This window comes from Panthera pardus, unplaced genomic scaffold (assembly GCF_024362965.1).
Source record: "Panthera pardus isolate Hobbes unplaced genomic scaffold, ASM2436296v1 HiC_scaffold_8, whole genome shotgun sequence".
Classification (NCBI taxonomy): domain Eukaryota; kingdom Metazoa; phylum Chordata; class Mammalia; order Carnivora; family Felidae; genus Panthera; species Panthera pardus.
Window position 1 is genome coordinate 150,639,116 of NW_026527013.1, and position 72,089 is coordinate 150,711,204.

Below are 72,089 nucleotides of genomic sequence, written 5' to 3' on the forward strand. Positions count from 1 at the left end.
ATCGTTCTGAGAAGTACTCTAAGGAAGTGCTCGCGGTCAAGGAAGTTTGGCAAATGAGAACCACCGGGATATGCAGTGACTTAAGGAGCATACGAAAGATGGGCGTGATTTCCCATGACCCGGTTTTCCTTCGCACCTGGTCAGATCCTGGTGCTCTAGAGGATACTGGCTGTACCTTGCTTTTAGAAAGCCGGGAGGATTACCGAACATTTGTAAGTGAGACGGTCTGTATCAGGAGACAGAAAAACAAAACTTCCACATGAGTAGTAACTCTACTTCAATTAAATCTTTCCTATGTCTTAGTTTCTTTCCACTTAGTTTTTTTCTAGAGGTGGGAGGCAGGGGGAAATTGAGATGACTCAAGAGTCAGAGTCAGTCACAGGACCTGTACAGTGGTACAGGAGCCTGGCAAAGAAAGGCCCTGGTAACTGGGGCGGGGGGGGGGGGGGGGGGGGGGGGTGGTAAAAATGCTGCTGATGCATTCCTTGTAGCACAATTCAAGTTTATTCCATTTGTTCTTGCAACACAAAACTTAAACACAGTATTATTTAGCATTCGGATGTACATGGACTAGGATAATATGAGAAACCCAACTGTGTCAAAAGTATTACATTGTGGGGAAAAAACGAACTCAAATATATCAAAATGCACAAAGCACTAGTCTTCCTCCATTACTGCTTAGAAAGATATGATTGTTTCTCCATTTACAAAATAGAATCAGGACGATTTAAATTCTTAAAATTTTGCATGCAAAACACTGCAATTGCTTACGTAGGAGGGCACTCTCCCCAGCTTCTTCTATACACAATCGAGTACACAATATTGCATGAAGTAAAGAGCAGCTCAGTTGAAGTTTTAGGAAAAAAAAAAAAGTCAGTACATAGAGATTTGAGGATCCATTATTGAGGGGAAAGAAATCAACGAGGAAAGGGCCTTACTTGCCTGCAGCTCGCACCCACTGTACCCAACTACCTCTCCTCTGTGCCCCACTGGCTGTGGAAGGTGAGCGACGCATAGAAGAGCTACTTGGGGATTCTCGGGTGCTGTGCACCAACTCTGGGTCTGCGGATGCAGGTTCGAAGCTGCGAGGGCGAATTTGTTAGTACACTACCGTGAACAGGCACACCACCTGTTTTTACTTGATCTAGTGCATACAAAATGACTCCATACAAAACTACAGAACATGCAAGATTTTTCTTGAGATGTTAAATATTCAGTGGAGAACAAAACTTACTTAACCTTCTACTAATGCATGTAGTACCAAAAAGCAGACATGATTTTAGCTTCCTTTACTCAAAAAATGAACATTAAGTGTTGTGAATTTCTCTGCCAAGTGGTTCAGAAATACATTATAAATAAACTAGTTAAAAAAAATGGTCAACCATCTTGGCCAGTCTATTCTATGTTTATGTTATTTCTCAAGCAATTGCTCCAAAACCATGGGGCTTCTGAAATGGCTGAGAAAGAAGAGGGAAGGCGGGGTAGCCTCTACTGCACTACAAGAAACGCAGGCTCAACTGTACAAAGAAGCACATGGTCTCCACACCTGATGACGGGAGAGAGCAGGCCAGGTTTAGGAATGATAGGACAGTGCACTCTCTGCAACAGCCAACTACCACAGGTTTGAAAGGAAAGGTGAAAATTCTAGAGGGTAAAATCCAAGCCTTTCCATAGCATTCTGCCAAGAGGTGAAAACAAAGATACCAAAACACCTTGTTGCTACCAACTGATAAAGTGCCCTCCATCTTCAATGAGGATAGGTCTGTTTCTGCTCAGTGATGTTATAAAGTACTGTTGACTGACTTTGACTCCAACGCGAATAGGCTGCGTTAAGACTGGAGAATTAGCCAAATTATCAAAGTATTTAAACCACCATTTTATTTGTGATTGTTTTCTCGGATGCAGGAGAATTACAGGGTTAGGTTAGTTGTAAGCGTAAAAGCCACAGGATTAAAAAAAAAAAGTCCACGGGGGAAAAATACACACGCACGCATGCACGAGAGCGCACGCACACACACCCACCCCCCCCCCACACACACCCATAAATCCACACCCTAACAAACCAATCAGCAATCGATCAGTAAGATTTGTTATTAGCTGGCTATTCTTGATAGTAGTTTAACCCTGTTTTAGAATGCTACATTACCTTAAAAAATCATCATGAATTCTTTGTTATCCACAATCTGAATAGAAGTCCCTAACCCAACCCCCCCTTTAAAAATTTGAGGTACATTCAATTATTGCATGATTTGGCTAAGGAAAAAACCCTAACATTTTTAGCAAGCTTTTATGGATGGCAAGTCAAAGGAATCAATACTTTAAATGCAGGATAGCAAATTTAAGGGTATATGTTTTAATTACTTGCACTGCTCATGGAATAAACTTTGGAACATGTGTCTGAATACTTCCTGCAGGTCTTAACACCCATTTTAGGGCACTGCATTTTAAGAACATGGAATACATTTTGCAGATGTCACACTTAATGTGATGAATGGTTTAGAAAACAAAAATAGATCATGTAGGTGGGTTGGCAGATGTTCAGCAGAAGCCTATCGACAACTTGGGGAAACCTGGTAACAAGCGTATTTTTGAAGGGACGGGGCTCAACTTGTCCAGATTGTAAATCTCACCCCAGTGACAGCTTTGGTGCAGTGAGCAATCAGCATCCAAGGTGGGTCTGACAGAGGATTTCCAAAGAATGTTCCTTGATTCTCCAAACATAATCGAGGCCAATCCATTCAAAGAGCAAATGAAGAAAATCCGTAGGTACTAAGACAACTGTTCTCTGTATGACACTCACAGGCTATGGCTATGACTCTATGTTTAAATCCCCTTTTACTACCAGCAGGAGTTTGAAAGTGTTTGAATGCTCTAAAAACGTCTGAATCTAGAGGAGAAAAAAAAAATATGCACACTGGAATGATTTCTCCTTTAGGCTTCCAAAATTTAAGATTTTATAAATAAAACTAGTCAGTTTTATCTAAAGACACATGACACCCATGTGAAAGGGGAGAGGAAATCCAAAGTTGAGTCATCCAGCAATTTAGGAGTGTGCCCCCTCACCTTAACTGAGCTCCCACGTAAAGCTGCAAGTCGCCGAGGGAAGATTTGGTCGCCGACCACGGGCAGCGCTCTGAACTCCGCCAGGAGGCCCCCAGGACAGTGCGTCTTAAGGCAGAAGGCTAGAGCCGATTGCTGATCTCAGCACCCAGAGTTACGTCACAGCAGCCGCCGCTGCTCGCACAGTTAGGGCTGCACACACGGAGAGCTGGCCTTGGGATAGTCAGACCCTCGACACAACCTAATGAATAAACTAGCTAGGGAGCTGAAAAGGTCAAATGTTACTGGCGTATTTTGTCTTGGTTCTCCCTTGGGAATGAGCGGTATATTTTGTTGGAAATGGAAAAGAGACGGACTTGATCAGGAATCCGAGTAAAAGCCTGATCACGGTTTTCTCCTCTCTTCCAAAACATGTTTTTTTCTGGTAGTCTGATTTGTTATGAATTTCTCTCTCCCCTCACCCCTCGTAAAGTATTTAGCTGAAGAAGCTGGCAGATAGAGAGTGACAGACAGACAGGCAGCAGTGTGAGGCCACAGGAGAGCCCTTCTTCCAGAGCTGTCAGCCCATCCGTCCATCACTGAAGAAGAGCTTTGATTGCCTGGTTGTCAGTGGCTTCAAAGGCAGTTAGTCCATCTGGACCTTTCACAGACTTATCAGCACCCTGAAAAGAGAGGGAAGAGCGTTAATACTAAATGAGTCCACCGTGACAGAAGAGAACTCCATTATCTGCCCAGGCTAATGTTTATGTCCAGAATTAATAATCCCCAAACTAATGGAGTGCCTTCTACTGAAGAACCCCCCCCCCCTCCCCGAAGTACTTGGCTAGGTTGTAAGATTAAGTGGTAAAAATACCAAATTATTTTTTGGGCACTACGAACTGTAAGTTACAAACACAACTTGCCAAGAACAGGCAATGACTGCCTTTCATTTTAGACTACCATGCACCCGTTAAGCTTTAAAAGATCATCTCTGTCTATAATATACAACAGTGGGGAGGGGAGCTGGGTGGCCCAGTCGGTGAAGCAGCTGACTTCGGCTTAAGTCATGATCTCATGGTTTCTGAGTTCGAGCCCCAAGTTGGGCTCTCTGAAGGCAGTGCAGACCTTGCTTTGGATCCTCTGCCCTGCCCCCTCCCCGTCCCCCCTTGCTTATTCTCTCTCTCTAACAAAAACAAAAATGGGGGAATCACTTTCGCTAAAGAAGAAAGTATTACTGTGACAAAATTGTTTTTCTTTTTTAACACTTTGTGGAGAGTGCATGAATATGGCACATTTCTAAAATTCAGAGCTTACAAACCATTTATTTTAGACACAATCCTAAAGAACACTGTGTAATATTGGTCATTATGTTTACAAAAACTGAGCAGTAAATGACTGCTATGTGGGCTATGGAAGGAGGTCCCTTCTGTACCCTAGGGAAATCCTCTCCAGCCTGCTCCAAAGCTTTACCTGGAGAGTGTGGCTCTGGAATATTTCACTTGCAACACGGCATTTCAGTTTTGAGACTGCATACACACACACACACACACACACACACACACACCTTTGTGTCTGTTGTTTTAGCTGCTTTACTAGAATGAAGCTCCGTGGGAGGGTGAATCCATCTGTATTAATTACCGCTGGGTTCCCAATACCTACAAAAGTGCCAATCACCTGGGGGGTGAATTTGTTCCCAAGCCAGGTCAGAACTTGTTAAACTCCCAGAGACCCCAATATTCCACCATCCAGGGGTTCTCCTCGCTAGTTACAGCCCCAACCAGTGTTTAGTCATCAACCAGCCTCTAGCGTCTCACCTTTCTCCTCCTGCCAAATCTCCACTGTTCCTCTGTAAGACCTACAGAATTCTCTAAACTTGGTAGAAATGGTCACTTAGAGACCAACTCGAGTCAAGCCCAGGGGTCTCTTCTCCCATTTATGTCTCACTGCTCTACTCGTAGGGCCCCCTCATCATGTCGTTATACATCTTGGGTTCTATACAAGATGCCTTCCCCCTTTGCTCGGACAGCCACTCATTCAACAAATATTTAGGGAATGTGTAGACACTTTGTAAGGAGCAGGAGAATCAAAGAAAACCAAGATAGTCTGGCAGTCTGACTAGTGGGAGACAGACACATGAACCACTGTGACAGAGGGGACAAGAATAAGAGTGATCTGTTAACCACAGTGGGATGTGCTAGGAGGATGTAAGGGAAAAAGGTTTCCTGGAGGAGGTAATGCTTGAGCTGAGTCTCGATGAATAAGCACAAGTTGATTAGGTAAGCCAAGAAGGAGATGGCATTCTAGGAGGTGTTAGTTAAATTGTTGTAAAGTCCTCCCCAATACGATTGTAACAGTTTCCGTTTCCTCATTTTGTAACTGAACTTAACTGCTTGGTGGAACGCAGCCGAACTCCTAGTCAACTGGGAGAGAAATGTGTGAGTGAGAACTTCGATGGGGTAAGTCCTCCACAGGTTGTGCGGCAGTAATTGGGACCGCTCTGTTCAAACCGTCTCCTTTCCCAGCTGCTTTCACGATTAGCATGATAAACTATAATCGGGCACTGACAAAAAGTTAAATATTATAGCGAACATCTGTTGCGTTTTAGCGGCCAGAGTTCATTTCCCTTCTTCTGAAAACAGCATCCGGATTTCATTTTGGGGAATCCTTTGTCCCCACTGTGTAGAGTCCTGGGACTATGTAACTCAAGGTGCCATGGACTTTCCTCACCGTGGAGTGTCAAAGGTTTACCTGACGCATGCAGGACTCTCACTTCTGAATTCTGAATCTCGACTGGAGATCAAAAGAGAGAATAAGAAGAGCTCACTTCTCGGGTGGCATAACCCGAAAGAGACCACTGAGGACTTCCTGCCATCTGGAGTCCTGCAGCTGCCATCTTCCCGCCCCGGTGAGCCTGGTCCTCCAGCTTCCTGTTGGTTCTGGACTAGTCTTAAAAAATGCCTGATATCTATCTGTTAATTTCTGCCATTTGCAACAACAAAACAAATCTAGCTGATTCACCGAAGTCACTTTCCCCCCTAATTTTAATAGACTCATCACAGAACTCAGAATATACAAAAACCCAAAAAACTCGTAAGTCTGTAAGACACTTTTTTGTTAACATTTTACTGTTTGTCTACACTTTTGTTCTAAAAATAAGCATATGCTGAAAACGTATGTCTTTTAAACATAAATGAGGAACCCTAGAAGAACTAGAGTGACTACATGTCAGACAACAGAAACTTTAAAATTAACCAGTATTATTACAAAGATGGGCATTTCATAAGATAAAAGGTTGACTATTCAAATTTCAAAAATGAAATTGAGAAAACAGTTCCATTTACAATAGCATCAAAAAGAAAAAAAAATACTTAGGAATAAATTTAACGAAGTCAAACCAGTTCTGAAAAAGATGAACCAGTTTTGTCAATGTGGATACGAAAATTAAAACATTTTTTTAGTACTTAATGCAGTTACTAAAAAACTTACATAAATTGGTGTATTTGATTTGAAGAAACTTTTTAATCATTTGGTTTTAATTCTAGTGATGATTTTCGTAGCTCTCAATAATATACTCAGGGTACTATTTGCATTATTAACTTTAGATACTACCTTCTTACTTCCTGCTACATGGGTGAGGCTTTAGCTCACCACCACCTTCTTCTCCAGACCCTCCCAATTTCCTGTATTTAAAACATCAATTTCTCTTTCTTCATAAATTTAAATGACATTTTTAACTTTTTATAACTCTTATTTTTTGAGAGTGTGCACATGTGTGTGCGTGGGGGTTGGGGGAGGAGGGGCAGAGGGAGAGACTTTCAAGCAGGCTCCACGCTCAGCATGGAGCCCCACATGGGGCTTGATCTCAAAACTATGAGATCATGACCTGAGCCAAAGTCAAGAGTCTGACTAACTAGTTGAGTCACCCAGGTGTGACCAATGACACTTATTTAAGCCTTTATTTCTTGTTCCATCAGTTCTGACAGTATCTCATCCCTCTGTAAGATTATCTGCCTTCCCATCACTCCTTCTATCTCTTAACTTGCCAGCTTTTTTATTTTGTCAAGACGAGCTTTTATATTCTGTTCTGTAAAGTTTCTTTTTTATCCTTTATAGTCACCGTGATGTGTATTACATCCCCAGGACTTCTTTATCTTTCAACCGTTAAGTTTGTATCTTATGACAACCTTCACCCATTTCAGCCACTGCCCCAAACCTCCCACTTCTGGCAACCACCGGTCTGTTCAATGCACCTATGAGCACAGTATTTTGTTTCTTTAAAGATTCCACATACACGTGACATTATATAGTATTGGTTCTCTCTCTATACTATGGTCTGACTTATTTCACTTAGCATAATGCCCTGAAGGTCCATTTATGTTGCTGCAAGTGGCAGAATTTCCTTTAATGGCTGAATAATAATATTCCTGTGTGCGTGCATGACAGATCACATTTTCTTTATCCATTTATTTCTCGATGGACACTCAGGTTGTTTCCATGTCTTGGCTACTGTCAACAATGCTGCACTGAACACAGGGGTTGTGGGTATCTTTTCAAGATGGTGATTTCACTGCCTTCAGATACATACCCAGCAGCAGAATTGCTGGATCATGTGGTAGTTCTATTTTTAATTTTTTTGAGGAACTCCCATACTCTTTTCCATAGTGGTGACACCGATTTACATTCTTACAACAGTATGCAAGGGCTCCCTTTTCTTCATATCCTTGCTAACGCTTGCTGTCTTATCTTTTCGATGACAGCCATTCTAACAGGTGAGAGGTGGTAGCTCATTGCGGCTTTGATTTGCATTTCCCTGATGACTAGTGAAGCAACTTTACATGTACCTGCTGGCATGTGTGGCATCTTTGGAAAAATGTTCAGGTCCTCTATCTGTATTTTATTCAGATTTTTTTTCTTCCATTGAGTTATGGCAATTCTGTATAATGTTTTGGATATTAACCCCTTATATATATGATCAGCAAATATTTTCTCTCTTTCCATAGGCTGCCTTTTCATTTTCTTAATTTCCTTCGCTGTATGGATGCCTTTTTGTTTGCTGCAGTCCCATGCATTTATTTTTGCTTTGTCGTCCCTGCTTTTGGTGTCAAATCCAAAAAAATCACTGCCAAAGCAAATGTCAAGGAGATTATTAACCCCTGTGTTCTCTTCCAGATGTTTTATGATTTCAGGTCTCAATCCATTTTTAGTTGGTTTTTGTGCAAGGTGTAAGATGGTTGTCCAGTTTCATTCTTCTTCATGTGGCTGTTTGGTTTTCCCAGCACCATTTATTGAAGAGACTGCCATTTCCACACTGTATATTCTTGGCTCCTGTGTTGTAAATTATTGACCATATAGGTATGGGTTTAATTCTGGGCGCTCTATTCTGTTGCACTGATCTGTGAATCTATTTTTATGCTAACACATTACTGTTTTAAATTCTATAAGCTTTATAATGTTTTGATCACGAAGTGTGAGGCCTCCAGCTTTATTCTTCTTTCTCAAGAGTGCTTTGGCTATTGGGAGTCTTTTGTCGTTCCACATATAAAGTCTGGGATTGTTTGTTCTGTATCTGTGAAAGTACCACTGGATTTTGGGGTTGCGCTGAGTAGATCACTTTGGGTATTACGTCAGTTTTAACAATGTAATTTTATTCTCTCAGACAGTCTAGTGCTAAGAGTATCAAAGTTGGTAGGATCATTCTATCCTGTAAGATCATTTAAGGATGTAGGTCCCTTTTCCCATGTTAGTGTCCTCATCATCTGGTTGAAGCTCACCTCTACATTTGTCTCCACCATAATTAATCTTTTCCTACAGACTTGTCCCTTTTTCAGTATTTTTTATGATGATAAAGACCAGCATCATCTTCTGGAAAATGTGCGGACTCCATGTAGTTCTTGCTACTTCGCATGTCATCAATCACCAAGTCTTTTTTTTTTTTTTCTTCAATATATGAAATTTATCGTCAAATTGGTTTCCATACAACACCCAGTGCTCATCCCAAAAGGTGCCCTCCTCAATACCCATCACCCACCCTCCCCTCCCTCCCACCCTCCATCAGCCCTCAGTTTGTTCTCAGTTAAAAAATTTTTTTTTTTTAACGTTTATTTATTTTTGAGACAGAGAGAGACAGAGCATGAACGGGGGAGGGTCAGAGAGAGGGAGACACAGAATCTGAAACAGGCTCCAGGCTCTGAGCTGTCAGCAGAGACCCCTACGCAGGGCTCGAACTCACGGACCACGAGATCATGACCTGAGCCGAAGTCGGCCGCCCAACCGACCGAACCACCCAGGGGCCCCTGTTCTCAGTTTTTAACAGTCTTTATGCTTTGGCTCTCTCCCACTCTAACCTCTTTTTTTTTTTTTTTTCCTTCCCCTCCCCCATGGGTTTCTGTTAAGTTTCTCAGGATCCACATAAGAGTGAAAACATATGGTATCCGTCTTTCTCTGTATGGCTTATTTCACTTAGCATCACACTCTCCAGTTCCATCCACGTTGCTACAAAGGGCCATATTTCATTCTTTCTCATTGCCACGTAGTACTCCATTGTGTATATAAACCACAATTTCTTTATCCATTCATCAGTTGATGGACATTTAGGCTCTTTCCATAAATTGACCAAGTCTTTAGAGGAGACTATTCTTAACATTTCTCATATGTCCTTGCAGCCACGACATTCAATAATTTCCTATCTTTTTTTCACTTCTTACACCATTTTAATTCAGACTCCATACATCTGTTTGGGTGATGTTCGTTAAAATCCAAGTCTGATCACACGACTACTCACCTACCAAAAAAGTCTTAATGGCATCCTCAAAGAAGAGAATGAAAATAAATAGTATGACACAAGGCATAATCTGCTCACTACTGACCTCTCTAGTCCTATTTCTTGTTAAATCCTTTATAGTGAATGCTGTAGCTGTGAGCTTGCTTTTATTTTATTTTTTATTTTTTTTAAACCTTACCCTAACGTCGCAGGGTCTCTCTGTGTCCCTGTGACTTTTCTCACATTGTTGCTTCTCTTTAGAATGGTACCCCACTTCTCTATTAGATTCCCGGACAAAAGTGTCTAAGATTCAGCTCAAGTGTCAAATGCTTTTTATAAATTACATGACAGGTGCTTTATGAATCATGGTGCCTGAAGTTGTAATGGCATTCTTACTCAAAACACACTATCCCCTTGACCCCTAGGACCACACTTGACCTCTTCTGCCTTCAGATCCCTACTATGTCACATATAAATTCCTGCCACAGCAATCACAACCCTTTAATGCGCTTGTTTTAGGTCTTTCTCTCCCCCTACTAGACTAAATACGTTGAAGCAGGAACCAAGCTGGTAAGTCTTAGGATTCCCAAGGCCTTACAGAGGATCAGTAACAGGCGGTCAATAAACGTTTATTAAATTAATTGATAAAGATAGGGAATATACATACACACTAAGGGACTGGAAGAAACAAAATTATTCGTTACAAATTACTATAAGCAGATCAACAAAGTACTGCCACTGTGAACAGGTTGCTCATTAGGCATAATATATAAAATGTTTAATTATCTTCAGGTAATTTCAACACTGGAGGCCCTTCAGTTCTGACATCTGATTAGAGAATCAGGACTAGGCTCATCTGCCTATATTTAGAGCAGGATTCAGGTGACTAATGTTTCCTGAAGAAGGAAATGGTCATTATGGCCAAGTGGCCCAAATACACAGGCAGGCCGTTTACCATTCTAGGGAGTAAAAGCTTTAAGACATTACAAGTAACTTCTTGATCTTGAAAAGTCACAGGCTTAGATAATCAAGTATTACTTGACAGTAAATTGTAGAATACAGGGATTGTAAAAAAAAAAAAAAAAAAGTTAAGTCCTGCTATCTCTGTCCTTGAATAGAATAGTCTACAAGGTAGCTAGCTAAAAACATAAAAATTCAGCAACCGTGGTTGGACAGTCAACTCACTTCTGGACAGAAAGTTCATTAGAATCAAACACAAAATGAATGCCTGAATGAATATGGCATGTTTCCTTTTATCTGATATTACAGATCTCATAAGGACTCTCAAAATTCAAAAAGGAACAAAAAAGTGCTTTGTCCTCCCCCTTTCACCACCCGAGTTGAACTTACTCAACTGGTCCATTCTCTGTGAAGACCCGAATTTCCCAGGCAGTTGGCTCTCCCTTCCCCTGTATATCTCTGGCACTTGCTGATTCTACTTCAAAGTAGATACTGGGGCTGGGCTCAGCGGGTGTCCAGTGCACCCCCTTCTTCCTGGCTTTCCTCTGCTACAGAGGTGGAAGAGAAACTGAATCCCCAACTCCCTCAGAGCTACACAGGGCCATCTGACACCAATTCGGTCTCCCCTATGGAGGGCTTTCCTGAAAAGCAAAGAGTCCTTAGCTCTCTTCTCCTGCTCCCATCCAAAACACAGACGCAATGCCTACAGGTTCAGCAGTCCTCTTGTGACCCTAAGACAGGGAAGATGGAGGAGAAGGGAGTGTGGGACGTTGATGCCCAGCCTCGGACTGCATCCCTTCAGACATCTTGTTATGAGTCATTTTCCTGTTGAAATCACCGTGGTAGTTTTGGTTATAGCTGGACTCCATTTCTTTTAAGGCTCTTACCACAGTCTGTTAATTAGGTTAACAGACCTGTCCCCCCCAAATTAGGTGGGGCTCCATGAGGGCAGGGGTCTTGTCATATTCATCTCTGTACCCTCACCACGTAGGACGACGCCTGGGATACAGCAGATGCTCAACAAAAATTTACATGTGGGTCACAGTGCAAACGAGTATCAGTAACATCAATCGCCCTCAGCGATCACATATATTCACCACATTAAAAGGAAAAACTACCTTTTCTACCATCTTGTGTATATATGCACCAAAGCTAGTCACTGTGTTAGAATACTGTGAATTCCTTATTTCGAATCAGTCAATTCATACACATTTTAGAACTGTCTCGAGATACTGCTTCTCAAGAATTATCTCATGATTTGGGGCACCTGTTCATAGTTACACTGTAGTAGGAGAAGATGCTCAGAACCTGGGAACTTTCAACTGTTTGAAAACACATTTAAACATTACCATTACTGTAGAACTTACACAATTCAATTCTGGAATCTACTAAAACAGTAACATTTAAAAAATTATTCAAATACCTACATTTACACATGTCGTATAATGTTATTTACTGGTACGGGATTTAACCGTGCATTTAATTTACATATTGATACAGGTATCACAGTAAAGAATATTGCTGGGCACCCCAAAAACCTAATACAATACTCAACACAGTGAATGTTAGGTTTCTTAAATTTTGTAGCAGTTTTGAGTTTTTAACCTAATACTACATATATATCATCTCATTTTATCCTCACAGCAGCCCTGTAAAGTAGGCACTGTTATCTTTTTAATAGAGATTTAATTTAAGCTCAGAGAGGTTAAGAAACTTGCCCAAAGTCAGTCAGCAAGTAATGGTAACTAGAGCTTTCTGACTCCACATCTCGTGTTCCGTGTCAGCTTTAGTTAAAAATGACCGAGGGCTGGGGTGCCTGCGTGGCTCACCTGGTTGAGTGTTTGGCTCTTGATTTGGGCTCAGGTCATGATCTCACGGTTTGTGGGTTTGAGCCCTGTTTGGGACTCTCTCTCCCTCTCTGCCATTCCCTCACTCTCTCTCTCTCTCTCTCAAAATAAATAAACTAAAAAAAAAAAAAAAAAAAAAAAAAAAATGACCTATGGCTTTTCTCCTAAAAAGGTTAGGATGAGACCCAGATTCTACAATTTATTAACTTTAGGTATTCTCAACATTTCTGTGGCTCCTGCTACAGGGAAATGAAGAACCCTGTACAACTATAGATACAGTGTGTCATCTGTTGAACCCTTTCCAGCTAAAGAACATTTGCAGAGATGACCAATTCCTAAGTCTATTCAACAAACATTTATAAAGTTTCTGTGAATTACCGGACATCGTTTTGATACAGTTTTACTAGAACACAGTCATGCTTATTATTATTATTTTTAACATGTTGCTTATGGCTGCTTTTGTGCTACAACCGCAGAGCTGGGTAGCTGTAACAGACACCTTATGGTCTGCAAAGCCTCAAGTATTTATTTTTGGTCCTTTGCAGAGACTGTTTGTCAACTCCTATCCTGGGGCGTTAAAGAGAACAAGAGGCTGGTTCTCTGCATCTGTTCATAATCTGGAGAGGACAAAGGAAAGGATCGCGTATGCAAACATAAGTCAGCATGGTAAATACAGGCACACCTCGATTTAATGTGTTCTGCTTCAGTGTGCTTTGCCGATACAGTGTTCTTGTTTTTTAACAAAGTAAAGGCTTGTGGGAACCGTGGGTCAAGCAAGTCTATGAGTGCCACTCTTCTAACAGCCGTGGGTCAAGCAAGTCTATGAGTGCCACTCTTCTAACAGCGTTTGCTCATTTCCTGTCTCTGTGTCACATTTTGGTAATTCTTACAGTATGTGAAACTTTTTCATTTCTTCTGTTTTGGGGATCTGGCATCAGTGATCTTCGTTCCCACTGTAACTGTTTTGGCACACCATGCACTGTGACCCTGTGAGATGGCAAACTTATCGACAGATGACCTTACGTGTATTGACTGTTCACCGACTGGCTGTTACCCTCTCTCCCGATCCTCCGGCCTCCCTGCCCCCTGAAACACAACAGTATTGAAGTGGGCCAATCAGTCAGCCTATACTGGCCTCTAAGTGTTCAAGGGAAAGGAAGAGGTGCAGGTGGTCCCTTTAAGTGTGGTGACGGGAGATGATCAGATGCCTCGGGAGATGTAATGAACGGGGTGAACGACGCAGGCACGGTCGCACGGCGTTCGGCTACGAACGACCTTCTGAGGACAGTCAGAAGGAGGATCACCTGAATCCGGACTGTGGCTGGACGCGGGTGACTAAAACCATGAAAAGCAAAACTCTGGATGAGGCGGGCGGGGGACTACTCTACTGGCTCTGTGCTGCAGAAGAGCAAGCTTAGGATTACATGTGAAGGAACTTGCTCAAAACCACAAAGTGATTATGAGGCAGAACTGAGAACTCAACTTGGGGGTGGTGTGTGTGGCACCACCGCACCCGGTAAGTAGGTCACTGACCAGAAGTACTTCATAAGGACGCCAGGCTGAAAGATCTAAATGGTTTAAAACAACAAGCTAACAATGGGTACATTTGTGTAGGAGATTTGGGCAACAGTGTAACAACTGGTCTCTCCGTTATTTAAGTGGTGAAATTCAGAGCTGGATCAATTCTGACAATGCAGTTTCTTTTTAAAGTAATTCAGAAAGGCATCGCTGAGTTCAGTGAGGGTCACCGGTCCTGAAATGCTTTTAAAACCAAACCTGCCTAAGTTAGATGGAACAGAACTTGGGGGTTCCGAGCAATCATAAAATCCGCGCTTGAGCACATGTAAAGCTGTCTAGGTTTTTCTGGGGATGCGGCAGTGAGTAATCAGAGGGAAAAAGGGTTCTAACTGCAAGTACATATTTGTTTATGCTGAGAAGGGTGACTTCCCAATCTCTGTATCTTACACATTTAATTCTCAGCTCAAGCGGCAAAAATCGGTACCACAGACAGACCCTTGGAGGATTTGACGATGCTGGCATTTGAGGGGGGTATTCAGTTTTTATCATTAACTGGCTGCTTGATATTTAAATAGAACACAAATATGTTCAGTAAAAACATCAATGTTCTAAATTTTCGTAGACTGAGTTTTAGTATTTTTTACTCTAAGACATACTTTATGTAAAACATTAGTAGTTTGACTTCCTTTTAATAAAAGGAAAGATAGCTGAGCAAACCTTTGTGTCTGTACCTCACTCATTTATCCTACTCAAACAGAAGCAAGTAACTTCGAGAGTGGTCTTTACACAGCTATGAGTCACTAAAATTGGTGTCGCACAATTAGCGGTTACCTATTTTGTCGTATGGTTACAGTAGACTTGCTAAGGAGGTAACTTCTTTGACACAATGTGAAGCAGAGAAATAATGGAAAACAAAGCCAAATTTTCTTTGGATTTCCTCCTCTCAGTTATAGCGTAATGTGCTAAATATCACTAATAACAAATGACAGTTTATAATAATAATTTAAGTATGCTGTAGGTTTGTAATCTAGGAATAAAACAGTAATTAGTGTTTTAAAACTTTCGCTAGGGGCGCCTGGGTGGCTCAGTCGGTTAAGCGTCCGACTTCGGCTCAGGTCACGATCTCGTGGTCCGTGAGTCCGAACCCCGTGTCGGGCTCTGTGCTGCCAGCTCAGAACCTGGAGCCTGTTTCAGATTCTGTGTCTCCTTCTCTCTGACCCTCCCCCGTTCATGCTCTGTCTCTCTCCGTCTCAAAAATAAATAAACCTTAAAAAAATTTTTTTAAAAATAAATAAAACTTTCGCTAAATTTTCAATTCACAAGATTTTCATTCTCACATGCTAGGGTACAACTTTTTCTCTTTAAAAGAATTCTTGTTCTCACAGGAAGTTGGTCATTTTTAGTAATAGCATATACTTATATTTTTAATAGCAGCATATACTTACATGAAGACAATATGAACACACCAGAGTAAATGACATAGCTTATCTGTCTACATTCTACATTGTAGCAAACTTAACATGTTTTTCTTTCTTGAATGTTTATTTTTGAGAGAGGGAGAAAGAGAGCGAGAGCAAGAGCAGAGAGAGAGAGAGACACACACACACACACACACAGAATCCGAAGCAGGCTCCAGGCTCTGAACTGTCTGCACAGAGCCTGATGCGGGGCTTGAACTCATGAACCGTGAGATCATGACCCCAGCCAAAGTTGGATGCTTAACCAACTGAGCCATCCCGGCGCCCCAAACTTAATACCTTTAACTGAGGTATAGAAGCAAACATTTAAATATTTCCCTTTCCCCCACATTGATTTATTTCGAAATGGTTTTCCTTAGGATTAGGAAACAAGGATACTTCTTAAAATCCAATTATGAACATATAAATTATAAGGCATTACATAAATTATAAGGAATTTTAGTAAGTATTAATGTAGAAATGTTGATAGATGTCAGATACTATATACCATAACAATATTATAGGAAATGTCTAACGGAGAGTTTGCTAGAGGCAAACATTTCTCTCAGAAAATTGTATCTTTAACCAAACTAGAAGATACCAATTTTATGTCTATCAAAATAAATACAGCTGTGAAAAAGAAATTAATTTTGGACTTATGAAAGTCTACTGGCTAATATTTTAATTCACGAGTATCATTTCATGCTTAACCTTTTAACTAATGTGTTCATGAAAAGATGCTATTTCTCAGGCATATGAGATTTTAATCAGGAATAAACAGTGAAAATTCCAGATCATCGTCCTGTAAGCTCTTGTTTGGCTACACTAGTTGATGATAAAACTTTTCAACAAATGAGCACTAGCAGAGTCGGAAAAAAGCATCCAGGATGACAGCTACATTCTTAACTTGCATCACTTAGGAAGGGTCATGTTCCTACTGAGGGCTAGAACCTTAACATGACGTGCACTATAAATTCCAAACTATTCATGAGCTAGAACAGCGGTCAGCAAACTGTGACCCAGATGCTGGTTTTTGTAAGTAAAGTTTTACTGGAATGCAGCCATGCTTGCTCATTTCTGTACTGTGTAGGACAGCTTTTTAGAATTACAGTCGACATACAATGTTATATTAGTTTCACGTATACAACAGGGATTGGACAACTCTATACATTATGGAATCTCAGCACAAGTGCAGCTACCATCTGTCACCATAAAACCCTAAGACGACGCTACTGACCATATTCTTGTGCGGCACCTTTCATCCCTGTGACTTACACAGTCCATAATTGGAAGCCTGTACCTCCCACTCCCTTTTGCCCACCTTGCCCATCCTCCTCTTTCCCTCCTCTCTGTAAACAGATTATGACTCTGTTTCTGCTTTTTTGTTTTGCTTTTTAGCAAAAAAGTTCACTTATAAGTGAAATCGTATGGTATTTGTCTTTCTCTGACTGACTTCACTTAGCATAATACCTTCTAGAGCCATCCATGCTGTAACAAATGGCAAGACTGCATACTTTTTCATGGCTGAGTAATATTCCACTGTGTGTGTGTGTGTGTGTGTGTGTGTGTGTGTGTGTGTATCTCTTCTATCCATTAATCTATGGACTCTAGATTGCTGCAATAAACACAGGAGTGCATAAACCTTTTTGTATTAGTATTTTGGTTTTCTTTGGATAAATACCCAGTAGTGGAATTACTGTATTGTATGGTAGTTCTACTTAAAAAATTTTAAAGAAACTTCTACACTGTTTTCTACAATGGCTATACCAATCTACATTCCCACCAACAATGCACAATGGCTACCTTTTCCCCCCATCCTTGACCTTTGTTATTCCTTGTCTTTTCGACACTAACCATTCTGGCTGGTGTTAAGGTACTATTTCACTGTGGGTTTGATTTATATTTCTCTAATGATTCATGATGTTGAGCATCTTTTCATGTGTCTATTGGCCATTTACATGTGCTCTTTGGAAAAGTGTCTATTTGTGTAGTGTTTTTTGTTTTTTTTTTTTTTTGGTGTTGAGCTGTAGGTTTATATATTTGGGATATTAACCCCTTATTGAATGTATCAGTTGTAAATCTCTCATTTAGTAGGCTGCCTTTTCATTTTGTTAATAGTGTCTTTCACTGTGCAAAGGCTTCTTATTTTGGTATAGTCCCAGTAGTCTATTTTTCTTTTCTTTTCCTTGCCTTAGAAAATGTTGCTAAGGCCAATGTCAAAGGTTAACCATATTAAGCATGGGTTTGTTTCTGGGCTCTATTCTAGTCCACTGGACAGAATGTGTGTATTTTTGTGCCAACACCATACTGTTTTATTAAAGCTTTGTAGCAGGTATCTTGAAATTAGAGACTGTGATGCCTCCAGCTTTGGCTATTCAGGGTCTCCTGTGATTCCACACAAATTTCAGTATTTGTTCTAGTTTGTCTATGGCAGTTTTAGAGTGGCAGAGTTATGCCAGAAAACACATGGTCTTCAAAGTCATACATGACTTTTTATCACTTTTTAAGATTTTAAAGGCAAAACCCAAAAACCTTTATTCAACTGAGATCATTACAATTCAAAATGATATATACTTAAACAGTCTGTTTTGCTTTGATAAAAACAGGTAGAAGTCTTATCAGGTCTGGCCTTTTCACTGCTGTTGTGCTCGTTGGTTGCCACTTCTCTATCCTGGATGTGTGTTTCACACTCTTGCTTGGGCTTCTTCCTCCTCTGCTACTGCTACTCAGGAGGCTTCTTGAGCCTGCATTTTGACCTGTTCTGTCTCTTTTCCCTTGTCTCTTCTCACCAGTTTTGCATAGTATTTTTCATGTGCTCTGGATGTTGTGGAAGTACCAGGAACTTTGATCACCATCTTACCATTCAGCAATTATGTAGTTTTAGCTTTTTAAAAAAATTTTTAGAAATATTTATTTATTTTTGAGGGAGAGAGAGAAAGAGAGTAGGGGGAGGGCAAAGAGAGATGGAGACACAGAATCCAAAGCAGGCTCCAGGCTGAGCTGTCAGCACAGAGGCCGACATGGAGCTCAAACCTATGAACCATGAGATCATGACCTGAGCCGAAGTGGGACGCTTGACTGACTGAGCCACCCAGGCGCCCCTACCTCATTTTGTTTTCCTAGCTTATTTTTTTTAACTTTAGTGTTTGTTTTTTATTTTAATATTCACTTAGATTTTTTCATATACTAATTTCTTACGATCCTTCTTGCCTCTCGGTTTTTCTCTTTGGGTTTATGGTGTATCCAGTCTTCACTTGTTTCTTGCTCAGGGTACTAACCACTTCAAGGCTTGGAGCCACCCTGGATCAGTTCCTACCTTTTGCAATGACACTCTCTTGCTCGTGTCGGGGCATGTTATTTTCCTCAGTGCCATCCCCTCTGCTTCCTGTGTCTGAAGGATTCATTACAATGTCTTCTCTAATGAACCTCATACCATGGCATGTGCTCAGGCCTCCATCTCGAAGTGGAAGTCCCACATGTATTGATCTTCTTCTTTTTTTTAAAATTTCTAGCTCAAAAATCAGGCCAAATAACTTTTACGTACAGAAATATACGTGTTACATTTCTCATAACTATCCCTGTAAAAGTTTTTTCTTTTACTATATGGACAATCAAGGATTAAATGTTTTAAATTCCCACTTGTGTCATAGACTTCATCTTCCACTGCACTAAAGGAGAACCAAACACGAAAACTTGTCCCAACTATGTGATATACTATCACTTACTGATTTGATATCATTCTAGTAACCCTCCTTTCTTTTGTTTTAGTGGTTTTCTCTTTCTTCCCTATTAGTTGTGATCACACTGAGTTTTTAACTTTGTTTTTTTTTTCTATACTAATGATATACCAGCTGGATAATAAATTAAAAACGCCAATTTGGTAAACTTCTCAAACTAAGTACTTTTAACACAAATTCGTAATAATCCATAAGGATTCTAACTTTTGATAAAAGGCAGAACCAGATTTCATAATACAAGCATTGATCGTAACAACAACAAAAAAATGCACTGGAATAGCCTTATTTTAGCAACTAAGGATTTCTGAAAGCACAATCAATTTCCAAAAAAAATCGGGCTAACAAAACTATAGGGTATCCATTAAAGAAGGTTATGCAATAAAAAAAGTAATTTTGAAAAAGCAGAACTAAATTTTCCTATGCTGCTTTCATAAAGGTAAAAAAAACTCTTTCATCTAAAATAATAGCTCTGCATGGGTACAATTGATCTGCCATCAACAGAGCCACCTCTGAATGTCACTTAGCTCCAAAAATCAAGACTCATACACAAATAAAATAACAGTATTACAGTTACAAGTAAAAATAAATAAGCTAGTTAAAAGTCAAACAACTCAACTTACAACCAATAATTTAGCAGAAGAGTACATAATTACAGAGACCCTTCTAAGAAACCATGTTAGGGCCTAATGTATATACACATCAAGCCAGAAGATTCTTTAACAATGGAATCTTACAGTCATGTCTCAGGGACCTGGAGCACCATGCTTTGGGAATAAGGAATACAGAGCAAGGGTTTCAGGACTTCTCTGGCATGACCATAACTGGGTTTTTTTGTTTGTCCTGTGAGGAAAGAGAAACTTACCAGAAAGAAATACAGAATTTGAGATACGGCTAAGAAGAAAGAGCATGCTTATTAGGAGCCTCTCATTTAATAACCATTAGATACAGCCTAAGCTAAAAAGGATCCCATGGAGGTTTTTATTTTCAGAGAACAAAACCTTAGCTGGGTAGAAAAATATCAGGGAGAGTGAAAGGGGGAGGAAGAAAGTGTGTTTTATCTTTTACTGTGACTTACGAATTAAGTTTTTGGGCATAAGTGACATATGTATCCCTTAAACTAATACAAATGTTATAACAATGATTTGATACATGCATAGATTACAAACTGATTATCACAATAAGTTTCGTTAATATCTATCATACCTCACGAGTTAGTCTTTTTCTTGTGATGAGAACTTGTAAGATTTACTCTTAACAATTTTCAAATACACAAGATAGTAATATTACAGTTTCTTTTACTATACGCTTAGCAGATATATCGAGGCCGAGGGCATTAAATTAAGTCTATGCTGAGGAACAGCTGAGAGGCAAAGAGAAATCAGATCCTGGTAACGTGGCTCAAGCCCAGGGCGAGGCTACGTGCCTCAACGGTAGAGTTATGTGAGTCAACACGATCTCTTTACTGTTTCAGCCTATCTGAGCTGGGTTTAGTTACTTGCAGTATAAAGAGTTCTAACTAATAAAATATTGGAATTACACAAATCTTTAACAAACTGTGAATCAATAGTTGCAGCCCGTGACAACCAGTTTTGAATACGGTAAGCAAAAATATTCTCCGAGGGATGAAATTATCCAGTAGTTTTCAAAGGTACTTAAAAAAATCTCGTCATGGGTGTGGGGGAGGGATGGACAGTGAGGAGACACAGTGACTGGAAATTTTGGGGAGCACATCCTACGACAGATTCTAGATCCTCTACAGTAACCAAGAATATTTCCATTTGTTTTGGCTTTGGGAGAACCACATTATTCCTATCGATAGAATGTGTAGTATCTAAAAATTACTATTAATATATATCTCTTCTCCCAAAATAAAAACCCAACACCAAACCAGTAACAACCACACACCTAAAGAAATTTAGTAATTGTGTTTAACATGCAGCTATGGGTAAATTAAAAAAAGTATCAATAAAGTGTTAAGAGACAAACATGCTAACCTTCTTTCCCAATTTTTTCTAAATCTTACTGAAGCTATCTCTATGAAGCTAAAAATCCTCCTCAGTCTTAGTTAAAATAAAAGCTACTATTTATTGAACACTTATGTGTTAGGCACTGTGGCAAAATGCTTTATATACATTTACTCATTTTTCTATCTTTCTTCCTTCAACAGGACTTATTTTAAAATCCCAAGTGAAATGCTATAAAGAGCATTTTCCAGTCTATGCCAATGAAATGACAAGCTTAGGATTAATCCTGGTGCCTTATTTTACAAAGATTTCTTGTCTTCCAACACCTGCAGGTTCCATGTAACATGGCTAGAAATGCTGCAACTGACTGGTTTGTTGAAGCTGGATTTTGAACGCCCTCTAAGAGTCAACACCAGAAAATTCCAAATTTACCAGGACCTCAAGCACATCAAGACACCAGACGACTTGGAGGGCTCCTATTTACAGCAAACTGCCTCTAATAACAATCTCACTCAGTATGTACGACAGAAAATGGAGCTTACAAATTTCATACAAGGGCTAAAGTGTGGTCTCTAAACCTGGTACCAGTCTGCAAATGGTTAGGAGTCCAGAATATTTTCTACATCACTGAGTACAATGCTTAGTTCAGCTAACTTGTTTTTTCATCGCAAGATACTCTTGATGAAGGAGGCTGGATTGATTTATTCTAGCCCAACCTTCTTATCCATCATGAACTGGTAACAGTTCGTGAGCCACAAAAGACCCCGAATAGCCAAAGCACCCTTGAAAAAGAAAAACAAAGCTGCAGGCATCACAATTCTGGGTTTCAAATTATAGTACAAAGCTGTAGTAACTAAAATAGTATGGTACTGGCACAAAAACAGACACACAGATCAATGGAATAGAACAGAAAACCCAAAAATGAACCTACAACTATATGGTCAATTAAGCTTTGACAAAGCTGGAAAGAATATCCAACGGGAAAAAGACTATGTCTTCAACAAATGATGGTGGGAAAACTGGACAGCAAAGTGCAAAAGCATGGAACTGACCACTTTCTTATACCATAACACAAAAATAAATTCAACATGGATGAAAGACCTAAATTTGAGACCTGAAACTATAAAAATCCTAAGAGAGAACATGGTAAGTAATTTCTTTGATATCGGCTATAGCATCTTCTTTCCCCAGGTGTCTCCTTAGGCAAAAGTAAAAATAAACTACTGGGACTTCGTCAAAATAAAAACCTTCTTCACAGTGAAGGAAACCATCAACAAAACTAAAAAGCAACCTACAGAATGGGAGAAGATATCTGCAAATGACTTATCTGATAAAGGGTTAGTATCCAAAATATATAAAGAACTTCCAAAGCTTAAAAACCAAAAGACGATGATTAAAAATGGGCAGAAGACAAGAACATTCTTCCAAAGATGATATCCAGATGGCCAACATCACTGATCATCAGGGAAATGCAAATCAAAACTACAATGATATATCACCTCACACCTGTCAGAATGGCTAAAATCAACAACACAAGAAACAAACAGGTGTTGGTGAAGATGTGGAGAAAGGGGAGCCCTTTTGCACCGTTGGTGGGAATGCAAACCGGGGCAGCCACTCTGGAAAACAGTATGGAAGTTCCTCAAAAAGTTAAAAATGAAACTACCCTATGATCCAGCAACTGCACTACTAGGTTTTTACCCAAAGAATACAAATACGCTAATTCAAAGGGATACATGCACCCCGATGTTTACAGTAGCATTATCTACAACAGCCAAATTATGGAAACAGCTTAAGTGGCTACTGATTGATAAAGACGGGGTGCATACAATGGAATATTACTCAGCGATAAAAAAGAATGAAATCTTGCCATTTGCAACAACATGGATGGAGTTAGAGTATTATGCTGAGCAAAATGAGTCAGAGAAAGACAAATACCATATGATTTCACTCATATGTAGAATTTAAAGAAGAAATGACCAAGAGAGAAAAGAAAAATACAAACTAAGAAACAGACTCTTAACTGTAGAGAATAAACTGATGGTTACCAGAAGGGAGGTGGGAAGGGTGAAGTAAGTGATGGGGATTAAGGAGTGAGCTTGTTGTGATGAGCACTAGGTGATATATGAAGTAGTGTTGAAACTGATGTTCACTGGATGTTCACTGGAATTTTAAATAAAAACTTTAAGACAATTAGCAATTGATCTCACCTTTGACAGAAGCAATTTCACACAGGAAACATGACCTTCATAGACAGCAGACAGAAGAGGGGTAATATGATGTTTATCCGGAGCCTATGAAATAAGAGATTAAAAAACGACTTTAGTTTTCATTTCTTCCTTCCTTCTAGATTTGATCAGAGAACTATCAACGTTTACCCCTTTGCCTTGTTACACAAAATCCCTTCAAGGCTACAAGTTTTCAGCCTCTTAGAGAGCTGCCGGGGCCCAAGCCCATAAGCAGCGTCTCCTTGAGTATCAGCCTAGTGAAGTAGAGGGCACAGGGCTTTGACTTCAGCTCAAACCTTGGCTCTGCCACTTACACTGTGGCAATTGTCTGGCCTCTCTGAGCCCCAAGTCCTCACGATGTTGTAGGAATGCGAATGAGGCCCAGGAAGGGAAGAGAGGGGGTAGAAAATAGCCAATGAGAGGGACAAGGCTGCCACAATGGGGCCGGGTGACATAGTGTCCCCTGAAATGTGTAAAGTTCATCTCACTTGCTGTCATGGCTAAACATTTTTCCAAAACCCTGAAAAGCTGTAAAAGGCAAGAGCCAGGAGGTGACCGCTCCTGTCTGACCATTTGCCTACTGACCTTTGTCCAAAACTCCAGTCTGGATTTATTCTAGGACTACATAGTCCTATCCTCCATTGCATGACAGCCATTTGCCACCTATAGACAGTGACAGTGTTAACTCTCAAGTTGCTGTAGAACTTAAAAATGAAGCATCCTAACTCACGGTTTTATCCATTTAAGAAAGTCTGTTTGTTCTGCTTATTTAAAAAAAAATGCCAACTATATATTTCTAGGTTATAGGAAATTTGGTATAATCTCAGACTATATTTCTATTTTATAAGACTAGAAAACAATTACCCAAGGCATACAACAGGATTTTTTTTTCTAGAATGACCACGTTCTTTACATACATTAATATCTGCTCCTTTCAGCAGCAGAAATTCCAGGATTTCAAGCTGCCCACAATCTGCTGCATAATGAAGAGGCTTCCTTCCACCTTCTAGTGTCCGGTTGACATCTTCTCCCTTATAAGAGAAGCCAAATGAAAATGGTATTTAGATGGATGGTAGATGGAAGATGGGACATGAGATACCCAGTATTTTCACTTTCTTAAAAGCCTAAGAGTTCCACGAAACAGTCACATTTCCTGCAAAGTGAAATAAGTAACCAAGAAGTTGAAATTAAATTCTGTGCAACAGCACATATGCAGTACGGCAGTAATTCAATCGTGATCAGTCAAACTGGAAACAGACAATGATGCTAAATGTAATGAAATATGTTACGGCGCTCTATTTCCAAGGGGTTCAGTCAGCATAATGTTAAGATGTGGCCAGAAAAGACTGGTAAGTTCAAATACTGAGATTTTACCCAGATCACAGGACCTGTCTTTTACTTTAAGGAAAGCATCACTCCTTTGATGGAAGCAGACAACATCATCACAACGTAGTCAGTACTGCTACTAAGAATCATTTCCTTCATTTAACATTGACTAAAGGCCTGCTATACGGCAAGCACTGTGCACAGAAGACAAAGGTGAACAAGATCAGAGCTTCTGATTGCACAGAGCTCACTATCTAGTGTGGCGAGGCAGACATTAACTGGCTCATCACAGGACTAAACAGAATGTCAAAACAGAATTGCTATAAAGGAAAGGAACTCAGTGTTATACAAACACTTATCAGAAGAACAGGACTGAATCTTGGTGATGGATGGGGAGTGGCTTGTGTCAGAAAATGAACTTACTAAGGCCTCAAAAAAACAAAAGTTTTCATTCACTGAGAATTAACAGATTCTAACAATAACAAAGGCAACCAGGCTCTTTACTGATCAGCTGATACAGGTTTGGCACTGTGCTATACACATAATCTCCAATCTTTATCCTAAAAGGAGAAAATCTCCACTTGATAAATGAAAAGTCTGAAGCGAAAAGAGGTTAACTAACTTTTTAATGGGGCTTAGTAACAAGTGAGATCTAAACTCATTCTCTTTCTATACCACCATGTTGCCCCCAATGCAGCATTTTCCCCTTCTTTCCTTTTTAAAAAAATTTTTACATTCATTTATTTTTGAGAGAGTGAGACAAAGTGAGAGTGGGGGAGGGGCAGAGAGGGAGACACAGGATCCGAAGCAGGCTCCAGGCTCCGAGCTGTCAGCACAGAGCCCGACGTGGGGCTTGAATCCACAAACCGTGAGATCATGACCTGAGCCCAAGTTGGACGCTTAACCGACTGAGCCACCCAGGCGCCCCATATTTTCCCCTTCTTTCTTAAGGAAAGTTCAGATTTTAGAGTAGCAAAATGCCTGAAGGAATTTATATCCTCAACTGCTATATTATTCACTTACCTTGGTTTGGTTAACTCATCAAGTCATATTCCGACTCAAGCAGTTCAGAACCCTATCATTTCATGGCCACTACCAGCTGCCTTTTCAAACACCGATATAGGAGACAGGTGTACAACTTGCCTAATGCCAGTAGAGGCTGGGCTGCAGCTCCGACTCTACTACTTAGCTGTGGGACTTAGACGGGTTACTTTCCAAATCTGTTTCCTTATCTGTAAAATGGGAATAAAAATGCTTAGACCTCATAAGGTTTTACACGTATGTCATTAAGACAACCCACGCAAAATATTTAACGTAGGTCCTGACACATGGCAAAATGTCTAATGAGGGTTAACTATTATTTCTGTGGATCCCTGATGTTGGTTTATACTGGCCCTAAAAGACTATTCCAAAATTGAGTTAAGGCAGGTTTCTGCAGGACAGCTGAAATTTAAAGGTATGATTGAATGTAATATACTTTTTCTCCAGAAACAAATTTAAATAGTCTGGGCAATCTGGCGTACCACCTTAGCCTTTATTCACAACTGCACAAATGGGAGCCTTGGAGGCAAAAAGAGACACTGCTTAAACAATTCTCGATGAAACTAGTTCCCCTTACGTTGGTAATAGGTCCCCTCCATTATTAACTACAGAGCATTAACGGGATAGGTCTTTTCAGTGAGAAAAGCAAAGTATTACTTGTAGTAAGCCATCGATAAGAGGGCTTTGTCAAAGATATCTTCCCAAATCCAAATAAGTGACCTCTTCCTTCCCCACTTGGTATGAGCCTGGAAAATGCATATGAAATGGACTTGTGAGCTTAAACTTTCTTCTTTATCGCTGCAGACACTGCCTTTACAGTTCTTATTTTGGCAGACAAAAAATGACGACACCAGAAAGGCTCTGCATGACTGACAGCAAAGAAAGGGTCCGCTTCTGTGGGGCCTTAGCAAAAGCTGTACTTATAGAGGAATTTATGGTACTGGAAGACCTGTATTGGAAAAGGAGAAAGGCCTCAAAATAATGAGTTTTGGACTTTCACTTTAAGAATCTAGAGAGTATTATGCTAAGTGAAATAAGTCAGAGAAAGACAAATACCAGAGGATTTCACTCATATGTGGAACTTCAAAAACAAAACAAATGAACATAGGTAGAGAGAGAGAGAGAGAGAGAGAGAGAGAGAGAGAGAGAGAGAGGGGCAAACCAAGAAACAGACCCTTTACTTAATAACCACAGAGAACAAGCTGATGGTTACCAGAGAGGATGGGGTGGGGGATGGGGAAACAGCTGGCGGGGATTAAGGAGGGGGCACTGGGATGAGCACCAGGTGTCGTATGGAAGCGATGAATCACTAAATTCTACACCTGAAACTAATTACACTGATGTTAACTGGAATTTAAATAAAAACTTGAAAAATGAAAAAAAAAAAAAACCTAAGGTGAAAACAAAAGGTATATGGAAATCTCTGTACCTTTTACTCAATTTTGCTGTGAACCTAAAAATGCTCCAAAAAGTAAAGTTTATTTTTAGAAAAGCAGATTAAATTCAAAGTAAGCCAGAGGGAAGAAAAAAGAGCAGGAACCAATGAGATGGAAAACAGAAAAAGAATAAAAATCAGAAGCTAATTCTCTGAGATCAGTACAATTGATAAATCTCTAGCCAGAGTGATCGGAAAAATAAACAGTGAAGACACAAAGTGCTACTATCAGACTTTACTGATTATCTTCCCACAAAGAAACTCCCAGGCCCTAGAGGGCTACACTGGTAAATTCTACCAAACATTTAAGAAAAGAGAGTAATATCAATTCTTCCAAAAAATGAGAAGCATCCGTTTTAGGAAAAAGAAGTAAAACTATCTTTATTTGCAGGTGACACAATCATCTATGTAGAAAATTCTATGGAATCTACCAAAAGGCTACTAAATAAGTAACTTTAGGAATGCTGCAGGACAGAACAACCAACATACAAAATCAACTGCATTTTTATATACTATTGATGAATAATTGCAAATCAAAACTAAAATCAATATTATTTACAATAACATCCAAAGATGAAACACTTAGTGATAAATTAACACAAATGTGGAACACTTATACACGGAAAACTACCAAATTTGTTGAAATTAGAGAGGACCTAAAGAAATGGAGAGAGATACCACGTCTGTGGGTTAGAAGACCTAATACTGTAAAGATGTTGATTCTCCCCAAATTGATGTGTAGATTCAATGCAATACCAGTCAAAACCGTAGCAGGCTTTTTAAAGAAACTGCCAAAATGACCCTAAATTTCCTCTGGAAATGCAAAGAATCTAGACTAGCCAAAATCACTTTGAAAAAGAACAAGTTGGAGGGCTAGTAGTATTGCCTGATTCCAAGGATTATTAAAAACTAATCAAGAAAATACAGTATTGGCATAAAATTACAAAACATGCAAACTTTTATCACTAATGTATAGTGAAAGAAAGTGAATCAGTGGTTGCCTGGGGGAAGGGGAGGGAAGGACAACAGGGGGGAGGGAAGGACAACAGGAGGGAGGGACTACGAAGGGGCAGGCAGTAAGAGTGATGGATGTGTTCATTATCTTGATTGAGGTGATGATTTCAGAGAAATATACACAGGTCAAAACTGATCAAATTGTACACTTTAACATCTGTCTGTTGTTTAATTATACCTCAATAACAGATTTTCCTGAAATCAAATTTCTGTGGCTCATTGTTACAAAATGGGATGCTAACAAAGCAACAGTTGAGGTAGAATGGGGGCAAGGGAGACCAACAACCTTCATGGGAGACTTAAAGAGCAAAAGCTATTTGAGGTCAAGTTCCTTCCCTGGTAGTGATGAAAGGAAAGCTCTTGCCTTCTATGTCCTATACCTCAACTAACTATATGGAACAAGAAGTTTTAAAGTGGTATGAGAGAAGATCAATGTGGTCCCTACCAGCTTCAGAGAACAAAACAATTGTCTGAACTTCTGGGAAAAATCTCCTTATCAGTACTTCTAGCATTATTTTGCCTACTCGATTCTTTACTACAACTACAGGGAAACTGCTACTACAGGCAACGACAGGGAACCTGCTAAACACAAAATGTGATCACAGCATTACCTTTTAAAAAGTCCTCTGATGACTATTCATTGCTCTGAACAACACAGTTCAGAAGATCTAGAGTGATCTATCTGGTGACTACCTTTTCAACTTCAATTCTCACAGTGAAGAATTGACTTCACCGCCCCACCCCTGTCCTTTGTTAACTCTTACTAGTCCTTCAGAAGCCGGTTTTTAATAAACCTCGTGGAAAGTATCTCTAACCTTCTCAACTTGGAGTAATGTGAGCTCACAGGTGTGCCCAAGACACCTTGCATCTCCCCGTGTTGTAACACTTACCACATTCTACTCAAACTGTCTGTATCTGTATCCTCTATGAACACAGGTCAGATACCACGTCTCTCTTATTTACTTTTGCATCTCCAATGCCTAGTATAGTTTCTAACATATAGTAAACACTGATATAATAAAGCTTTCGTTTGGAGAAATGGTGAGGTTGCTCAAGTACTAGATTTGGAAGTAAGCCATAAACAACACCTTCCGTTTCAAGCAGACACGGACAATACATTAGTTATCTGGTAGCAGCAGCAGTAACTTGAGATCAATGGCGTGTTTACTGATGTAGGGGATCTGAATGACAATTTCACTAGGTTTTCAGCAGTCTTGATACGTGGTAACCGCAGTAGTCGCTGTAAAATAGGGAAGGATGATAGTGCTGTATCTAGCTCCTTTCTCCCTACCCTCTGCCCACACAGTAGACATCAGTGACATCACCAGAGAGAAGTTAGACACCTATTCTGTAATCTTGATTCCAACTTAATGAAACATTACCAGCTAAGGAGAAAAATCTAACACTAATTTTGTCTCCCAGATTCTGGGCTTAGAGAAAGATGTACAATCTCAAGGGGTCCCTTAGCATTACAAGGCAATCTTACCATGTTTTCCTTTTTCCCTTGCTTTTACACTTTCCACAGAGACTATTTTAAGTTTCTTTCACTTTTTAAAGACCTTAGACTTCTCTATCTCCTCCTTCCCTTTCATTCTCAGCAGATAACCTCATCATATACTTTTTACACAGAAGACTGCCTTCAGACAGGCACTCTCTCAGGAACTTTCTCCACCTCACCTTCCTACAGCTGACAAATCCTCTCCTCCTATCTAAAGGCAATCTCTCACCTATGTTTTGGATATCATCCTTTCTTGGTTTTTGAGAAAACTTACTCCTTTGTTTGTTACCTTTTGTGTTTTCAACCTCTACTCCTGTACTGGCTCTTTTTCATCAGTACCTGCCACACACACTCTTTGACTAAAAAAGCAAAGTGCAACACATCAACCTCTCCTTAGACCCATTCCTAGACCTTTTAGTTATTGTTGTTCCTCCCCCTTTTGTGGCTAAATTTTCCAAAAGCATCGTCTGTATTTGTTATCTCCGATTTCTCACTTTCCGTTCTAATCTGACTTCCACCCTCAACACTACACCATAACCACTTTTGCTGAGGTCAATGACTTCCTTGTTGCAAAATGCAGAGGTTACCTCAGTACTCACCTTAATTGACCTCCCAAAAGTGACTAAGTCGATCACTTCTTCCTTTTTTAAACAGACTCTCTTTTGGCTTCAGTGACACCACACTGTTGGTAGTTTTCTTCCTACCTGACTACTGCTTCTGTTTCCTGACTCACCCACGTCTACCAGGTGTTTAAAACAAATTTGGGGAATCTTGATTATGAGTTCAGATTTTCATCATATATAATTTAAATAGCTGAGAAGTTCAGTCATCCTTATACAGTCTTGTAACAGTATCTACATCAGAATACCCTGACTATAAAGTTTTTTGGAATAACAAAACAATTCCTTGGCAACAAAGTGTACCTATGTTTTTAAAGACATTACCATGCAATAATATCGTGTCACAGAGTCTGGCAGAAATAAAATTCTCATCATGGTATGTGTGTAAAGAACCATGCAGGTCACAAATAACTCTGCACAAAGCTTTTGTTGACCATACACAGTTGAGGTAATGCAGACTGACAAACCTAATTTATCATCACATCAAGGCTTGCCTAGCTTCACCTTTCCCTTTTAGCAAGAGTGATTTATCCAGTTTTGTTTTACTCTCTTGTCTTTACTGCAACAGCAAAGCCTGTTAACCGTTCAATACATAACAAAGATTTTTATTAAAATTATATTTTGCCAGTATTTTTCTTGTAAGTTGTTATGAAGCTATTCTTATTTTCTCTATATATGGCATATTCCACATATGTAATATATATGTAAGTAATATATACTACAGATATAATACTATTTCACAATATTTTTTTAAAAAATGTTTTAAATGTTAATTTTTGAGAGACAGAGACAGAGACAGAAAGACAGACCATGAATGGGGGAGGGCCAGGGAGGAGGAGACACAGAATCCAAAGCAGGCTCCAGTCTCTGAGCTGTCAGCACAGAGCCTGATGTGGAACTTGAACTCATGAACCGTGAGATCATGACCTGAGCCGAAGTTGGACCCTTAACCAACTGGGCCACTCAGACGCCCTCTACTTCACAATAGTTTCTGGTGAGAGTTTAAATTAATACATTCCATCCAGAACCACGTTAGTGACTATGAAATGCTTTAGGATAGGTTGATTCCTGGTGCCTCTCAAATATGGGGGGGTTTAGATTATGGTGGAGGAAAAAGTCTCTGTGAAATTCTAAATCAAATGGAACCCAAGAAGAGTTTTAAGATTACCCTATATTCTAACAAACTGCAGACTACCTGCTCTGACTCTACCTTGCTCCTTAATCAAAATCATTCTTAGAATTAAAAAAAAAAAAGTGATAATGCATGACTAATTTATGTCAATACACTGGTGAGTCTATATTAAGGGAAGAACTTAATTACTATAATATCACTTATTTCAACACTAGAGCATGACATTTTAGGGCTGGACACTGGACAGGTTTTCCAACTTCTTAAAAATTAAATGACATTACTGGCATTTGTGAAAGATATCCATGCTTCATTTCTCAAGTATCACTGTTCTCAATAACTAAGAGCCTCTGTTATTCTGATATGTTTTTATCTGTCTAGAAAATGATTGGTGTAACGGTCTAGTTCTATCTTTAATATCAATAAATCAGCTAGTATTTACTAAGTAGCCATATTCCTAGCTGGGCATGCTGATGGTACAAAAAAGTGGAACTGTGGGTCTATGCCTACCTTAGGAGTCAGAGACTACATCTTACACGTATTTTTTACCACAATGCCAAATGTGGTACTTCTCAACCTCAATAATTATTTGTTGTGATTGCTAAATTACTATGATAGCAGGTTATAAAATGCCATATTAAGATGTAACTTGGAGAGTGTGGGTAAATGCAGCACATGTGTATACAAGAGAATATGCCTGGAGAGATTAATTATTATGGTGTATGGATTTCCCATAGGAATTTCCTCCCAGAAATCTAGGAGGTGATACTTTGGAAAAGTACGGATCCCATGACATTTGTGAGTCTTTGCTGAAATAATGTAAAGTTCCTGGCACATAGTGAGCACTCAATAATGCCAAATGCTTTTATTAATATTAATAGAGGCCTCAACAGTTCTCATTTGAATAGCTTTCTACGCAATTTCTCCACATTCAACAATTCAACAAACGTGAATCAAGTTAATCAATGTTCCTAAAAAGTAAGACCGATCGTGCTCCTCCTTTACTCAAAAAATTTCAACTACTCCCTTTTGTTGAACAGAAAATCCTCAGCATGACACTCAAGTCGTCTTCCATTCAACACCAACTTGCCATTCTGGTTGTTTCATCTCATATATACAATGCTCCCAACACATCAGTGCTCTCCCACTTCCGGGAACCTTCATGTTGCTGTCTTTCTTTGGCATGGTTACCCCACTTCCGTTCGTGTCTTGATCTGCTAAAATGCCACTTACTCTCCGAGACCTATGTTTCTCTTGTCACACTTTTACCTGATACTTTTTTCTCTCCTTGATACTCTTGATAGAGAATTCCCTCCTTTTAATCCTCAAAGTTCTTGTTGATGTCTCTTACTACACTACATTTACCTTTCTTCAATCGTGTATTTATTACTTACATACTTCAATGAAAACTCCATTAAAAAAAGGGCCATGCCTTATTTATATTTACTGCATATGTAATGTCTATGGGCAACTGGTGCCTTACAGCCCATTTTAATGAATTGGGGCAGTCATTTATACTGTTTATACATTTATCTTTGTCACACTATGGAACCCGTTGCTTACCATGACAACTATCACTCCCCATAGAGGTATTTTAAAAACATTATTAGTGTGTCTGAAAGTCAGAGTCTCAGTGTTGGAAAGGACTCTGAAGGTCATCCAACCCAACCACTCACTCTGGGTTGGAATCCTTGCCTGTGTATGCCCAACCTAAAACTGAACCTCTCTAATGAAAGGCAATTCAAGATCTTACTGATCAGCTCATTCCTTTAAAATGCTGGAAAATCCACTGTTTCCCAGTTCTAATTCTATTCCTTGGGGACACATGGAACAGGTATAATATACCAATTATGTTTAGCAGCCATATCACATTATAACTAAAGTGAAATCTTTTTATATGATTTGTTGTTATCCTGACCTTCAGTTACTGGTATTTCTGAGTATACAAGTAGGGACATTATATTAATTGCTCTTAAATTTCATCTTATAATGGTCATCTTATTTTTCTAGGCTGCCAAGTTCTTTCTAGATTCTTATTAAAAGGAATTTGTTAGTTCTGATCCCCATCCTCCATCTAGCTGTACCTCACGTATCTTCATCATGTGACCTAAGACATTTATTAGAAAAAGAGAAAAGACTGAGGAATGAGCCCCACCAGTATTCAGGAAACTTCCTTCAGTTCGCTACATAAAGAAAGAGCTCATTTAGATACCACCGCCATTCAGTCTTGAATCTCATTCATTACACTCTTATCCAATCATCCTTTACCATCATTCATCCAAGCATAACATTAAAACATAAAAATTTCAATGAAATGTTTGAGATTTCCTTTATCTAATGGTCTAGGAACTACAAAAAAAAAAAAAAAAAAAAGGGAAGTTAGCGTAGCAGGATTTATTTCTAATTGATCCCTTCATAAGTGTTACAAACAACCTCATGACCACCACAAATACACTTAAAAAGTAATACGGTCATTAAATAAAATTTGGAAAAATAAAAGATCTTTCTCCTAGTAGTGAGTCTTGCCATCTAAAATACAACCATTATTACTACCTTGCTGTACTTTGGTTTACATTTTTTCCTGTGAAAGTAGTTACTTAAAAAAGTTATAATCACACTACTTATTATACATCATATGAGATACCTTGCTATCTTTCTTGAAAGCTACATAATATTCTGTCAAGCAGATGTGCCCCGGTTTACCTAAATATTTTCCTAATTCTGGACATGTAGATTAATACCAAATACCCTATACCACTGAAGTTCTTATTTTATAGAACGTAACAATATCATATTCCATCCATTCAAAAGCACACATTTTCCTGTATTTTAACATCTCTGAAATTGGGTCACAAAATGCGGGGCAGGGGTGGTGGTGGAGGAAAGCCTTACCACTGTGCCTTGGTGAAAAGGGGGAAGGGTAACTTACAGGTTGATTATGTGCTTTAGAAAAACAAGAACAGTCACTGCCTATGCCTGGCTTTACGACAGAAACTAAAATATGACTGGGTCAAAATACCAGAATGTGTAGTACAGAATTATACTATGCTGAAGTTGGAGAACATAAAATGGTGAAATTCCAAGAAAACCAGACCTGCTCACATTAAATTAAACCAGAATATTCCATATTTTCTTTCCTTGGCATGGTTACCCCACTCTGGTAACTCATGGTTACCACAATGTAATGAAAATAGTAAAAAATTAAAACCAACAGGAACACATTAAACCCCAATGCTAATCCTAAATGTCTGGAAGTTCTCACTTCATCCAAGTTGTGTCCACAAACTTGGAAAGGAAAGCAGACTGACCTCCAGTACAAGTAATAGATTCTCAGGGACACACTCCTGATGTGCCTGCCTCAACTTTTGTGAAAACAGAGACAGACAACTCAAAAAAGCTCAGAAAACCAACTGTACTGGCCAACTACGTGAACTACACAGTGTTACTGAAGCATGCCCTTGTGATTGACTTACATGTTGCCCTACTATAGTGCCACTGCGGCAAAGAGATTACCTATTCCATCACCATTCTATCCTTCCTCTTTATCAACAAATCCTGACTTGATTAAGTTGGCAATGTGCTCAGCTACCACACATTTCCCAGCAACTCAGTACCTAGGAGGAGCCGATAGGTGAGAACACAAGTTGAATGGTGCCTCAAAGACTTACTGGAAGATCTACTTCTCTTGTTCCTGTTTGAATGAGAGAATGGTGGCTGAAATTCCAGCAGCGATTCTGACCATGAGGTGATCCTGAAGACAGAAGTGACTAAGAACGGAGGAGCTCAAGTACCTCACGCGAAAAGGAGCTTGAGTACCTCATGACCATGAAGCCACTGCACCAGGCGTGGACCGCCTGCTTCTCGATTTCTTTTACAAGAGAGAAAAAAAAGTCACTCTCTTGTTCAATCATTTATTCCCTCTGGGAAAAGGTTTACTAAAAGTTTCTTCTCCCCCACTGTCTCCTCTTGGTGGCAGAATCCACTTCCGTTGGAGGAAAACAAAAGTGATTCACTATTTCTCTACCCACGAAGGATCAACCACTTTATGTGGAGACAGAGTCACAGAGAGACCGAAGGCACATTCCTGCCTCAAGTTAGAATTTTTTTTTTTAATTTTTTTTTTAACCTTTATTTATTTTTGAGACAGAGAGAGACAGAGCATGAATGGGGGAGGGTCAGAGAGAGGGAGACACAGAATCTGAAACAGGCTCCAGGCTCTGAGCTGGCAGCACAGAGCCCGATGCGGGGCTCGAACTCACGGACTGTGAGATCATGACCTGAGCTGAAGTCAGACGCTTAACTGACCGAGCCATCCAGGCGCCCCTAGTTAGAATTTTTTAAGTAGTGTTTTAGAACGAGGCAACAGAGAATATAAAAGATATCACATCAGGCCAACAGAGCCACCAGACTCTAGAATTCTTCTAGTGTAAGACAGGTGATATGTGTGGTCAGGAGCAATCCTCACGTCCTGTGTGTCTGCACACCCTCAGTCTGGACAGCTTTCTTCCCCTTTCAAGGATAAGTAACAGAAGAAAAACAATATGGGGCGTGTGTGTATGAAAACTACAAGAAAACTACAGCAAAAGAAAAATCATACTGAAGACTCAAGAAACTTAATTTTAGAAAGCACTCAGAGTGATCAAGATGGAATCCAAAAGACATTGTTTCTATGAAAAAAGTTATCTTAAGAAGAAAACAAGCAAACATGCAAAGTGAACAAAATGAGATCCAGGATGATGGAAACAGGAAGCTGGCTGAGAAAGTGAAATCTGGCAGGAGAATTAAAACTGCAATTGAAAGATTAAAATCTGCACTTACATCAGGAGAGCTGGGCAGCCCTACCAACTCTAAATTAAGAAAACGTAATTAAAGAATTGACAATAAGCTTAAGAAATTCTCCCAGAATACTGAGGTGATAAATGAAAATGCTTAAAATGATATAAAGACAGTAAAGTAAAAATCTATAAATGACACAAAGTCAGAACAAAGGGAAATAGTTATAAAAGTAAACTTTTTTGGGCTCAAACAAACAAAAAACCTGAGCCCACAGATCTGCAGATCGTAAAAGCTCACTGTATTATGGACAAAATTCAATAGAACACCCCCGCCACACCACTCTCCCTGCCCAGTAATACAGTTTTGCAATTTCTGTTTTACAAGGACAGAAACAAAAAAAAAAATAAAATAAAAAAATACATTAACTCTAAAGAAAATTAAATTAGCCTGGTCTCTCTCTACAACACTGGATTCCAGAGGACAAGAGAAAGAAGCTATGTATAGTAATGATATCCAGAGAGGACTTGGGGATCAGGTATAACCCTCTGAGGAGAGTTATTGACAGCAACACTAATGGGGGATGTATGAGGTGTCCTTTAGACATGCTGAAGGTAGGCAGAAGGTTGAGAATCTCTGATCTGCAGTTGAGAGAGAATAAATTATGACTCATGCATTCCACACCAAGCAAATCAACACTCATGTGAAGGCAAAGGCAGCCTTGGGTACCAGCAAATCAGAAAATACACCACTGAGGTTCCCAGGAGGGGAGAAGGAGGAGGTAAGCGGCACCTTAAGACGTCTAGAGCAGTGAAGTCTTGGGCACTTCACTCTCAGCATCCCAAAGGGTTTTTGTTTATAATGGTTGTATCTATGGTTATTTATCAAGTTAGAAATTAAAGTAAAAAACTTAAAATATTTACTCATTCATTTAGAAATAACAAAAAGCAGCACATTGCATGTTAACGTAAATGAGATTTTTAAAAATAAAAAATAACTATATTCCTCCTCTCCTTCTCCCCCCAAAAAGTGAAGGGTGACACTGTATTACATTTTTGGGGGGGGGCAGGGAATCTTTGTAATGTTTGTTTTAATAGAGGGCAGCTGCCTTCTCATATCTGCTTCCACATTCAATTTGTTTTGACATATTGTTTTGGCCAAAATATATGATGAAAATTTGGCCTCTCACAGATATGTAGTTGAACAAGTAAAAAATTTAACATGCTTTTAACAACCTTTTCAGTTAATTATGGCTTTTCTCTAACACTACACCAAAACTCAACAAGTGGTAGTTTGTTAATTATTTACATTGTGGAAATCGGACACTGTATCAATGAATTTCATACTCTTACATTAAAACCATCAATTTACAATTTGAATGGATCTTTTATATATGCATGATTTTGTAATGTCATGCATTGGTCATTTAGAAAATATTGGTTTACTGAGTGATGTAGATATTCCAAATGTTGACACATTTCTTTCTTCAGTATCAAAACAATCATATTCATTGATGACACTTCCAATCTCATCAGTAAACTAAGTATTGGAAAGCTGTCAGGCTCTAGCTGGCAGATATAAATGTTCCAAAATTTGAATTTTCTTTTAAAGCTTGAATTTTACCACTGGCTATAAAAACTACTAGCTGTTTTCCTTGAATTGACAGGCTCACTAACTTCATTTTCAAGAAAATATTTGCCGGGACACCTGGGTGGCTCAGTCGGTTAAGCGTCTGACTTCGGCTCAGGTCATGGTCTCGCGGTTCGTGAGTTCGAGTCTCGTGTCAGGCTCTGTGCTGACAGCTCAGAGCCCAGAGCCTGCTTCGGATTCTGTGTCTCCCTCTCTCTCTGCCCCTCCCCTGCTCACGCTCTGTCTCCTTCTGTCTCAAAAATAAATAAAACATCAAAAAAAAAAAAATTAAAAAAAAGAAAATATCTGCCAAATACCCAAGGTCTGAATAACCAAATTAATAACTTACAAGGTTTTGCTCCACAAAAAAGGCAACTAGGTCAGGTTATCTTTAAAGATAAAGAATGAATCTTGGATTTTGTTAAGTAACATTAACAAAAAGAAAGGCAAACAAAAATCCAAATAGAAGCTGCTACTTGAGCACACCTACAAACAAAATATGAGAAAGTGTGAAAAACATAAACGAATGGGCAAAAATATATCAGGCACATATTCTAAAAAATTAATATCAATACGGGCGCCTGTGGTGGCTCAGTCGGTTAAGCGTCTGAATTCAGCTCGGGTCATGATCTCACGGTTTGTGGGTTCGAGCCCCACGTCTGGCTCTGTGCTGGCAGCTCGGAGCCTACAGCCTGCTTCAGATTCTGTGTCTCCCTCTCTCTCTGCCTCTCCCCCACTTGTGCTCTGTCTCTCTCTCTCTCAAAAATAAATTTTAAAATGTAAAAAAAAATTAATATACAACAAAGTTGAATTCAAGACAAAGGAAAGTATATGCAAAAAAGATGTCCATCCAACATTTTAAAAATGTTTGTTCGTCGTGAATCTACCTGAAGAATACCAAGAAAACAAGGGACAAACATAGCATTGTAGTGAGGGACTATCACAATAAGCTCAGTCTTTGGTGGGTGAGGATATGGCAGGCATGATTAATAATCACTATGATGGAATTAATATATATTGAACTTTGTGCTTTATGGAAACTACACCTTTGACTTCCACTGATTAACAAAACTTGATTATAACAGACCAAAGAGAACCTCAATACATTCCAAAGTTTAAACCGTAGAGAACCTATGGTTCTCTAACCCCAATGCAATAAAAACTAAAAATTAATACTAAAAGCTTTAGTGCAAACACAAACCAGGACCAAAAAAACCAAAGGGACAAACAAAAATAGCATACAACCAAACCAACAGTAAATGTTCTAAATTACCGACGAAGCAAAGAAGAGCTTAATACTGGAATTACTATTTTGAAAATAAAGGTAAAAAAATTATTATATTAAAGGTAAGAATATTACTTATGGATAGACCCAAAACCGTGGAAAACCACAGCTTTTGTGAAATGCTAGTTAAATTAATGTAAAATTACATGGCTTTTAAAAATCTGTCAGTTATTGAGGTGCCTGGGTGGCTCTGTCAGTTAAATACCTAACTCTAGCGCCTGGGTGGCTCAGTCGGTTAGGCATCTGACTTCGGCTCAGGTCACGATCTCACGGTCCGTGAGTTCGAGCCCCGCATTGGGCTCTGTGCTGACAGCTCGGAGCCTGGAGCCTGCTTTGGATTCTGTGTCTCCCTCTCTCTCTGACCCTCCCCCGTTCATGCTCTGTCTCTCTCTGTCTCAAAAATAAATAAACATTAAAAAAAAATTTAAAAAAAAATACCCAACTCTTGATTTCGGCTCAGGTCATGATCTCATGGGTTCCTGAGATGACGCCCTGTGCGTCCGGTTGCATGCTGACAGCACAGAGCCTGCTTGGGATTCTCTGTCTCCCTCGCTCTCTGTCCCTCCCCCACTGGTTTTCTCTCTCTCTCTCTCTCTCTCTCTTTCTCTAAAATAAATTTTTAAAAAGTCAGTATTTTGCTTCACACTGGACTTTGAAAACATTTATAATTTTACCACGATCTTGCAACAACAAAAATTCTAAGTACTAATTCTGATAACTTTCCATATTGGCTACAAGGTAATGACAATTTTTACAAATGTAAAAATCCATTGAAAAAAATGTACAGAAACCTCATCCAATCCACCTTGTTTCCAAAGAAAATTAACCTCACAACATCTGAATTCAAATTCAAAGGTCTATTTTTCTAGTTTTGTAAAAATCAATAATAAGAGTTCATTTAACAATTTTAAGGAAAAAATCCAGTATTTATATGTACACACACACACACACTCCATTATTTCCTTTAGAATAATTATTCACAAACCTATTCAAAATATATCCTTATAAAAAGCATGTGGAACGAACAAGAATTAAGAACAATGTACAACACTTTCAGGACTAACTGCAGAAATCTCCAAGCTTATTTTAAAAAATAAGTCTTAATATTTTGAGTCAAAGTCTAGGAGTCCAAGCAGGTGCTGAATTCATCTGTCATTTTAAGCAAACTGGCCAACTAATACCTGGTTTTGGAGGTACTCTAATAATTTGACGGGTTCCTCCTGAATAACAAATTATAAAAGAAACAGTGAGCAATGTTCTATGTCAAAGGTAAAGAAGTCTTATAATGACAAACTATTTTTCAATTATGAAGCTTGAAATGATTATTTACATGATTAAATCAAAGTGGCCTGGCATCTCTTTTATTTGATCTCCTTATTTTTTGTATTATACCTGAGAAGCAGTTAAAAGCATTTATGAACACAGAACATCCCTAATGTACTGGGTGACAAGAGTTAAATCCCAAGACAGTGTCCCAGCTTCCCCCACCTCCACCCAGATCCAGACCCCTTTTCTGCCAGTTTGCTAATGCCAAGATGAAGGTCAACTGGTTCACTGTCTCTGTTAACACTTTCCTTCCTGTTCAGAATGTGGACACTTCTTTTCCTGCCATTTAGATTCCAAATCTTGCCAATGACTTTCAGCTCAAGCTGATACTCCTTAATCTGATCCTTGATTTCATCTTCTGGATAGAGAATAGCTACAGGCTCTTTCTATATAAACTCTTAGCATCATATGCACAGCTCTAGATCTTTTCTAAAACCTTCAAGCATTAAAGATATTTTTCATTCACTAGCCATTTATTTGGTCATTTATTCAACAAATATTTATGAGTTCCCACTAAGAGCTAGACATCATTCTACATGGTAGAAACGTACAGAAGTGAACAAAAAAGACAAGTTCATGAAGTCAAGTAATAATGGCTGTCATTCACATAGCATGAGCTGTGCGGTCACCGTGGTTCTAAAACTTTCTCTTGACAACAGGTTTGTACTAAGTCACACAAAAAACGAAACTCCATTTCTCTATTCCCTCAGTCTTTCAAAAATACTCATCATATAATGGAATGAGTGGTTTATGGAATCCAACAGATCTAGAGACAAATCTTGGTCTGACATTTACTAGCCTGGTTACCCTGGGCACATGACTTAAATTTCTTCAACCTTCATTTACCTTACCCATAAAAACCATGTTTCATGGTATCTTTTTAAAATCAAATGTTTATGAGAAGTAAAAGAAAATGTAGACAAAGTACTCAGCAAATAACCTAATATTACATGGTGGCCATTAGAGTATCATTATGTTTATTTGTTGTTTTTTTAAAATATTTATTGAGAGAGAGAAGAGAGCACGTGGATACGCGCGTGGGGGAGGGGAAGAGAGTGGGAGAGAGAATCTCAAACAGGCTACACACTGTCAGCACAGAGCCCGATGCAGGGCTTGAACTCACGAACCATGAGATCATGACCTGAGCCAAAATCAAGAGTCGGACGCTTAACCAACTGAGCCACCCAGGCGCCGCTCATTATGTTTACTTGTAACACAGGGCAAGTATTAGTGCTTTATCTATATTCTAGGGATATTGTTATTCTAATCACTTACGTGGTCCAGAGAGTAAATTTCTTCTGGTGGGCTGCTAATACTACTTCACTTTAAGTATAGCTTCTGGAAGTTTAAGGCAAATAAAGGACAACAGGTTAGGTACAATGGTGAATAAAAAAATTTCAACGGGCTTTGTGATAGGAAGTGCTCAACTCTAACATCCACGGTCCAAACAGAGGAGTACAATTTACTTGGTGTAGTTTACTTAGTATTTCTATTTTTGTGCATGTCTCAATCTTGCTCTCACTAGATTCTTCCAGATTTTTTAAAAGTTTGCCTTATCTAGTCTCCTAAATGGTTTTAATATGCAATAAAAACACATTTACAAATATGTATATACTGTTGAAGTTTCAGATGTCTTGTCTGTAATAGCAAACCTTTTATATGCTTTTCAGAAGTACGGTTTGGTGGAGATATTTACTAGATCCAGACCTTCTTTCAGGCCTCTACTACACGTTAGGTTCATTTGAATAATAAATATTCAGATTGAGATAACATTCTTTATAATATTTCCAAATGGAACGGTCATCTGACTCCTGCAGAGAACTTTTTTTAGGACTTTTTTCAGGGGAAAAGAAGCAAGTAATTTGCTTCCTTTGATCTCCAAGATACCTACATGTTGCTGCAACTGAGTTCTAAGGCATAAGCACATACTGTTCTGTCACAAGAAACCAGTGTCCTCAAAAACTACTTAACAGAGACTAGACTAAATTAGCATATGTGTGACCATTTTGTAGCACAGCATGTAAGTTAATACTGGACACCTAACTGATAGAAGAATGCATAAAACTATTAAATTTAACAAATTCCATAATGTTGAGTCAATGTTCCCAGTAATCCAGTTACAGCTAAGTATTTATTATCTTTCCTCACTTGGAGTTCAGAATTTCCTTAAGACTATGGTATTTAGTATTTTTGTAATGACAGAGCCTTTAAGAAATTGGATGAATGCTATGGCCCCTCCTCCCACAATTATCCCTCTGTCCTCTCTCCCCTGCTCTTTGAGGTTAAAAGTCCTTGCCTTAGGATATAACTTTGCCAATAACATAACATAACATAACATAACATAACATAACATAACATAACATAAAAATCATGTATTACTGCACTGGTGACATTAATGGATAAAAAGAACCAGAGTTATAAATTACAACATAGCAATGGCTTCACATGTATAATTTACCACTGAGAGGCAAAGCAAATAAAAAAAGGTGATTATATAAGTAGATGGCACAACAGAAAAGTAGGTCTGAGAAATATATAATCAACTTGCTCTTACTTCTACATATTTTCTTTAAAGTTAACAGAAGAGATCTGCCACACCAAATGCATCAAACTTTCAATATTATAAATATGAACTCATTTCAAAGTAATGAACAGTAATAACACCCATAATAATCATTTATTTAATGGGCACCTATCTAGTAAATATGTAATAATGCATCCACTGAAAACATTTTAAATTTGTTTTGAATAGCTTCTTATTACTAGTTAGTTAAAACCATTACTCAGATGATCCTGACCAAAGTGGTCACCTAAAAGCTACCAGGATCAGTCACCCCAGACATGTTACCTACTGAGGGTTATTTTCACTGACAAAATCACTACAAATAGTAGTAATGTTAAGAAATTTCAATGGTAATAATGCCTGATAATTTGGCACAAATTTTTTTTTTAACAAAGAACCTGCTCATGGTAAAAAAACAAAACACATATAACTTGTTTAAGGATGAGAACTACAAAATAAAACAAAGCCCTGCGTTTTTATTTTGTTTTTCTTTTTTTTGTTTAAATAAGTTTATTTATTCTGAGAGAGAGTGCATTTGGGGGAGGGGCAGAGAGACGGGAAGAGAGAATCCCAAGCAGGATTCTCACTGTCATGCAGGGCTTGATCCCATGAATGGTGAGATCATGACCCGAGCCAAAATCAGGAGTCAGATGCTTAACTGACTGAGCTACCCAGGTGACCCAAAGTCCTGTGTTTTTAACATAGTTCATGTAAACAGCTATGTTTTTCTGTCTCTGGGATTCTTAATTTAGGACTATTCAAGGTTCTGGAATTATATGTTCAAATTATACATTCATGTTCATTAAGTTACTCACCAGTATCACACAGACCTAATGAAAATCAAATAAAATATGAACCAGAGAAAAATTTAAATGCGAATGTAATGCATAACTTTTTATTTTTGTAAGTATTTTTAACTAATAAAAGTGTTAAGCATTTACCTTCTTTACTAACAAAAAATGTTTTTAAATGAAGGTCCATGAAAGGTGAGGCCCCAAATTTTATGGTATGTTCCCCTATCTATATATTACACAGAACTTTGTTATTTTTTTTAAAGAGCGAGAAAGAGCATGAGCAGGGGACAGGGGTTGGGGGGTGGGGGGAGGCAGAGAGAATCTTCAACAGGCTTAAGCACAATCTATGCTCATTGTGGAGCCTGATGTAGGCCTTGATCCCACAACCCTGGGATCATGACCTGAGTCTGAGTTGGATGCTCAACCAACTGAGCCACCCAGGTGCCCCAACATAGAACTTTTAATGTAAGTTTGGTTTTTTTTTTTCAAGATGACTATTTCAGTCACTTAGTTTTATATAGTTGATTTACTTAATAAAAGCTCACTTTATTTTTCTTCTTTGGAGGTTTTTTTCTTTAATTTTTTGTTTTTAACATTTATTTATTTTTGAGAGTGAGTGAGCGGGAGAGGGGCAGAGAAAGTGGGAGACAGAGACTCTGAAGTAGGCTCCAGGCTGAGGTGTCAGCACAGAGCCCGAAGTGGAGCTCGAACTCACGAACCATGAGATCATGACCTGAGCCGAAGTCGGACACTTAACCGACTGAGCCACCCAATTACCCCTCTTCTTTGGCAGGTTTTAAAGCCATTAGTCACACTTAGAAATTTTCCTATGGAAACAGTGAAGTATTAAAATTTTTACTGGTGGTATAAAATTGAAATTTTTACAAAATGCATGCATTTATATTTAGAAAGACTACCAAAATTTTAAAAATCCACTCAAAACATTATTACTAGTATCTCAATTTGGAAAAATTAATATGATCAAAAATTAGCCTCATTTTCAAGAAAACTAATTCATGGCTCCACAGCTGGAATTTATTCCTAAAATCTTAGGTAGCCAGGGAAATATCTTCTGTCAGGATCCAATGATTTACATTCCTAAAGTCTGTATCTGTAAATAAACCCATGATAGGAAAGGAGTGGGAGAAGGGAAGGAAAGGAGGGAGCAAGAGAGAAAGAAGGGGAAGAGTAATTCAATTCCTACAATTTTAAACACAATCTCTACAGAAATCTATTGAGTGGGAAGGGGAGGGTGTACATATTTTAAGATTTGTTTTTCTGTCACCATCGTACAGGAGTGACAACCTGAATTCATGTTATAGGTTTTATTCCTGACACAAATGCTTGTTTCACTGTTTTCCAGTACCATCAAAAATAATATAAAGGGGGGCACCTGGGTGGGTCAGTGGGTTAAGCATTTGACTTCGGCGCAGGTCGTGATCTCATGGTTTGTGAGTTTGAGCCCTGCGTTGGGCTCTGTGCTGACAGTTCAGGGCCCGGAGCCTTCTTTGGATTCTGTCTCTCTCTCTGTCGCTCCCCTGCTCACGCTCTGTGTCTCTGTCTCTCAAAAGATGAGTGAACGTTAAAAAAAAAAAACTTAAAAAAAAAAAAAGAAGGGAAGATGACTTAACCCCTTAAAATTAATGTTATAATTTTTCCCATGAGCATACAGACTTAAAAAAACAAAAACAAAAAAAACTTCATAATCATTTTATCTAAGATGTGTCTTGTTCCTCATTTGTGTTTACTGATTTTGAATAAAAGATGGGGACCCTGTATGTCCAATTTTGGGTGTTTTCAGTTGTGAAAACTTGTATTTCTATTTATTGGTTCAAACTTATATGTTCTTCCCTATCTTTTGCTGGTTCCATCTCAATGCTTTACCTACTGTAATAATCTTCAATTTTCCCCCTATCTATTTCATTTGTAGCTCTGAAAAATTTCAATGCAAATGATGGGAAAAGAGTACTCTCCTGGATGGGTCAGATCAAATCCTGTCCTTCTACTTACGAGCTGTAGGATTTCAGCAAGTTGCTTAATTTTCATTTCTCTAACTATAAAATGGAGATTAAGCCTACCTGGGTAGATGTGAGATTAAATTATATGTGTATCTATATTAATTTATTATATAGGACCATACCTTGCACAGGGTAAGTACTCAAAGAGAAGGCATTCTGTTCCCATTCTTCCATTTCAAAAAAATTTTTTTTAATGTTTATTTTTGAGAGAGAGAGACAGAGAGAGAGAGAGAGAGAGACAGAGTGTGAGCGGGGAAGAGGCAGAGAGAGGGAGACACAGAATCCGAAGCAGGCTCCAGGCTCTGAACTGTCAGCACAGAGCCTGACGTGGGGCTTAAATTCACAAACAACAAGATCATGACCTGAGCTGAAGTTGGATGCTTAACCGACTGAACCACCCGGGTGCCCCATTATCTTCCGTTTTGAATTTGAAGTTCTATAGCACTGATTCTCCTCTCTACTGCAATCAAATATGGCTACTTCTTGGCTCTTAAAGCAGTCTACTATTTTTATATAGTTGCAGAATTTAAACACATTTGTACAGTTGCTTTCTAAGTTTTATTTGTATGCCATGTTTTAAATAGGAAAATAATTTATTCAGAACCTATACAACTACCTTATTTGTTGTTTATCCTGTACAGCCTTTTAAATGAACCTACTGAAGAAAATGGATCCTCAGAAATATTCACTGTTGTTAAGTTCTATGCTTACTAAGCACTACAGGTGCTTAATGGTATCTGCTGAATGAATTATGTATGAACCAGTGAAAACTGTACTAACTAGCCTTCTCTTCCTCTTCCAGAGTTTGAAAATCAAGTGAGGTTGTGGGACTGGCATTAGGACTGGAGAGAGAATAATCCTGGAACATTCTGGTGAAGAATGACCTTTGATAACCGAAAAGATTTTGTAGAATTCCCTTTCAGTTTAATGATTTAAATCAGTTCTTATCTGCATGTATACAAGCAATGATTCTTATTTTTCAGAATAATTCTAGGCCTCTTGCCTAAGCTTCAAATTTACTATTAAGACTCTGCTTTTTCTTTTAGAGAATTTCATTGAACTTTCTTTCTCATCCCCTTATCTACATGTGGCTTTTCCAAGTCTTGTTCTTCCTTCAATATCTTTACAGCAGAAAGATTTCTGAATCATATTTTCGGAAATGTTGAGCCCCAAAATAAGTGTTATGTTTGATCATACATGTTAATTACTTTAGATCTCAAAATCTTGAAGAGAAAGAAATAAAATTTAGTTTATTAGACAAGCCAGTTTTTGTAACTTCGGTGTTATACAGGGATGAGCAAACTCTGACCCATGGGTCAAATCCGGCCTGCTGCCTGTTTTCGTAAATAAAGTGTAACTGGAACAGGGACATGCTTATCTGCTTATATATCATCCATGGCTGCTTTTGCATAACTGCAGAGATGAATACTGATGATAGAGACTGTAGAGCTCACAAAACCTAAGACAGCCTTGGCCTAAGACTCCTCTTAGGAATGGATCTACATAAAAGCAACTCAAATAGCAGACATGCGCTATGCAGTTATAATCTGTTAGGTAATGCTATGCTGAATCTTACATTCAGTATCTTTTTTAAAAATGAGATAAAACATCTGAATTGGTTATTACTACAATCCCTACTTGCAGATGAGAAAGCTGAGGCTCATGGAATTAATCAACTTGGTCAAAGTTAGTACGTGGTAGGGTTGGCACTCAAACCCAGGTGTGCTGGAATGCAAAGTGAAAGTATAATTACTCTTCTAAAGAGAGCTTTAAATAATAAAGGTGTTTTCCAAGGAATTGGTCTGCAGCTGGAAAGCTTTCAATTTTATTGGATGGATGGTCCACGTGCTTTCATACTGTTTTAAGCAATGTGGCATTAAGTATAGATTTTAATATTTGTTCATTATTACCAATGAAAAAGCAATGATGCTGCTTATTCTTCACAAGAAAACAAGCATAAAACTACCTTCACTTTTACTCAGACTGTATGGTTTTAAAAATTCATCACTGAAATTCTAAAGCGATGGCCATGAGAGGTTACAAGCGGAAGGTGGTGTTATATCTAGGCAACTATCGTCACTGTCATTGTATTCCACAACTATTGTAATAGTGTGAAAAAGTTGGGCGGAACTTATTGAGTTTAAAACAAAGACTTTGAAAACAGCCATTTTCAAGAGAGGAAATGAAGGAACATCATTTATACGAAAAACAACTGTCACAAAGAGGAATATGGTAAAACAACTTTGGAAACAACAAAGCAAGGGTCAGTTCCCAGAATACCAATTCAACCCAAACTTAACTATACGGCAGAAAAGAGACAATGTGATAAATACTGGAAACACACGATGATTTTTTTATCTTCAAAAAGTTCACGGCATAATAATGGAGAATAGGCAGGTAAAAATTCATACGGGGCTCTTAATTATAAGCAGTGGAAACCAATTCATAATGATGAACAGAAATGGAATGCATTAAACAAATAATACAAGTATCTCTCAGAATTATTGTGAAGGTTGAAGAACCAAGCTGAGTAAACGTACGGCAATGAAAGAGGCTTAAAAACAAGAAATAAAACCAAAATGTTCAGAGAATCATCTGGGCACAGAAGAGAGGCCACAATGGACACAACACTACTTCTCTTTCTGAAACTGCAGGTTTTACTGCTGCCACTGCATCCGTTACAGTGCCCGAGTCTTTGTATCAGCTCCAGGTAAAAGCATCCAATTAGGGTTATGGATTATGGGCCCATTTCTTAAGTGCAGGCAGAAGCAAGTTATTTGTCCTTTTTGGCTTTTACTGTGGTAGGAGCCAAGCCTTGCATTTCACCAAGACTCCTACTATATAAGAAGGAAGGGCCTTCAAATTCTGGGAACCTCCACCCCTAAAAAGACAAAAGCCCCACTACAAACACTGCACCTTAAATCAAGATCTACACAATATTGGGGCGCCTGGGTGGCTCAGTCGGCTGAGCGTCCGACTTCGGCTCAGGTCATGATCTCACAGTTCGTGAGTTCGAGCCCCACGTCGGGCTCTGTGCTGACAGCTCAGAGCCTGGAGCCTGCTTCGGCTTCTCAGTCTCCCTCTCTGTCTGCCCCTTCCCCGCTCAAGCTGTCTCTCTCTCTGTCTCTCAAAAAATGAATAAACATTAAAAAAAAATTATAAAAAAATATCTACACAATATTTTGCGGGGAGGTAATCTCTGAGTTCTCAAGTTTGAGAGGCACTATTCAATATCTAAATGGTAACAAGCGATTCACTCCTACACATGCACCTTTTTTTTTTTTTTTAAACCAGTCAGTAAGACAAAAACTCTTTTTGAACATTCAAAACTTAAAGACAGGAGCAAGAGTTCTACAGAACAAGATCTGAGTTTCTCAACCACTGTTTTTCAAATTCAAGTCTAGGGACTTGTCAGTCAAATCAGGAGCCCATAGCTCTCCGGTGTAAGAAACACTGCACTACAGCATAAACACAGTGAAAAAGTTCTATATTAGATATCTATATTCTATATTAGATTCTATATCTATATTTGATACCACATTGGCATAAATGAGGAATTAACTGCACAAACAGTGAATGCTATGCGAAACAAGAACTTAAAAATAAGCAGAAATTTACTAAGCAGATAGGGTAGGCAAAAAATATTCCATCAGACGTAATAAAGTATAAAGTACTTTATTATAAAATACCATAATATAGTGAAAAAAATCTGTTCTGGTTCCAGAAAACTGCATTAAAATCCTAATACCTGTTAGCAGTATGATCTGGGTCAAGCCTATTAACATCTAATTTTTCCTCCTCTACAAAATAAGGGAGGTCGACTAGATGGATATTTAAGTAGCTTTGCTTCTAAACATATTTATGGTCACTATCATGAGTAACAATGGCTTAACGTTTATTGGCTAACACTTCACCACATGCCAGGGAAAAAGGTACACAGTTTAAATACATCAAGAGGGTCTTATAAACATCCTCATTTTTTCCCAATTGAGGAAACTCTGGTTCTGAGTAGTTAACTCATTCACTCAAAGTGATCCAGTTAGTTAAGAGAACCACAGCTAGAGGGTTTAATTCCAAAGCCATTAACATGATAGCTAAATCAACAATGAAATTCCAAATTCCCTAAGGAGAGTGTTTTAGCTTCTAAAACCCCCTTATTTGGATGCCTAAATTTTTCAGAAGGTCAAGAATTTAGACCTAAGTATCAAAATGTTCTTTATTTTATATAGTCAAATAGAAATCTTTCCAAAATATACACTTGTCTGATTTTTTAAATAAGAGAAAAGTGGACCAAATTTAAACTATTCATGAAGCTCACAGTTACATTCATACATATTCATTATTGTATGGGCCTCTAGAACTTTAAGGTAATATGACTCTTGGCCCTTCATTTTCTTGGGTCAGCTCATGTTTTTGTTTCTTCTCTCATTGCTTTCAGTAATCACAGCCCCTCTCCATCTTTGTAATGTTTTGTGGACTAAAAAAAGAAAAAAGAAAAGAGAAAAGAAAGAAAAGAGAAGAAAAAAGAATAAGAAAAACCAACCTCCCAAGCTTATCAGAACTATTAATAAAGATACAGTTGCAAAAAAATTAATTTCAGTCGTATTTCTTACCGTAAGGTAGCCTTTGTTATAGTACCTATTAACTCTTAATTATCAATTCAGCTGTGATTTGATTGCCTAAACACAATTTCACTCTTACAAATACTTTGATATAGAATATTCCCATGCTGCACTATATCCTCTGATCTTAAGATAGTTCATAGTGAATTAAAATCTAAAGCGTTATGGTCTTTAGATTACATGATACCAGCATTCTAGGAAAAAAAATGTCTAATGCTTATGGAGACATAAGGGTTAAGTTTGAAGTCATTCAAAAAATGCTCCCATTTTCCCTGAGACAAAAGAAAAGGGAAAAAAATCTTAAAGGAACCTTTCTACAAAAATTCTAAAAAGGATGTAAGAGGAAAATGGCTCTACTCCATACTAAATAATGGAGCTACAGTAACTAAAACAATTTAGTATGGAGCGAAATAGAGCAAGAAATCCAAACACATACTGGAATTCTGTTTATGATGAAGACAGTAGTTCAGATTATTAATTCAGGAACAAATTAAAAAATTACACAATAAATGGTACGGAAACAAACTGTCAGAAAAACACACAAACTACACTCCTGTTTTGTGGCTTACTTCAAAATAGATAACAGAAGTATCAACTGCCTAAAATGCCAAAAAAAAAAGAAAAAAGAAAAAAGAAAAAAATTCTAGAAGCCCAAATTTATAATCTTATAAAGAAAGAGATCTCTGTAATAGAAAATATCCAGGTCACACAAGGGGAAAAAGTGAGATTTACCACATAAAAAGTAAAGACTGTTATAGAAAAACAAAATGGATGAAGTCAGAAGACAAACTGGAAAAAATACCTGCAAAACACATGATAAAAAACTAAATTCCTTAATTTATAAAGGGCTCATACAAATCAATAAAAAAAAGACCAACTACCTAACAGAAAACTGAACAGAAGAAATAAACAAGAAATTGGGGGAAAAGAACACAAATGCTAAAGATCTGATGTTGGATTTTCTTATTAAAGAAATGCAATTTGAAGCAACGTATCATTTCTCACCTATTCAAACAGCAAAAACTACAAAGTGTCATGATGGCCAGTGCTGCTGATGTTGTGAGAGAATAATTAGTCTTACGTGCTTACTGATTTGTGGCTAGGTTGATAAAACTTTCTCAGGAGGGTAATACAGATATAGCCTCAAAAGCTGTCAAGGTTTATACATAGGTAATCATGACAGCACTGTTTAATTACAAAAATAGGCCGGAAAAAATGTTTGCATTGAACACTAGTCAAATAAACTATGGTACATCAATGAAACAGAAAACAGGACACTGTGTCCCACCGGGAAGAAAGAAAAAAAAAAAAAAAAAAGGAGAGGATAAATAAATTTCAATGTGGAACCTAAGATGAATTATTAAGGAATTAAAAAAAGCAAAGTGCAGAAGGTATGTATACACAGAATCGTTTTTTAAGTGGGGAAATAGATAAGTAAATTTCCAGTGCTTTTCTGCAATTAGGTGAAACTGTTAAGAATGGTTCACTTTGTTCAAAGAGACCTGGGAAGGGAGCCATAGCTGTTGCATTTTTTAATCTGTTCCTGAATTTCAGTTTTCAAAGTTAACAGCAATTATCTAGATAGTAGAATTATAGGTCAATTTTTGTCTTTTTTATGCTTTTCTGTCTTGAAAATACCTACTACAACCTATATTTTATTTTCTTTTTCAAGTTTATTTTTTGAGAGAGAGAGAGTGAGCGAGTAGGGGAGGGGCAGAGAGAGAATCCCAAGCAGGCTCCAACCTGTCAACGCTGAGCTCCCTATGGGGCTCCAACTCTAGAGCCATGAGATCATGACCTGAGCTGAAATCAAGAGTCAGACAGTTAATGGACTGAGCCATCCAGGCACCTAACAAGCCATACTTTAAAGAAACCACCTGGGGAGGAGGAGTGAGCAATGAGAGACTTCGTCTCTATTTATTGTATTCAACACAGAGCTGTCTTTTAAATAATAAGCTTATGTTGTTTTTATAATTAAATTGGCTTTAACTTACTGCGCTTTTAATTGTCTGCACTAGTGCAAGGATCCTATCTAAAATTTTAGAGCAAAACACTATATATAGCCTATGGACATCTGAGTGAACACGAGCCTTCCAATATAAGAAAGGTCTTCCTTTGCATTAAAACAGAACAAAACAAACCAAACACCAGACTAATAGAAAAAAAAGTATCTACACTAAACGTTCTATACCTTCTGGGGGCACCTGTATTTATACAAGCTGATATATTTGCTTTCTGACGGAGTCACCAGCCCTGATGCAGAAAGGGCATACATAACACAGCAACAAATCTTTTCGATATAAGAAACTGTCAATTTAAAAAAGGAATGGAGAAAAGGGAAACCACCTAAAATGAATAAATGCAAGACAGACTGAATTAGGACTGTTTTTAAATTGCCAATTTTATTAGGAAAGTGAAAAGTGATCCCAGTAAGTCTTGGCAATTTCTCAAGATTAGAGTTGATACTTTTCTCAGGTTCAAGAGATCCTATCCTTTCAAAGAGTGCACAATTGTTGCTTTTAAAACCTACCAGGGTGTCAAAGGTAGATGTAATTAGAATGGGGGCCTGAGAAAGAAGGGAAACCACAGAGAAAGGGAAGTTACAGACCTGATGTATAGTATTTCACAGCAAGTGAAAAAGAAGCACATGTAAACAAGAGACTACATGTATGGGACCTGCTGGAGATAAGGGGCAACTTATCAATACATCTCATAAGCATTCACCTCTATCTAGGACAGCTGGATCCTCAAAATCTACCAAAAAAGTCACCCCTAAGTAGTCTCAATGGATAATTACCATCCTGCTGTGATTATTTTTAACACTTGTATACTCAATAATACAGCATCTCCTGAGTTACCTAGCATTACTGAGAAATGGAGGTCAATGGCATGCTGAAGTATCATAGCAAGGAACTGTGAAGTCAGAGTTCAAATCTCAGCTTCACTAGTCAAGAGCTTTATGACCCTGGGCAAGCTATTTAATCTTTGCTTCAGTCTCTTAGTCTCTAAAATGGGGGTTAGCAACATTAACTATGCTCATGGGTTGATGTGATAAGTAAATGAAATTATATGATGTGTAAGTGAAATTATACTTACACTTGGCATCACAGTGCTCAAACATACAAAATTTTAAGAACATACTTTTTGAAAAAATTACAATGTGTTTAATTTATATATATTTTAAAGTTTATTTTGAAAGAGAGGAGGAGGGAGGGGGGGGAGAGAGAGAGAGAGAGAGAGAGAGAGAGAGAGAGAGAGAGAGAAAGCGAGCAGGGGAGGGGCACAGACAGAGGAAGAGACAGAATCCCAAGCAAGCATTTCACTGTCAGCACAGACCTTGATGCGGGTCTTGAACTCATGAACTATGAGATCATGACCTGAGCAGGAATCAAGAGTCGGACATTTAATCAACTGAACCACCCAGACGCCCCTGCAGTCTGTTTAATTTAAACCACTGAAAAGAAATCTCAATACTTAACTTTTGTTTCTTAAAGCAAACAGACACAATTTAAGTTTTTTGTACCGCGCAGGATCATAATTGCACATATAAATTGTTAAGACTGTGTGACTATCTGGGGCACCCGGTTGGCTCAGTCGGTGGAGCATCCACCTCTTGGTATCAAAGTGATCAAAGTGGTGGGTTCAAGTAACACACTGGGTGTAGAAGAAACTTAAAAAAAAAATCTTAAAAAAAGCCCCCAAAACTGTGTGACTATAAATACAAGTTTCCATAAGCTATCAAACTATCCATCTCTTTACAGATGTACACTGAGCAAAGACAGCCCCCCAGTGAGATTTAAAGTTTATAAGAGATACTGTTTCTATGCTATTTCCAAACTGTTAATTGTAGCCATTTTTCTATGTCGTTATTCATAATCAGAGGTAACTTGTGCCTACTTCTTATAAGCCCCTTTCTCTTTCTTAAGGTGCTGATGCTAAGCTACTCTGAGCGAAGACACCCGATAACCATTTCGGGGAAGACTGATACAGTGAGAAAAAAATATGGGCTGTAGAGTCAGACAGCTCTAGGTTTAAATCCCAGTTGTGCTACTTTGTGGCCTTGTTAAGTTGCTTAACTTCTCTGAGGTTTCAATTTCCTTATCCTTAAAATGGGGATACTATTAGCTATATTGAAATGCTTTGGTAAAAAGCAAATGAAAATTTTGGTAAAGATCTTGCAGAGTATCGTCTAGTACCTGGCAATATAAATCACTCTGTCAATGGTAATCAATAGCAATTATATTGCTAATGAAGTATGCTGAAACTGTAGCTAAGTTAAGACAAAGAATTTCTCAGAACATATGCTTTTAATGTGTGAAATTCCCTGGCACTGTACTGGAGATACAAAGATGAAAAAGAATATAATATCTAAGCTCCAGAGACTCAGAGCCTAATTAAAGACAGACATGTAAACAAAGTCACAGCAATCTGGTAAGTGAAACAGTAAAAGAAGCAGTGTACCATTTGAAATCAAATGTTTTTCTGGAAGAAGTGATATGTGCACTAAGAGGAGCTCACGAGGTTGGGGGTTAGGGATTGAGGTGAGCAGACCTGCTCAGGGAGGAAGAAAAGAGTGCACAGAAAGATGTACAAGTAAGAAACAGCTGGCAGGGTCTGGGGCAGAGGACCTGTAGACAGTGCTTGCAGAAAGGCAGGCCCCGGCCAGATCAGAGTGTACTTACGGAATAGATGGCTTAAAAAGCCATAAGTTTTTTACTTAAAAAGTAAAAAACTAATAATGGGGAATCATAAAAGTATTTTAAGGGCAGTGAAGGAGGTTGGCCGAAAAAGACAACATGCCCAGAATTCACGTGACAGAGAGATCCCCTCCCCTAAGATGTGCAAGTTGACGAGGAAAGAGAGGAATACTATAGTCAAGGAAAATACAGACCACGTGGGAAAGACACAGCAATTAATCTAAGGTCGTGATAAGAATGGAGAGTAAAGAATGGACGAGAGACTAAGAAGGTAGTCTTGATAACACGCAGAAATTTGGGAAGATCCCTCAATTTCTCATTTGGGGAAACGGCTGGGTCATGATGTCATTAGTCGAAATGGAGACAACAAAAATGAAAACAGTTTTGGAGAGGGCAATGTGGGGTCAATCGAATGTATCTGAACAGAACTATCCATTAGAAAGTCTGGAGCTCAGGTGAGAGCAGAATGAAGTCCAATGGAAGAAATTAACACACAGGCAAAAATGGCAGACAAGGCAAGGGTAATGTCACCCAGAAGTATATAGATTGAAAATGGGGCTACGAGTATCTACTACTGCTGCTCGTGATTATCTTACTTCCCGGCTTTCTCGTTTTCCAAACGGACAAACCAAATTTTATGTGAGATGTTACTTACAGTTTTCAAACTTCTTTAAAAGTATGACAGTTTTCCCACACAAGTCTGCTGAATACAGATGCTTAAGTTTCCTGAGCACTGTGTCCGATTTCTTCACTATCAGGCCTGGCCTAGCAAAGTGCTTGGGACCTGAAAGGTGCCCACGAAAAACGAATGAACCAAGTATGGTATCTTGGTCAGTCAAGAAGCCAAACTGTCTCAGACATTGTTTTAATGTTACAGATGAACATTTAATACGGATTAACCTAAAATCTTCTCTATATGCTGCTTTTTCCATTTAAAGATAGACAATTTTCAATGGTCTGGGGACTCTGAACTTACTTTTCAGAGTTCATGAACTCACCCCAAACCAGTAATTTATGGCTCTCCATGTTTAGATTTCTGTATCTAAGTCAAAAGCAGGTAGAAAAGTAAAATTACTGATTTTTTTAAATACTAGTTTTAACGAGGGAGAATACTAAAATGCTTCACCTACAGGTCCATTCGTGTATACTAACTATGCGAGACATCTTCACAGGAGTACAGAAGAATATTTTAAAGGCTCTTACTGCTTACAAGGAAAACTAGAGGACTCCAAACGGTGCTTTATGTACTTTCTTTGCAGTTACTTAGATAAATGCACATTACGTAAGTTCAGAGTGTCATAATGAGTAGAGTATCATAAACTGGCAGATGAAAACGATGAGTCAATGAGTAAGCAGGGAAGACGGCTGCAGAACAGAAGAAACTATCTTATAAGCACCTGAGAGTGTGAAGAGACACCTGAAGGGAACTCAGTCAGTAAAAACTGGAGTGCAGGTTTTTGGCGGTTTCGGTTGTTGTTATTTTTCATTAACAAAACAAACGGTATTCTAAGAGACTCAAATTACTCAATAAAACTAAGGAAAAAGCTCACTGTTCATAGGATTACACGACAGTCAAACCTTTTCGGATAAACTAGTTAATACTTCCTTTTCTTTGAATGTCTAGTTTTCCTCTCATGCACATCTTTTTTTTTTTTTAATGTCTGTTTATTTATTTATTTAGAGAGCGCACAAGCAAGGCAAAGGCGCAGAGAGAGAGAGAGAGAGAGAGAGAGAGAGAGGATCCCAAGTAGGCTCCATGCTGTCAGTGCAGAGCCTGCTGCAGGGCTCGATCCCACAACCTGTGAGATCAGGACCTGAGCAGATACCAAGAGTCGATGCTTAACCAACTGAGCCACCCAGGCGCCCCAGTAATTTCTTCCTTTAAACTTTGTATTGAAACATCCCGTAAGTTAGGTTTCAGACTACCACTAGCTGAAAGGCAGTGAGAAGGCATCCTACAAATCCACTGCAAACAGCTAAACACATGATCTGCAAGCAGAAAGTCTAAATTGTAATGGTATTTATTAAACAGAGTAAACAGCAGCAGCAGCTTGCCTTGCACAATCCTGCAAGTTTTAAGAAACTCTGCTTCTGCTTAGTTGCTTCCTAACAGATCTCTGGAGACAAAGCAGCACATCAGTGGGCATATCCTTTGAAGAACTAAAATCCAGAACCAGTTCTCACACTCTTAGAAGGTGAGTCAGATGCCCCCCACGGCTATGTCCCTAAAGTTACACTTTTTAGAAGATGTCCTCCAAGGTTATGTCTTAAGGTTACACTTTGGGGATTTTTTTTTTTTTTTTAACATTACCACTGAATTAAACAAAACAAAAAACACGTAAGTACTCTCCTAATTACAAAAGGCACAGTTCTGGGGTCCAGAGGCAGGTCGGCCTGGAATGTTACCACTCCACCACCATGCAGATTCAATTTTGCATTTTGAGTGTAGATTTGAGATGAGCTTTTCTCATCATGATCCTACCCCCAAATATACTGTGAATGAACGGCATACTATTTATTACACGTTTAGGCATTTCACTTCAGATGGGATCAAGGATCAACACGGAGTAACTGAAGTTAACGTGCCTGCTGGAAAAACTATTCTGTATCTTAAACACCCCCCGGCGCTAATGGACAACGTTACCACTTGAAGCAAGGATGTATGTGTTGTAGCGTGGGAGACCAAAAAGGCCACACCCAAAGAGAAGGCTTCACAGTGAAGTGATACCAAGTTTCAGAATTTTAACCATTGCTATTTTCGGCACTCTTTTTTCACGGTCAATGACTACTTTAAATTCTTAACCGGCTCAAAGTTCAAGAAGACGTTCCTCTGATTCATTCAGCAACCGGCAGGTCCAAGATGGAGAATTACCCCATTCAAGCAAGGTTTAAGCAACTCAGGCATAGAAGAGGGCCAGACTCAAGTGACCAGGCTCAGAAGGGACCCTAACAGAGGGTGACCACTCCTCCCCTCCCCCCAGGGAGGCAGGCGGACAAGAGCCTGACTGAACACCGAGCAGTTTACCTGGCACGGAACGCGACCGCGTCATCAGGACCCCTTCCCTCAATACAGACGCTCCCGGACTCCCTTCTCTCCTCGGTGCCACCTCCATCCCGGCTGGTTTTCCTCCCCAACCCTCCGCCGCCCCCACCCCCGCCAACCCAGCTCCCGTCAGCTTCCTCAGCCCCATCCATCGGCATCCCACCTCCGTGCTCTCGCGTACTCCACTCGTCGCCGCTTACCTTGGCCACATAGTCTTTCACCTCATCCAAGTCTCCGTTTTTCAGGGCCCACATGAACTCCTTGTCGCACATCACTGCAGCGGGGCGGGCCGCTCGGCCGGCAGAAGACGAGGAGGCGGTGGTAGCAGCAAGCGGATACCGCGGGGCGAAAGGGAGACAGGGCCGCGCGGAGCCGAAGGAAGAGAAGGCGGGAAAGGCTGCCAGGCGGGCGAGGCAGTTGGCCGCGGCGACCGTTGGGGCGGGAGATAGAAAGTTCTTTTGCGGCCACCGGGCCCAGCAGAGCAGGTTCCGCCTGGCCGAGGAGAAGCAAGAGCGCTTACACTTCCGGTTCACTCCCAGCTAGGATCCTCCCCCAACTTCCTCTTCCTCTTCCCTTCGGCGGAACGCCCCGCTCTCGACCCGCCCCGACGGCGCGCAGCGGAGCGCTCCGTGGGCGCAGGCGCAGTGGCTAGGCAGGCTGGTTGACGGGGTCGGGAGTGGGCGGGACTGGAAGGCCAGCGTAGCGAGGCCGCAGGAGGGGAGGGCAGGGAGTGGAGGGGCGGTTGGGGTATTTCAGGTGGAACCAGGACGTTTTTGCACACTACACGTGAGAAGAACTTTTTCTTTAAAACACAACCTTGGAGGGCATCTTGCTCACCTTCTAAAAGTGTGCAGTAGGAATGTTTGATTTGAATTTCTTCCTCCTCCCCCCCCCCCCCCCCCCCCCGCCTTCTACCACCTTTCTCTCTTTTTCCTTTCCTCCCTTTCTTGTTCCTTCCCTTTCTTCCTCCACTATCAGGCATCCCTTGGGCTCCTCCTCCATGCCAGATTCTGCTAGGCACGGAGGATATAATTAAAAAAAGATGCAATAAGTTTATTTCCAGGACTAAGAATTCAGTTTGGTGCCATAGGCCAGAGCAAACCCAACTGTCCCGTATAATTTGTGTTTTTTAAATTTTCTGTTTGTTTTCAGTGGATTGAAGCTTCAGGACTATTCTAGTGAAGCCGGTTCTACTCTCCTAGAGTTTGGGTGTAATACCTTTGGGGCAGAGAATCCAAGTGAATTGTGCCCCAACACTGATGACCCAGACATGCACACATGAACAAAGATTCAATAAAAACTTACTGGAACTATTTATGTATATGTGTGTATACGTATATATATATATTATATACCTTATATATTTATATATATAAATATATATACACATATATGATTATATAATGTACATAATATATATGTATATACATATATATGTATACACATATTTATATATATATATACATTTATATATAACTATATATGTGTGTATACATATATACATACATATATGTGTGCATATATATACATATATATGTATACACATATTTATATATATACATTTATATATATAACTATACATATATATGTGTAACTATATATATGTGTAACTATATATATAGTTATATATAAATGTATAAATAGTTATAAATGTATATATATATCAAGTCTATTATTTACAACCCACTATATAAAGAAGCCAAACTACTTACTATGCTTACCATATAGTAATACTCAGATTATAGCCTCTGGAAATAGATTGCTTAGTTTTGAATACAGGATCCAACCCTTACTAATTTTGTAAGACAAAAATTATTTGACCCTTCTCTGTTCGGTTTTCCACATTTGTTAAATGTGAACAATAGTGTTCAATAAATGTAATTTTTTGGCTATGATTTAGAAATAGCAAATAGGCACCTGGGTGGCTCAGTCAGTTGAGTGCCCGACTCTTGATTTCAGCTCCAGTCATGATCTCACAGTTTGTGGGATCGAGCCCTGCATCGGGCTTTCTGCTTGACAGTGTGGAGCCTGCTTGGGATTCTCTGGTTCCCTCTCTCTCTACCCCTCCCTTGCTTGTGCTCTCTCTCTCTCTCTCTCTCTCTCTCTCAAAAATAAACAAGCATTAAAAAAAAAAAGAAATAGCAAATAGAGAGAGGTTTCAAATCAAAATAAAAATCTCCAAATATTTAACAGCTACCCTGACTGATGTTCTGTTAATTTCACTTTCTGACAATTAGAAACACAGATCCATCTACCTAATGGTGATACATTTCTGTATCAAATAACTCTCAAGGAGTGATTTGTAAGGCAAATCCTGGAGCTTCTTGATCTCCCACTCCCACCTGTGTGATCTTTGAGTTACATCTTGCTGACAGCTCTTGATTTATATCTCTAGCTTAGATTTCTACTATGATCCATTCTTATATTTAACTTCTTAGCCATTCAAATGTGTCAAACTTAACATGTGCAACATAGGATTTGATCTCCTCTGGAATCTAAACCTAGTTGTCCCCATAGACTCCCCCTTCTCTGTGAAAGACACCAGTAACCATGCGTCACTAGAACACATGGTGACAAAGATTCTCTCCTTGGCCCAACTGTAGCCAGGCTACTCTGAGCCCTATTCTCAACCATGCCTCAACCTTGATCTCTAAAAAGTTGAACAAACACTAACGTAATTCCTAACAGCTCAAGGCCACATCCTAAGATGACCCCAGTCCTCCTTAAAATGCCTGCCTCAGAAAACTCAAGGCTGCCACTTTTTTTTTTTTTTTTTTTTTTACCGTTCATTCCAGCCAACACCTGGGGTTAGGGCCTCTGTCTCCCCATCTCTGTTGGAAGGTAGAATCCTAACCTCAGTGATTGCCAGCTGGCATACACAGCTGGCCTACTTGCATTAACTCTATTGAGCCCCTACTTGGCTCCCCTTTACTCCCCCATTCTTCCTTTAAAACACCCAATCATCTCTGTACAGGTCAAAGTTGAGTTCATTTCAAGTTGGATTCTTTTCCCTATGGCACTAGTTTGCCAAAAGTTCAGATATAAAAGGAGTAAAACCAATGAATCACTAGGAGTAGTAATTAGTAAAAGTTTATTGTGCACATGCTAAAAAGATAGTTTGCAAGCCAGGAGCCCTCAAACCAAAACATGAAACGAGGCTCAGGGGTATATTGTATAAAGCAGCTTATATGGTGGCAAAGCAGAATGTTTATTCCTCACAGTGACTGGTTATAGTATTAGAATTTGCTTAAATGATAAGATACCAGTTAGTGGGTTACCTCATATCAACCTTGGGAGACAGTTTAAGCTTTGCTTGTGATTTTCAGAGGTCAAGTTAGGCTTACAAAATACGTTAAATTAATCTTTGCTCATATCACTAAACTGGTACTGTCTGCTCACAGCATTTTCAAGGCTGGTCTCTGTCTTTGATTTTAACAAGTTATTACTGATAAAAAAAAAAAATCTGTCCTTACCACTTATCATGTTAACGGTGCAGGTTTGATCGTCTTCGACACTGGAAGTCATAAATAACCCCTATCATTCCCAATCTTTCTCTCTTATTCAATCCATCAGTAAGTTCTTCCCAATGTATCTTAAATTGTTCACCACTTCCCATCTTCACTACTAATGACCCGCCACAACCCTTCCCAGCCCCGTCATCTCTGTCTGCACTGCCACAGTAGCCTCCTAGCTGGTCTCTCCATTTTTACTCCTACCCTTCTCCCAGGAATCCCTCACCTAGCCAGAGCTACCTTTTTCAAACAGAAATCCAACAGACACTTTTTGTCCTAAGGCCCTTCAATGGCTTCCTATTGCATTTTGGATAAAATTCTACTGATTTGCTATGGTGGGTCCTCTGCGATCTGACTCTGATGTCTCTCGCATCTTATGACACTCCCCTCCCACCCGTATTGCTTCTTCAGTTCCTCAAAAATCTTGTCTTCTAATCAGTTGTAGGAAAAACCAAGCTCATTCCACCCGAGGGCCGTTGTCCTTGTTTCCTGTCTGGAATATTCTTTTCCTTCTTGCTTACTCCTTCTGAACTTTGAAGTCTCAATGCAAATATAGCCAGATAGTCCAGTTTTTTTCCCCCCCTTTGCCCCGCTTTTCACGGATTTTGCATTATTTCGTTGTTGTTATTTACCTATTTTGGTAGGTATTCATGGCACTCAACAAATATTTCCTTCTGTATACCATCCTGAGCACAAGAGAGAATTTATCTCCCTGGCTTCCTGGTGGTTGACTAATGCCATGTAACTAATTTTGGCCTATTATTTATGAGCAGAAGTAATAGTCATTTCCGTGCTTGCCAATACGAGACCCTTCAGAGCTCTTTATTCCCTCTGCTACGGCAACCAGGAACATTGAAGGCAGTGGCTATAGTCAGCCCGCGTCCCTGAGTGACTATATTGAGGAGAGCTCCCCTACCATCCCACGATGGATACGTAGTAAAATAATAATTAAACGTTTCAGCTGCTGAAATTTGGGTGTTTACGACCGCAGCCAACACTGGGCCTATCTTGACTGATACAGAAATTATCGTCAGAAGAGAGCTGTTACTAGAACAAAACACCTCAATAGATGGCATTGACTTAAGGGCTAGGTAGTACACAACAAAGGAAGTGATATTAGAAGCCATAAGGATGATGAATCATACCTACAGGAGCGAAAACTTTGGCAAAACAATCTCCCGCGGTAGCAAAGTAAAGCCTGAAAGGCAGCTAATGTACCCTGTACATTTGGAGCTCTAGTGGAAGAGACTGGAAAGTGGAAAGCTGGTGGCATGTGTTGGTAACTATTTTTTGTGTGCGTATGGCGGGGGGGGGGGCATGTTTTAATTTTTTTCTCCGCTTCACTGAGATATAACTGACACATAACTTTGTGTAAGTTTAAGGTATACAGTGTGATGACTTGATATATGCACATATTGCAAAATGATTACCTCAGTAAGGATGGTAAATACGTTCATCACCTCAAAGTTACTTGTGTGTGTGTGTGTGTGTGTGTGTGTGTGTGTGTGTGTGTGGTGAGAACTTTTAAGCTTTACTCCCTTAGTATCTTTCAGGGATGCAATGCAGGATTGTTAGCTGTAGTCAGCATTCTGTACATCAGATCCTCACAACTTATTGACCTTATACCTAGAATTTTTGTACCCTTTGGCCACTTTCACCATTTGCCCCACCCCTAGCCTCTGGCAACCACCAGTCTTCTGTGTGTTCGTTTGCTTGTTTGTTTCCTGTTGGGTGTTTTAGAGCCACATATAAGTAAGATGAAGACCTCACAGTTTTTGTCTTCCTCTGTCTGACTTATTTCAGTTAGCATAATATGTTTCAAATTCATCCATGTTGTCTCAAATGGCAGGATTTCCTTTTTCATGGCTGAATAATATTCTGTTGGGTGCATATACCACATTTTCTTATCCGTTCATCTGTCAATGGACGCTTAGGTTGTTTCCATCTCTTGACTACTCTAGTTAATGCTGCAGTAAGATGGGGCTGCAGATGTCAGTTTAGGATAGTGATTTTGTCTCCTTTGGCTATACACCCAGAAGTGGAATTGCTGAATCATATGGTAGTTCTATCTGTAATTTTTGGAAGAACCCCCATGCTGTTTTCCAAGTGGCTGCACCAATTCACATTCCCGGCAACAGTATACAAGGACTCCCTTTTCTCCGCATCCTTGCCATCATTTATTATCTCTCTTGTCTTTTTCAAAATGGCCATTCTAACAGGTGTGAGGTGTGAGCTCACTGTGGTTTTGACTTGCGTTTCTCTGATGGTTAATGATGTTGAGCACCTTTTCACGTAACTGTTGACCATTTGTATATATTTTTTAGAAAAATGCCTATTCAAGTCTTTTGCCCATTTTTAAGTTGGATATTTGTTATTTTGCTATAAAGTTGTATGAGTTCCATATATGTTTTGGATATCAACCCCTATTATGTGCAAATATTTTCTCTAATTCTGTAGATTGTCTTTTAATTTTTTTTTTTAATTTTTTTTTTATTCAACGTTTTTTATTTATTTTTGGGACAGAGAGAGACAGAGCATGAACGGGGGAGGGCAGAGAGAGAGGGAGACACAGAATCGGAAACAGGCTCCAGGCTCCGAGCCGTCAGCCCAGAGCCTGACGCGGGGCTCAAACTCACGGACCGCGAGATCGTGACCTGGCTGAAGTCGGACGCTTAACCGACTGCGCCACCCAGGCGCCCCGATTGTCTTTTAATTTTGTTGATTGTTTCTTTCTCTGTGCAGAAGCTTTTTAGTTTGATGTAATCCCACTTGTTTATTTTCACTTTTGCTCCCCATGTTTTGGGTATCATATCCAAAAAATCATTGCCAAGACAAATGTCAAGAAGCGTTTTTTCTATGTTTTCTTTTAGGAGTTTATGGTTTCAAGTCTTACATTTAAGTCTTTTATCCATTCCAAGTTAATTTTTTTTTTGTAACGCTCATTCATTTTTGAGAGACAAAGAGAGACAGAGCATGAGCAGGGAAGGGGCGGAGAGAGGGAGACACAGAATCTGAAACAGGCTCCAGGCTCTGAGCTGTCAGCACAGAGCCTGACGCGGGGCTCAAACTCACAAACTGCGAGATCCTGACCTGGGCCGAAGTCAGACGCTCGAGCGACTGAGCCACCCAGGTGCCCCATTCCAAGTTAATTTTTAAGTGGTGTAAGATAGTGGTCTAATTTCACTCTTTTGCATGTGGTTGTCCAATTTTCCCAATACCACTAATTGAAGAGACTATCTTCTCCCCATTTAGTCTTCTTGGATCCCTTTTAAAATGTTAGGTGACTGTACATGTGTGGGTTGATTTCTGGGCTCTCTATTCTGTTCTACGTGTCTGTTTTTATGCCAGTATGATACAGTCTTGATTACTACAGCTTTGTAATATTGTTGAAATCATGAAGTGTGATGCCTTCAGCTTTGTTCTTCTTTCTCAGGATTGCTTTGGCTATTTGAGGTCTTTTGTGGTTCCATATTAATCTTAGGATTTTTTTCTATTTCTGTAAAAAATGCCATTGGAATTTTTATAGGAGTTGCATTAAATGTAAAGGTTGCTTTGAGTAGTATAGACATTTTGACAGTATTAATTCTTCCAATCCATGAACATGGGCATCATTGCATTTGTTTGTATCTTCTTCAATTTCTTTTACCAATGTCATCTAGTTTTCAGTATACAGATCTTTCACCTTCTTGGTTAAATTTATTCCTAAGTATTATATAATTTTTGATGTTATTGGGGATAGGATTGTTTTATTTCTTATTCAGACAGTTCATTGTTAAATGTGTGGAAATGCAACTGATTTTTATATGTTGATTTTGCACCCTGCAACTTTACTGAATTCATTAGTTTTAACAATTTTTGGTAGAGTCTTTAGGGTTTTCTATATGTAAGATCATGCCATATGCACACAGAGACACTTCCAATTCTTCCTTTCCAATTTGGATGTCTTTTATTTATTTCTTTTTCTTGCCTGAGTTTTCCGGCTGGTGAAAGTGGGCATCCTTGTTTTGGTTCCTGATCTTAAAGGAAAAGTTTTCAATCTTTCACCCTGACTGTGATGTTAGCTGTGGGCTTGTCATATATACTTTTATTATGTTGAGGAACATTCTTGTAATACCCAATTGTTGAGAGTTTTATTATGAAAAGATGTTGAATTTTGTGCTTCACCTGCATCGATTGAGATGATCAGGATCTTTATCTTTCATTCTCCTAATTTGATGTTTCCCATTTACTGATTTGTGTATGTTGAACCATCCTTGTAACCCAGAAATAAATACCACTTGATCATGGTGTATGAGCCTTTTAACGTTCTGTTGAATCAGTTTGCTAGTCCTGTGTTGAGAAATTTTGCATCTATATTTATCAGGGATATTGGCCTGTAGCTGCCTTTTCTACTAGTGTGCTCATTTGGCTTTCGTATCCAGGTAATTCTGGCCTTGTAAAATGAGTTTGCGAATATTCCCTCCTCTTCATTTCTTTGTTTTTTAAGAGCTTGGGAAGGACTGTAATTAATCTTTTGAGTGTTTGGTAGAATTTACCACTGAAATCGTCTGGTCCTAAACTTTGTTGGGAGGTTTTTGATAAGTTATCAAATCTCTTACTTTAATCTCTTACTTTCCTACCTATTATTGGTCTGTTTAGATATTCTATTTCTTCATGATTCAGTATTGGTAGGTTGTATATTTCTAGGAATTTATCCACTCTTGTAAGTTGTCCTAGAACAACCCATGCATGTAATTGTTCATAATAGTCTCTTATGACCCTTTATATGTATTTATGACCCACAAATTGTTTATCTTTTCAAAGAGTTAGCTCTTATTTTGTTAATCTTTTCTATTGTTTTCAATTTATTTATGCTCTAGTCTTTATTATTTCCTTCCTTCTAATGTTGGGCTTCGTTTGTTCTTCTTTTCTAGTTCCTTGAGGTATAATGTCCGGCTTATTTGAGATCTTTCTTTTTTCTTTTTTAATTTTTTAATGTTTATTTATTTTTGAGAGAGAAAGAGAGACAGAGCACGAGTGGGGAGGGGCAGAGAGAGAGGGAGACACAGAATCAGAAGCAGGCTCCAGGCTCTGAGCTGTCAGCACAGAGCCCGATGTGGAGCTCGAGCTCAAGAACCACCAGCTCATGACCTGAGCTGAAGAGGGACGCTTAACTGACTGAGCCACCCAGGCGCCCCATATCTTCCTTTTTTCTTAATTTATGTATTTATAGCTATAAACTTTCCTGTTAGAACTGATTTTGTGGCATCTTATAAGTTTTGGTATGTTGTGTTCCCCTTTTCATCTGTCTCAGAATTTTTTTAATGTTTATTCATTACTTTTGAGAGAGAGAGAGTGAGCAGGGGAGGGGCAGAGATAGAAGAAGACACAATTTGAAGCAGGCTCCAGGCTCTGAGCTGTCAGCACAGAGCCCGATGCAGGGCTCAAACTCACGGACCCTGAGATCATGACCCGAGCTGAAGTAGGACTTTTAACCGACTGAGACACCCCGGCGCCCCTGTGTCAGATTATTTTGAATTTCCCTTTTGATTTCTCCTTTCATCCATCGGTTGTTCAAGAATGTGTTGTTTAGGGGCGCCTGGGTGGCTCATTCAGTTAAGCGTCCAGCTTCGGTGCAGGCCATGATCTCACGGTCCGTGGGTTTGAGCCCCGCATCGGGCGCTGTGCTGACAGCTCAGAGCCTGGAGCCTGCTTCCGATTCTGTGTCTCCCTCCCTCTCTCTGCCCCTCCCCCACTCACGCTCGGTCTCTCTCTGTCTCTCAGAAATGAATAAAAAAAGCATTAAAAAATTAAAAGAGTGTGTGTTTAATTTCCATATATTTGTGACTATTCCAGCTTTCTTTTTGTTTATAGTTTCATACCACTATGGTTGGAAAAGATGTCTCATATAATTCATATCTTCTTGAATTTGTTGAAACTTGTTTCGTTGCCTAATGTAGGATCTATCCTAAAAAATGTTTCATGTGCACTTGATGAGAATGCATATCCTACAGCTGCCAGATGGGATATTCTGCATGTGTCTGATAGGTCCATTTGGGTGTTGGTACTCCTGAATACATAAGATACTACAGGAAGACATGAAACAGAAGTAATTGTCCAGCTTTCAATTACAACTGAAAGAGATCATAGCGTCCAGAGATCTGGAAGCTTGCATTTGGGAGATACAAATGGTTCTCATCTAAAACTAAGATGAGCAAAAAGGCCGATTAGACCTCAGCCTTGTGGCAAGGATCAAATCAAGGATATGACAGTCACACTCATGACGAAAGCCTCTGAGTAGATTAAAGTGGTACCCAGTAAAGCCTTTCATTTGAATAGAACAGCACAGGGCTTCTCACTGACAAAGCCTGATGGGCTCAAGCTACCCAAATAAATAGAAAAATTAAACAAGAGAAGAATTTGTGTCTCAGAAAGCACAGTGGCTGTGATGATAGCACATGGAAGGGACTTGAATCAAATGTAGGAGGAATTGACCACAATTTTTAGGGTGGTGCCGAAATATCGAGCAGCAAGTGCTAAAGGAAACTGTAAATGAGACTTTAAATGACCCTTGGGCCTCAACTTTCTGTGGGCTGGAAGTAGTCTGAGAAAGCTGTTCAAAAACCAAGAAGGACATATTCTCCAATGCTCACTTAATCTTTTAAAAAATTTTTTTAAATTTATTTTTGAGAGAGAGAGAGAGAGAGCACAAATGGGGTCGGGGTAGAGAAAGAGGGAGACACAGAATCGGAAGCAGGCTCCAGGCTCTGACCCGTCAGCAGAGAGCCCAATGCGGGGCTCAAACTCACGAACTGTGAGATCATGACCTGAGCCAAAGACAGACACTTAATTGACTGAGCAACCCAGGCGCCCCATCCAATGCTTACTTAATCTAAGGACATGGAGGGTAATGGAAAAGAAGGCTTCTAGAAGGTGGAAGGTGGAACTAACGACCACAGGAGACAAGGCAATGGGAGACGAAAGGCTACCATGGATCAGAATTGGTGCTTCACCAAGGAACATTCCTTGCCCTAGTGTCTAGGACCTCAATGTCTGCCTGGCAGAATTCCACAACTGCCATGGACTAACGATGGCTCTAATCACCTTCTTGCTTTCAGATGGAGTATTTATGATGGTTATCCTATTCCTAATAGGATGGGGTGGGGTGGGAGGGGTGGGGAGGTGGGAATAATGGTGCAGACATTTTATTTAGTGGATATGTCTCCAGATCAAGAGAAGATACGTCTAGGCCCAAGTACTGTGAGATCTTGGACTTTGAGCTTGACACTGTGATAAACCTTTTGGGGTTATTTCCCTGCAGAGGGTATGCATATATTTTGCACATGGGAAGAATGATCAGAAGGGCAGGCTGCTGTCACTAGTCTCATCTGTGCATGCTTCCCACACTGGAGCACTTTCTGTCCCCCTAGCAGTTAGATGGGTCCATGTGACTAGTTCTGGCAAATGAGTTATGAACATGAATGATATGAAATCACTTCTAGGTCAGAACTTTTAAGCATTTAAAAGCTTAATGTATTTTTTTTCCAACAGGCAACCCTCCACCTGGGTTTTGAGTATCTGTTAGAAGCGAATTCCCCTGCCAAGCTGTGATAGACATGTGGCATGTGAGAAATAAACCTTTTGTTTTGAGCCACTAAGATTTGGGGGATTGTATATCATTGCAGAATAATATAGCATATTCTGAATAAAACATCAATTTATTGTTTGCCTGTTGCATTAGAAGATAGGCTTGATGAGGACAAGAACCTTGTCTATCTTGCTCTAAGTTATATACTGAATATTTATCACTACACTGGCTCCTAGCAGGTACTCAAAATATTTCTTGAATTATCGAATGGGTTAATTGTCTTAGTATGATTCAGAACCTTAACTAATAACCAAGATTCATGCCTTAATAGATACTCATCTCACTTTTTCATGGTGGTGAGCCAAGACAACGCATGCAAACAGGGTCTGAATAGTTTTTTAAAAGAATTTGAGACCTGCTTCAACATACAAACACAAAATCATAATCTTGAAGAGGGCCATGACAATTTTAACTGGGACCATGTCCTTTTATTTTCGTATTACAAAAGCAATACACGAATGCGTGTTTATTTTTCAATTCTTAAGAAAGCATCATGGTATGTGGAGTAAAATGTGAAAATACCCTTTCTTGCAGTCCGTGATCTCTCTCTTAAACCACATCTCTTAACTTCCTGTAGATTACCACCAATAGTGTTCTGCAGAAATAGTGAACTATAGTATGCAATTGTTTTAAATGTTCATTTATTTTTGAAAGAGAGAGGGAGAGAGAGAGAGAGAGAGAGAGACAGAGAGGGAACAAGTGGAGGGGGGAAGGGCAGAAAGAGAGGGAGACACAGAATCTGAAGCAGGCTCCAGGCTCTGAGCTGTCAGCACAGAACCCGATGCGAGGTTCAAACCCACGTACTGTAAATCATGACCTGAGCCAAAGTGGGACACTTAACTGACTTTGAGCCACCCAGGTGCCCCTATAGTATGCACCTTTAATTTGAGACAGTAAAAATGGATCTGTGAGAGTATTATTGGGATATTGTGACTTATAAGAAGTATGTATTTGGTTTTTGTCTGTTTCTGGCACAGAGTTCCTAAAACTCTTGGAATTTCCTAAGGGATGAGAGCTATAAAGGTGTCCTTTGTTACATTAATGAGGTGATTTGGGGACCCCTCTGAGGGATGGGACTTGTGGCTGAGAGAACCAACCACCCTCTGACCTCTGGGGAGACAAGAGGGGTTGAAGGTTGAATCAATGGCCAATGGTTAATGATTTAGTCAACCATGCTTGTGTAATGAGCCTCCAGAAAAGCCCAAAAGAACTTGATTGGTGAACTTCTGGGCTGGTGAGTATGAGGATGAGAACCTCCCAGAGGTGCTGGGAGGGTTGTACACCTGGAGAGGGCATGGAAGCTCTACGTCCTTTCCCCATTCTGTTTCCTGCAGCTCTACCACCTGGCTGTTCTGGAGTTTTATTATTTTATAACAAACTAGTAATCTAGAGTAGAACGTTTCTCTGAGTTCTCTGAGCCATCCTAGCAAATTAATTGAACCAAAGGAGGGGGTCGTGGGACCCTCCGATTTATAGCCAGTCAGAAGCACAAGTGACCCCCTGGGCTTGCACTGGAGTCTGAAGTTGTACGTGTGTGTTGAGGGGACAGTTTTGTAGGACTCAGCCCTTAACGTGTGGAGTCTGATGCCATTTCTGGGTAGACAGTGTCAGAACTGAGTTGAATTGTAGGACATCTAGCTGGTGTCCAAACATTTCTCGTTGGTACAGAGAGCACCCCTCCACCCCAATCTCCATGTGAGACACAAATGGTGGAATTGGGTGCAGAACCCTTAATTATGTGTGTATGTGCGTACACGTATATGTATATGTCTATGTATATACCCACACTTCGAAAAATATACTAGAAGGAATCAAATATTAATCGTGTCATTCTCCGAGTTGTGGGAGTATGGTTGATTTCTTGCTTTCTTCCCGATACTTTTCAAATGTGAAAATGCAGTGCTGAAGAACAACACAGCACTAAAATGACTTTAGCCTCACACAGAGTGTCTACCTGAGCATAAAATTCAGTTTCCCGCTTCTCTTGCTTCTCTCAAGCTCTCCTTTAGGTCACGTGCCTCATGCAGATTCAGTGTCATGAACAGCTAGGACCCTTACAGTTTAAACACTTTCAAGATGAAGATTCAAGGAACCCTGTGCTTCAACGTGTCCTGATTAAGCCCTCTAAAATAAATGGATGGTATCAGCACTGAGTTCCAGGCAGCAAGTGCAGATGAGTCAGTGAGCAATAGTCCAAGATCAGAGCTGGGTCAGAGGGCCAGCATCCCGGCCATGTTGTGTGTGTGGCCATGAATCTGGGAGGCCGCTATATTTGGGATGGACACACAACCAGAGTGATTGAGTGTGATGATAGAGCTGCCTAGGTCCTTCTGCTTCAAAGGATCTAGACCCATTTTTAGAGCTGAGGCTTAAGTGGCCTCAACGTGGATGGTGATGAACATCAGGGGCCCGGAAATTATAGCTCTGATCCTTCAGAAAGTCCCTTCCAAGGACAGGATCATGGTGGCAACAGCAGACTCAGACTCTGACTGGCTTAGCTGAGAGGAGATGCGCCATTTTAGGAAGACGATGAGTCAACTTGACCAAAAAGAGACATTTAGTTGAGATAAGGGAGCTTAGACTTACTGTGTAGACTGTTATTTGTAAACACTTATTCTTCTAAGACT

At 39.3% G+C, this 72,089-nt stretch overlaps 1 protein-coding gene across 1 annotated transcript; it reads right to left on the reverse strand.

Moving 5' to 3' along the window:
• Nucleotides 1-485: 485 nt before the first annotated feature.
• Nucleotides 486-58,881, reverse strand: MTPN (myotrophin). The gene is made up of 4 exons (XM_019452862.2): nucleotides 58,524-58,881; nucleotides 24,428-24,541; nucleotides 23,493-23,576; nucleotides 486-3,722 (listed from the first exon to the last, which is right to left on the reverse strand). The coding sequence occupies exons 1-4, from the start codon at nucleotides 58,593-58,595 to the stop codon at nucleotides 3,636-3,638; spliced, it is 357 nt and encodes a 118-aa protein (XP_019308407.1). The 5' UTR covers nucleotides 58,596-58,881; the 3' UTR covers nucleotides 486-3,635.
• Nucleotides 58,882-72,089: the final 13,208 nt, after the last annotated feature.

What these genes read in the sequence shown, in the direction of transcription:
- MTPN (XM_019452862.2), bottom strand. Translation starts at nt 58,595, where the DNA reads ATGTGCGACAAGGAGTTCATGTGGGCCCTGAAAAACGGAGACTTGGAT. An exon ending in TGAAAGACTATGTGGCCAAG is followed by an intron (nt 24,542 to 58,523) that starts GTAAGCGGCGAC and finishes TTCTCTTATAAG; the next exon opens with GGAGAAGATGTCAACCGGAC. An exon ending in TGAAATTGCTTCTGTCAAAG is followed by an intron (nt 3,723 to 23,492) that starts GTGAGATCAATT and finishes CTCTCTTTTCAG; the next exon opens with GGTGCTGATAAGTCTGTGAA.